Source organism: Salvia hispanica, chromosome 2, assembly GCF_023119035.1.
Source record: "Salvia hispanica cultivar TCC Black 2014 chromosome 2, UniMelb_Shisp_WGS_1.0, whole genome shotgun sequence".
Classification (NCBI taxonomy): Eukaryota; Viridiplantae; Streptophyta; class Magnoliopsida; order Lamiales; family Lamiaceae; genus Salvia; species Salvia hispanica.
In genome coordinates this window covers 11,734,732-11,793,547 of record NC_062966.1, presented here as the reverse complement: position 1 = coordinate 11,793,547, position 58,816 = coordinate 11,734,732, and the positions used below count along the sequence as shown (strand labels likewise).

The following is a 58,816-nucleotide window of genomic DNA, read 5'->3' as shown; positions in this document are numbered from 1 at the left end:
TACTATGAGGGGAAATTATACCTTATATGGTAACGCCAAATTTATATTAAAAAAAAGTGTAAATGGGATGGGAAATATATATTTAACAATCTTTTGAGAATTTATATTCTGATTTGCTTAACTATTGATTAAAAAAGGGTTAGTGATATACATCAACTTGTCTTTCTTTCTTTTAATATTTTTTTGTTGTTTGAGAATGCTCAAAATCCGAGTAAATAAATTCTAAATTAAATTTTCGAGTTATGTATTTGTTCGAAATAATGGGGGCCTAAGTCACTTATCTAAAGGAGGTGAATTGTTTTAAAACACAATAGCCACTTAAATTTATACTAGTAATACTTTTTAAACGATTTTAGAACGTTATATTTATAACGCTATCTTTTAACTGCTTGCAAATATACAACATTATTTATTTAGCTTTTGAGGCTACAACAATATCGTAAATTTAAAATAAAATTTTACTATTTATTTTTAAAAAATTAACCCAAAAACAATGAAGAAGCAAAGTGAAAAAAAAGTGAGTAGGACTCATAACTGATGTATGCCTGCGTTGCATGTGTGAATGAAAAACCAAAAAGCTTTGTCTCTGCGGAATAAAAAAAAAAATATTTGAAGAAGAATTAAGGTGTAACTAACTAACTACGTTACATCTTCATACTATATACTAGTTGGCATAAGCAGAAAATATTAGATAATTAAAAAAAAATTAATGTCCCAATTAATTTTCCATCATAAAAATGTATCTAGTAAAATTACAATTTTTAATAATGTCTATAGTTGAAAATTGACACAAATAAGTTATAAATATAATTGGGAAGTGATATGCTTATGGCAAGTTAGTCATTTTCCCACTTGTGGTCTAATGAAGGAAAAAGATAATGGAAAGAGTATGACTAGATTTAGAAACTTAAAAATGGAAAATAAAATAAATGATGGGAATGGAACATTCCTAACTCGGTAATTTGGTATATTTCAAATTACTATGTTTAATATTGTATTTATTTCATATGTAAAGAATCCTTTGTGAATACCCTTTCCTTTCTTAGGGCATACGAATTTAAGACCAGGCATAGGTTAGATAAAAAAGAATCAAAAACAAGTGGAAGGCTGTATTTGGAAATCACACGTCATTTGTGCTAGCCATTATACTTTGTATATTAGAGTTTGTTTGGTGGTAAATTACACTATAAAATTCAAGTATTTTTCAGGGACACAAAAATTAAATCGCAATTACTTGCGTTGGAAATCTTTTTAAAATAACAACGATTTATTTAGGACACGAACAATAAGAACACTTTTTGAAGCGTTAGTGGTATTTTAGAAATACAAATTAGCGTCCTTAATTGATTAAAAATGCCCTTAACGATTTTTTTGTTGTAATGTTAGTTAATGCTCGAGGATAAAAATCTCGTATTAGTCCACGGTGCAACGCGTTTTAAATTTATGTCTATTTGCCTATAATAACAAAATACTTTATGATTTTACATCAACAATAATGGAGCGCTATGAACAATGAAGCATAATTACATTACATTTATTTTTCTTAATTATTTCTCTTCCCCTTAATTTATAATACTATATAGTAGCAGTTAAATAAAAAAACAATTTTCATAAAAAAAATAAAATAAAATAACATAATTGAAATCATAAATTAATAAATAAAATAAAATAAAATAAAATAAAATCTAATTGAATATCAATAAACAAATCAAATTTTACTAATCTTAAAATATACGTATAGATCTAAAAAATATTTTAATATTAAAAATAATTATAATTATATTCAAAAATAAGACATAACGATTAAAAATAAACCTAAAACATTTAAATCTGAAAAAAAATTAAAAAATAAAAATCAAATTAAAAAATAAAATTTAAATCTAAAATACAAATAAAGAAAAAAAATTAATAAAGTCCACATTTTTAAGTAGGTCGAGTTGTGGCCCTAGAGAGCGACAGACGCGTGCCTCTTATCGGACGCAACCGGTGAGTGACCGCCAATCTCCTACCTCGGCAAGTAATCTACGCGTGTGCATATTAACACAAAGAGTTGTGTAAAGTAAGTGTGAGACACGTTACGTGTGAAGTTACTGTTATACCTTTGTCACTATGAGCTTCTCTTTCACTAGTTTAGAATGACATAATTCTTAAATGTGCTAGCTTATAGGAGTATAGATACTAAAATTATCACACATTAATTAGTTATATGATTAATTATATAAATTAGCACACATTCGTAATTTATTAATAAACACACACATTAATTTATTTATATGATTATATTATTCGGCTGTAGTTCACAAGGGTCAGGGTTATTTTGATTCAGAGAGTATTTGAGATTTTTAATCTTACTTTACACAAATTAATCTTAAAAGGAAAATAAAATAAAACGGTGGAATATGAAGTGCTCAATTTGGAATGAAATGGAGGGAGTAGGAAATTTCGATCATGATTATTAGTTACGAATTTCATTTTTCTGTCAACAATGCCATGTAGTATCACATTGTCTTCGATCTTGTATAATACTAACTTTAAGTGTTGTTCAATTGCTATATTATCATATAATTATTCATTTGTGATTAAGTTGTGAAATTAAATCTTATACATCAAACATAATACATATTCAGTCATAAGATATAATTTTTCAAACTTGAACGGACCCTTATTTGTTTATGCCACGTGAAAAAATTGATTCCGCATAATTTCTTATTTAAACCAAATTATTTACTAGCAAGTTACAAGCTGTTATCTAGCTTTAATTGTGTGTTTACTGCTTATATTTGTCTTAGTTAATAGACCGAGTTATTTTTATGGTCCGAAGAAACTCGCCTTGAAACCTCTATTTCAACCTTGAAAGTTAACCCACAATTTTGGTGGATTACACTTACATTACATCTTTGGAAATTAAACTAAGATAATATATTATTAAGTTGTCCTCCATCTTTCTCACACTCAATTTATACATGCATATTATTGAGGTCATTTTAGTCGACACAAAATTTAAAATGGTATTTTATACTATATCTTTGCACCAAACATAAATTAAAGATAGCTTAAAATTTATTAAATTATTAAACACATCACTTAAAATTATAATTAGCACAAACCATGTCATACAAATATTATCTCAGCTAATCCTAATAAGGATAGTCTACCAAACGAGTCCTAAATTTTGTATTTTGAGATGAATTTGATGCTAATACAACAATCTAATATTGTGATGTAGATATGATTAACGGAAAATTGTGAAATATTTGATAGTGTATAGTTTTGTTATATTACTGAGAATACATATAATGAGCAACATGTATGTTGAAAAATAATATGCCAATGAAATAATGTTTACATTAGTGCTGTAATGCAATTATACAACTTTTCTTATAGAGGCTTACAATAACTTGCACAATTTATTTTGGAAATTTTTTTCTCCAAATGACTAAAAAGAGTAAAAGTGACCAAATATAAAGACGAAAAGAGTCCGGTGGTGGAATAATTTCTATGTATATAAATCGTCTTTATTTGGTGTGCGAGCTTTTTTCAGGTACTTGTGATAGCATATTTTTCTATTTATACTTATCTACTTGTGTTGGCTATAATTGTATTTATTACTAGTAGTGTATTTAAAGAAAAATGAATTGCCTCAATTTTATGTCACTCCCACTTGTTAGATATAAGTTGGCATATATAGTAGAATTTGTTTCGATTTTTTATCCATGACAGATTTTAGTTATTAACCACGTAGATATATGTCATTTTTCTATGCATAATCTCGCATCACTAGTGGGATATCAATTGGGCAGCCTAGTAAAATTATTTAGGTCAACCCTATTCAGATTACCAATTAATCGGACGTTGGATAATCGAGTTATGATTTTTATCGGATTATATAAATTCAACCCCCTAAAGGTTTGGGTTTAAGGCTAGCCCAATATACAAATCAGGTTGCTATAGATAAAATTATCATATAATCAATACAATTATCATATAATTAATACAATGCATAATAACGAAATATGATCATATTTTTAGGATGTAAAACATTTAATTATGATAACTTTGAAATATATATTTAAACTCAAACGTGATTAAATATAAAACTTATATAAATAATAAATATAAATACTACTCTCTCCGTCCATGAAAAATAGGACACATTGTGAATACACGGGTTTTAATGTGAAATTGGTAAAGTAAGAGATAATGGAAAAAAGTAAGAGAGAAGTAGTGTTAGTGGTATGTGGGGTTCATATTATAAGTAAGAGAGAAGAGAAAAAAGTAAGAGGGAAGGGAAAAAAGTAAGAAAGAAGTTGAAAACTTTCCTTTTATGTATGTGTTCTATTTTTTGTGGACAACCAAAATGGGCAAATGTGCTCTATTTTTCGTGAACGGAGTGAGTATATTTTTTTGAGAAATTTTGAAACTACGTTTTAGAAATTAAAATATACGTATCTTATAGTGAATTTAAATTTTCTAATCTATTCATATATTACATTAATAAATATATATATATATATATATATTATACTCCCTCCGTCCCGGCTAAGATGACACATTCCTTAGCCGGCACGAGATTTTAGGAGTTAGAGCATCTCCAATGGTAGGCTAGCGACCGGCTAGCCGATTGACGTGGCTAGCCGGTCGGCTAGCCGAACCATTGGAGCAGGCTTGCCGAATTTCGGTGAAAAAACCGGCCAAGGCTAGCCGATTGCGTGTGGCTGGCCGATGCGCTGGCCGCCATTGTGGCGGCCCGATCGGCCAGCGACGATTTTTAATTTTTAATTTTTTTTTTTTTTTTAAACCTATATACACGCGATTTTAGTTTCATTTTCATTTGCACCGCTTGTTTTAACGAGTTTTCTCTCTCTCTAACTTTCTCGTACAAGAGCATCATCGAGCGATGAGTAACGCGGGTGGTAGCGGTGGTGGTAGTGGTGGGGATGCTAAGGAGTACGAACGGAGGATGAACGAGGCTATGAATGCCTACATGAACCGCGAGATGGAGCGGTACATGCGTAGGGTGGAACAGCAGGCGATACCTCGCCCTCCACGGGTTATCCACCGCCGAGCAGTGATTGATCGGGATCACGCCGCTGCACATCAGCGGTTGTACGACGACTACTTTTCGGATGACCCGTGAGTTTAATTGGAGAGAGGAAATGTGGGTGAAAGTATTAAAATAGAGAGAGAAAGAAATATGAATATTTTAATATGAGTAAGAAAAAGTGGTTGGGTGTATTAATTGGAGAGAGAAAGTTTCCAAAAAAGGAAATGTGTCATCTTAGTTGGGACAAACCAAAAAGGAAAACGTGTCATCTTAAGTGGGATGGAGGGAGTATTTAATACGAAGTAAATAAAATTGAAGGTTATTTTTTGTTTGGTTATTTATATTATAAAAATTATCAGTGAAGTACCGAATTAGACGTCAAACGGACTAAACAAATAGACTATAGTTGTACTAAGGTTCAACCACCAGGCCAGTCCATCAAGTTCTGGGTCAACTCTACTTGAGTTGCAGTCTAATCAGATAAGGGCCAATCAGGTTTTATTTAAAACACTCTAGATCTAGCAAATTATTTGAGTCAGCCCACAAATTACTGGTTGCACTAACATCTTTAATTATCACTATCACTAAAGATGAAAACAAACAATAGCTTCAAAGTATCAAATTAATCAATTTTGCAAACCTCACACTCCAGATAAATCAAACTGTTGAATTTAGCATTGATTGGACAAATACATAAAAAAACTGAAGATTTATTTTTATAACATTGCAATTACTAGCTGCAACTAGGGTTCCCGCATATTAATTAGGAGTGAGGGAAAATATTGAAATACCGAAATACTGCATTTAACGTACTGGAAAAATATCGAAAATATCATTTTTTCGGTATATCACATTTTTTTGTACGGTAACAGTATCAAATTTCCTATAATGCGACATACTGAATTTTCGGTATGCCGCGGTATATTAAATCCTCGATACATACCGAAAATCGATATATATTGAAATATTATACTCCCTCCGTCCCTCTGTAGCTGAGTCGTATTCCTTTTAAGGTTGTCCCACTGTAGCTGAGTCATTTCCTTTTATGACAAAAAATACTTTATTATCTCTTTATCTCTCTACGTTTTTCTTTTCTACTTTATTCTCCTTTTACTTAACTCATTTAAAACAATTTTTCTTAAATCTCGTGCCGAAATAGGAACGGATGGAGTACTATATATTATATTATATTTAATATATTTATACACAAAATAGAATTAAAAAGAAAAACCCTCGAATGTCTACTTTTAAATAATTGAGTATAAAATAAGTTTTTTTTTTTCTTTTTTTCTTTCTTCTTTCCAGTATAACAGTATCGTGATATACCGTAAAAGTGTGGTACATCGCAATAACAAGTAAGGTAATGGCATCAAAAATCAATACCGATCGGTATGGTTAAATTTCGGTTTACCGGTATACCGAATTTTCGGTATGTTTAATTTTTGGTATACCGATATACTAAAAATTTGGTATGGTATCAGTATGATATTTTGTCATACCGCAGTTTTGGCATAGGTTCTCAGTACGATAATATTAATACTCCTATAATAGGAGTATTTGTTATTTCCATTTTCTTTCATGTTATTTGATTTGTATTTGTATTTTTTTTTGTTAGACATGAGATTTTAAAAGGTTACTATTGAAGGAGCTGGCAGCGGAAGCGTTGCAATTTTCGAATTATCATAATTAAATAATTATTAATTGCACAAATAAACCACATAATAATCAGATCTATTTAGCAGATTATTTAGACAAAATCTATTCGCGTAATTCTCACATGTATCATGCTCATAACTTGAATTAATCATGCTTTAAGAATATTGAAACCTAAAACATGCTTTTCTACGGAGCAGAAATAATACCTAATTAATTCTCCAAAGAATTGAAGATGGCTAGCAGCTTCTCCACATGACGCTTTGAATACTAGACCACAGATCTTCTCTTTGGTTCCCGAACTGTACTCCGATATCAGTGTGGGCTGATCTCACCAGAATATTATGACTTAAATAAAGAAGACAGAAGAAATCATTTTCCTAGTTGGAGAGAATTTCGAACTCCTCTAGTATAGAGGGGGACGAAAATTTTGTGTATTAAAATTATAATATTTGTCTCCTTTATTCTCCTATTTATATTAAGTTCCTTTTGGGCCCAGACAGGGATCTATGGAAGGTTTTGGACATGAGCTCATCCAATTTACTTTTTACTAATTAAATTGAACCCACAATTTAATATAAGCTTTAATTGGAATATTACGAGTAGCCACTACAGAAGTAATATTGAACTCTCTCCATCCAAATCCGAAATTATAAGTAATCCGGATTTTCGTTTTAACTTTCATTTCCCGCGCTTAAGATAAAAATGTCCATTAATTAATTAATGTCTGCTATGAACTTAATTAATTAACTTCTTATTAATTCCAAGAGTGGACTCAACATGAAACGCTTATTTATTATTCATAGAGTGATCAAACTCCAACTAGCTAGGTTTCGAATAATAAAACCTTGTTTCGCGCTCCTCTTGAGGACATTATCAAACGAGACTCACCTCGCGCACGATACAATATAATAGCAATCCTAGCACCGCTAGATATTAATCACCACTACCCAATATATCAGGATTATTGGGTTGCGAAAACACCTCGCCATTTGATAAGTCAAAGTAATGCATAATCAATACCGTATGCTCAATGCTAACCTACATTGATTAAGAAACAAATATTTATCAAGACCTCGCCTTTCAGTAGATAGCCCAAGGACAAGTGTTGCTGTTAGATCCGTTCAGTGCTATACCACACCAATGTCATCTTATTTCAGTAAGGCATAGAAATATGCGGACTGACATTGCAACCTTTCACGATGGATAGTCTAATTCAATTTAGGTCATGAAATTCTTCTTTTTCTTTGTTTAGGACTGACCGTGTTACATTAAAGTGGACGCCGCCCACAACCGGTCTACTAAAACAAAGACTTAGACTTTGTTAAGTTAACTTATGCATTTAAACATGTAATACCATCCATTAAATGTAAAACATAATAACATTATGACAAAAATAATCTGATTTATTCCTTGGAAAATAAAATAAGAGAATAATAACTCAAAACGTGATTTATAGTATACAAACTCTAACATATCTTATAACTTATGAGTTAAATAATGATAAAATATAAGAGAAAAATAATAGCAAAATGTGATAGAGAAATGTGATAGAGAAAAGAGAATAAAGTAGAAAATAGTTTAAACAAACTGAGATGTTTTGTTTTTTTTAAGGAAAATAACTCAAATAATTTAGGACAATCCAAAATAAATACTAATAAAAAAAAGTATTTTATCATTACATGTCGTAATATTAGCATTTCATTACGTTGAATTTATTAACAGTATACAAAATATAAGGTTAAAATTTACTACACAAGTCAGGAAATAGTAAAATAGCATATCAAAAATCAAAATATTAACAAATTAACACAAACTAGTTAATAAATCTGATCTATTTTAATACATGCTGCTAATTTTGATAGAATGATAGCATTTCACTCTAGTCTAAACAATTGATATGGAAATCATATAAAGGCCCAAATCGGAGAGCCCATTAATAAGCCCTAAAGCAGCTTTACACAAAGGCCTTAGCTAAAAACTCAAAAGAAACATCAACGGCTCCTAGCTATTGTCTATTGATCTACGTTACAGGATATGAATTCATTAATATGATCAATTTATACCTATTTGAGTCTGTTAAATGTGTTTCTATCGTGTGATCGATCTAGAATATAATTTGATTTATTTTTTTTATTATTTCTGGAATATTAGAAATTAGTTTTCCATGCTCTTTTGGATTTTCAATTAGATGGTTGTGACTAGGGCCGATAATTTTTGACACGACACGATAACACAACACGAATCCGCACGAAATTAATGGGTATGTGTCAAAGCTTATTGGGTTCGTGTCCTTATCGTGTCGACACGATAAGAACACGAAAACTTCGTGTCGTGCCGTGTCCATGTTCGTGTTACACGTTAAGAAATAATACTGATATACTATAATATTATTATTATTTTATTTATTTTAAAATTTTAAAATTAAAATTTAATACTAGAATAATATTTATATATTATAATATTATTATTATAGTGTCGTTATTGTGTCGTGTCATATATGTGTTGTTATCATGTCGTGTTCGTGTCTGAGGGTAGCGGGTCGTGTTCGTGTTTGTGTTTGAAGTTTTCTTAACGGGTCGTGTTCGTGTTCGTTGTTATCGTGTCGTGCCGTTATCGTGTCGACACGATAACGACATAACACCCACGATTTGCCACCCCTAGTTGTGACGTGTATCAAATATGTCAGTTGCAAAGTCAGGATTTTAACGCTGCATCTCAAACTAGTGTAAATAATTATAGGGTATTTTTCGGTGTTTGTGTTGTTGGAAGCAATTGTAGTTTCACAATAGGGGTGAGCCCATGAAAGATGCGTAATGAGAAATAACTAATTAGAAAATGAATGATTAAAGTTGAGGGGTAATTACACATTACATACAAAATGTTTTACTAATGTTTCAATTTAATACAAAAAGTTTCTAGTTAGCATATATCATACAAAAGGTTTAATTAGTGTTTCAACTTAGTACATTCCGTTAAAAACCACTAACACCATTACTTTTATCTTATTTTTAATCCTATTCACTCCAAAATTATTTGTTATTTTTCATCTTATTTGCATCAAATAACTTTGGATCAACGAGAATTTCCGGGCATCGACGTCTTCGTCTCCGGCCGAAATAAGGTGCTCTAACACGTCCATGTAAGTCCCTTTTTGCTTAAATGTCATCAAATTTTCACTGCTATTTTTTATTGCGTGAAGTTGATGGGATTTTTTATATTTGAGTGAACTACATAAATGGTACCTGATCTTTCACTTTCACACATAAATGGTATCTGATCTTTATTTTAAATCGTTTTTGGTACCCCATAACAAAAATAATTCTGGATACCAAACATGTGATTTTTTTGTTGTGGAGGATATTTTTGGAAATTCCAATTAAATGGCACTAAACATGTGAATTTTTATTTCTTCTTTAGTTTCTTCTTCTTTTATTTTTCTTCATTTTCTTCTTTCTTTTTAGTATTTTATCTTCCTTTCTTCTTTCTTTTTCCTCCTTAGTTTATGTTTCCTTTTTTTTTCTTTATCTTCTTTTTTTTAAAGTATTTTATACATACATCTAATTGCATTCATAATATAAATCAAGAACAAAATATCTAATTAAATTAAGTATTTAAACTAAATAAATCAATTGAATATTTGTAATTAAATTATTTTGTACTCATTTTAGAGTTGAAACACCTAACTAAAAATTTTCTATTGAAATATTCAATTGTTTATACCATTATTAATATAATTTACAATTTTAAATTTTCATTAAGACGTATTAATTAGTTATTGAATATTTAAAAGATTATGTCATTTTTTATCTACTTTTGGTTAAAACAATTATTTACAACTTAGGAATCTGTTATATGTGACACGAATATGAGAACCTGATACTAATATCATATTATTATGTAAGAGTTGTACTAAGTTCCATTGGAATGTAAAGATCAGTACTACTATTGCCAATGACGGACCCAGGAATTGAAACTCGTGGGGTCGAATATAATGTTACAAAATACTTACTCCGTCCTTGAAAATTTGTCTCATTTTTCCATTTCCGCCAGTCTCACAAAATTTGTCTCATTTCACTTTTTATCATTTTTGGTAGTAGACCTCAAATTTCACTAACTCATTTCCACTCAAATTTTATCATAAAATTAATATATAAAAATAGGACATACATTCCACTAATTTTTATAATTCATTTTTCAATAAATTTCTTAAAATCCATGTCTGAGTCCAAGTGAGACAAAATTTAAGGAATAAAGGGAGAGGGAGTAATAGTAACAAATATGGATTTAAAAATATTATATATTTAAATTTTTTGTTTTCTAACTTAAATATTTATTAATGTTATTTTTAATTATTTTTAAAATAATTGATGTTTATCCATAATATAAAAAAAATTAATAAATTCAATAAAAATAAAAAGAAATTATAAATATAGCTATCTTTAATTAATAAATAGGAGTAACTATCTTAACTACATAGTCCACCCATCACATTTTTCAAAGAGCCGATTGATATTGATTGTAGGCCCAGGTTTTTAGCCCATTTCATCAACATAATTATTGAATAATAAAATAAGAATTATATCCTCGAAATCCCCAATTTTCTACCGGAAAGAAAGGGGGGTTCTCCCCCGGACGTGGGAAAAATAAAAAATCCTTTACAGATTTGGGCCCGGAATGAAGGGGCCCAAATAAAAATAAAAAAAAAATATCCCACTTTTTACAAAATTAAAAAATTACAATTAAAATACGGGAATTAAATTTACGAGACATATCGGAAAAATAATCCATTCCTTTAAAAAAAAAGTAAAAAGTTTTTAAAAAAAGTACTCCCGGGGCCCGGGTTTAGCTCCTTTTTTGGGGGCCACTATTTAAGGAATTGATATTTAAATAGTTAAAGTGGAGAGAATAAAGTATGAGAGGGGAAAAAAAAGTAGGAGAGAAAAGAAAAAAAAAGTAGATGGAGAAAAAAAATAAGATAGATATTTTTTTAAAAAAAAGGAAAGGGCAATATTTGGAAATGCCCGGGAAAGTTAAATTTACAGGGGACGGGGGGGAATCTTGATTTTTTTTTAAAAAAAGGGCTTCAACACACGAGCCCCCGCTCGCCGTCGCCGTCGCCACTCTCCCCCCTTTCACCGTCGCCGTCGTCCTGCCCCCCCGCCACTGTGGTATCGAGCCCACGTCGGAACCATACCCCGGTGCCCTCGCGATTTCCAAATCAATCCGTTTTCCTCGACTTCCCTGAAAATATCTTCCGTGGGGTCGGTGGGGGCCCCCCCGCTTGCAAGACCTTGTACATCGATCCGCGTATGGTTACCCAATGGAGGGGTGTACTCGAGTGGGGGGGGGGGGGGAGGGGGGGGCCCCGGGCCTCGCGGGGGGATAAAGGGGGGTCCGCCCCCGACCCCTTCGCACGCCCCTCCCGGGCCGGGGGGGGGGCGACCCCTAAATGGGGGGGGATGGAAACGGCCGGCACATCGGGGGGGGTCGTGTGATTCCCCTTTTTTGCCGCTATGGGTTGTCATTCTTCGGCCACCCCCGGGTGGGACCCGCCCCTAACCCCTCGAGTCCTTCGGCCCAAAAAGAAGCACTCTCCGGGGGGAACTCCCATGGGCCCCCCGCCCCCGGGGAAACGACTCTCGGCTATCCTCGGGGGTCGTCCTCATTATGCCCCTGGGCGGAGGGGGTTGGGGTACAAATTGCAAAACGGCCCCCGCCTGGGGGCGCTCCCAACCCGCCGGCCTCCTCCCGGGGAAATCCTTCCCCGTGCGGGCGGCCCCCCATGGCGGCTCGATCTTCGCCCACGTGTTGGCGGCCCCGGCCCCGGGTTTTTTGACCCGGGGGATGTGCCCACCCCCGCCCCACGGCCCCCGGCGTCTCATCCTCCCCTCCCCCTTTCCCCCCGGGGAGGCCCTCAACGGCGGGGCTGCGATGACTCGCCCCACCGCCTTGGGCCCTTCCCCCCCTCTTCCCGGCGCGGCCCCTCGCGGGGGCAGGGGTATCAGGATCCCCCAAATCGATCCCCTATCATGCTGACGGAAGGTCATCGCCGGTAACCCTCTCCAGGGTCGGCCGCGTGAATCGCTAGCCGACCATTGGAGATGCTCTAAAGGCGGAGGGAAGTGAAAAGAAAGTTTAGTGCTATCGGGTTTTCTGCCTCACTTTTGATCTCAAAGCATGAGTATTTTATTGCACACATCGCGTTTTGATATAATTCTGAGGCAAATATGCGAACAGGATGAAAAATAATAAATAATTTTGGAGTTAATAGGATTAAAAATAAGATAAAAGTAACGGTGTTAGTGATTTTTAACAAAATGCACTAATTTAATACACTACTCAAACCTCTTTTGTATGATATATGCTAACTTGAAACTTTTTGTATTAATTTGAAAAATTGGTAAAACATTTTGTATATATGGTACAATTATCCCTAAAGTTGAATAGAAAACAAATTTTGAATACCTTAATGGTAGGAATTTATCTTCTCATTGAAAATAAAAACGAAAGCAAATATACTTTAATAGCAGAAACAAGTTGTATAAAAAAAGAAGTAAAATACCTTAATGGCATAAAAAGAAATTGATATGCTGAACAAAATACAGAAGTTGATATACTGAACAAAATACAGAAAAGTTGATATACTGAACAAAATACAAAAATTGGTTTAGTACTCAATCTCCATTTCGTCAGACCTAATCGTATAAATTAATTTTTATGCATATGCCTATGCCCAAATATATAAATTCAGTGGAGTTTAATGTAGATCACAAATACTTTATCCATAGCATGTTCTCGTGGGACATCCCTTAAATAACAAAACATGCTTCTGCAGAATAAGCAAACTTCAGTCCAATAATTTAATCTTTTTAAATTACAATTTGTATATGGGAAATGAGAATTGATTCTTTTTATCGGGTTGTACGACAGCTTCGAAGTTGCAAGCCTATCTTTTAATTAGTCGATACACAATTTATGAATTTATTATGCACCATAAATATAAGGATATTAATTCAGCCAATCGACTCAAATTCGGTGAAACCCTATCCAAATTTTGAGCTATTCGGTTATGGTTTTATAGTTCAGTATTTCATAAGCTCGGGTTGAATGGATTGTGAAATATTTCAGGCTTAAAATTTTCAATCTTTCCACTGCTCGTTTCAATTAAATCATTGGATAGTCACTTTCAAAACAGAAGTAGATGCTTAAAATCAAATAAGGACAAATGAATTTTTTTTGTGATTTAGACATAACAATCTTAAATCATTTCATCTTTGGTACTGACATTTTTTATGCTTCAATTTTCACTTTTGACCCCTGACATGAATGAAATTTAAATTTTAAGATCCCCTCAAAGATGTTACACATTTTTTCCCTTAGTAACACTATGAAAAGCATACATTATATTGACAATTTTCACCTCTAAGTTCCTTCACAATGCAGTTTGATGAACAAAACTCAAATACACTAACCTTTACAACCCTTTCGCTGTTTACTGATTTACAAAAGTAAGACTACACTAAACTAAACAAAAGAATGTGTCAAAGACATAGGACTTACACAGATAGTCGGCGCATACGCCTATTTTTTCGAGCCCTGGTGAAGTAGTAGGCGCGAAGCAAGCGCTTTTGAAACCTCCCAAGATCCAACCTCACATTTTGGGAATCAAGATAGATTTTCTTGGTGAATTCCCATCCCTTTTTGTTCACACTGTCTGGATCCATCAGAATAGGATCATCCTTGCTGTAATCTTGATACAATGAGCTCTCTTTAGCAAGAATCTTGTAGCCAATGTAGTTCAACCCAAGCTTCATAGCCGGCTCCCCGTAGTAAGTAGCTGCAGCCCAGTCTGTGCCTAGTGGTATGACTTGAATGAATACCGAACCAGGCTTCATGAAGAGGAAGTGAGTCATGGCAGCACCGTGGACCCCAACCACAACGTCACTTGAGTTGAGAACGCGGTATATTTTAGCGAGCTCGGTGCTCCTCTCGGGCTTGAGAACTTCAACTGAGAATCCGATCTCCTCTGCAAGTCTCACCAATGCATCCTGATTGGTTATAGCTCTGGAGCCATTCCTGGCTACTATAACCAGTTTAGGCCTGGTTAACCGATGCACGTGTATCGCAGTTCCTGCCTCACGCTCCTCGTCTTGAATGATGCTGCTGATACGAGGCTGGTAGGAGCGGTCCAAGAGGTCATGAAAGTCGTTTATGGTCCTATTCTGGCCTGGCATCAAGGCAGGATCAACGCTGAGCTCATCGTGGATTCTCAGCCCCACGATGGCCTCGGGGAAGCAGTGGACCCTGGTGTCGTTGCTGAAATCTATAGGCGGGTAATCGGAGAGCTGGGACAGTATGTCACCATACTTTGTGATCCACCAGTTGTGATATTCAAGAATCACAAACACAACCTTCTTGTTGAACTCTTGGGAGGTTATGTAGAGGGGGGTGATCCCGTCGTTGAACTCGTGGTAGAGGTTGCCCGTGAAGCCTCCGGTGGAGAAGAACACAGCCGGGACGTCGTGGACGACATCACAGCTGTGGTGGGGCCCTGAGCCTGTCTTGACAAGGAGGTCTAGTTCATCAATGGTGTTCATGACATGGCTCTCCCATTTTCTTGTGTATGGCCTAATCTTTTCGTGTTGGATGGCCTCGGTGTGGTTGGAGCGGTAGAGAGTGATGGAGGAGGTGGCAGGGTCAGTTCTTACATCCCCTTTCATTATACATGTATCTGACCTTCTGCTACTTCTATCACAACAAAGAGTTTCTGCAATTTGAGAGATATCTAAATTAGTATGATAAAGAATCCATCTTTGCTTTGTGGGATTAACAAAAATTGAATAAATCAGAAGAAATGACAAAAATTAGGTGATTTGTGATGTTGTTAGCCTAATTACCATTGAATATTTGAATCAAATAAATCAATCACAGAACTAGAATCATACGATATTTTTCCATTATCTACAAGGGGAAACATGAAAATGAAAACAGAGAGAGAAGCAGGGGAAGAGGTAACTAACCGTTGGGGACAGACAAGCAGAGGAGAGGTTTCACAGCTCTTTCAGATTCATCTGCAAAACAAAACAAGTGAATAAGCTAATTGAAAAATGAATGAAGGAACACAAAATCCAAGGAAAAAAGAAAACTTACAGAAGAGAGAGAAGGTAGAGGTGAGGGAGAAGAGCATAGGAAATAAGAGGAAGATGCAAGAAACGAGGGCAAAAAAAGCGAAATACGAAAACTTGGGCTTGAATCGTTTGGTGGGGCTGTGAGAAGAAGCGATTAATCCAAGAGTGTTTAAGGCCGAAACTTCATCTACAACCAAGATGTATTCTTTGCCTTTTCTCCAGTGGGTATGGAGAAAATGTTTGTGGTACTTGGCCATTTTTGGTGGAAGAAGAAGAGATTGGAGAAGAAGAGTTGTAAAGGAGGATAGGTTTATAGTAGTGTGGGGAGAGAAGAGAGGAATATGTCATATGGTGCTGTCGGGTTTGGTTGTGGGAAAGAAGGTGGTGCTGGGTTCCTGCTGGGGTGGCTGCTCTCTGTATATTCTTGGATTGAGTGAGATTGACAGATAGGAGAGAGATACAAGTCGTCTTTCGCAGATAAAAGTCTCATTTATTTTTAGCACATATTTCAAGAAATATTATAAAAATGAGTAGAAAAAAAATTAATAATACATGATTTCACTTGTATATAGTCTTTTTAAATCAAATGCAAATGAAATGAATTTATAGAATATAAAGTCTATTATCATTTATAGTTTAAATAAATTGAGACTTTTGTTTACAGACGGATTAAAATAGAAAAATGGGACCATATTTACATATGGAGAGAGTATCTCTTTATGAAATAATTATAGATATTAATTTATTTCGTCTTGATTTTTACTCCCTCCGTCCCAAGATAAGTGACCTACTTCTTTTGGGCACGAGATTTAAGGAATGGTATTTAAATAAGTTAAAGTGGAGAGAGTAAAGTATGAGAGAGGGAAAAGTAGAGGAGAGAAGAGAAAATAAAGTAGGTGGAGAATAAAGTATGAGAGATGACTTTTTGCTAAAAATGAAAATAGGTCATTTATAGTGGAATATCCCAAAAAGGAATACAAGTCACTTATCTTGGGACGAAGGGAGTATATTTTTCTGATTTCTAATGTGAAAAGGGAAAACATTAGGAATAGTATTAATAGAATTGACGACTTATTTACGTGCTGGGAATTTTGGAGATTAAGTTTCAACATTCATTGTAATTAAATGTGATGTGGAGTGTATAACTTAATTTCTCTTTTATGCATTCGGAAATTAAAGTTTCTATTGTCATTTTTAGTAATGAATAATCTCACCTGTATTTGGAGTCCATCCTTGTATTTGTAGATGTTTGTTATGACCAATTATTATTATGATAATAATTTAGGATTAAGTTATCATATTATTTTGATTATAATTAATGATCACATGATTATTTATTTAGGGATTAATTGTAACATGAACATAACATAATACATACTCCTCAATCTCATAACAATATGAGCTTATGACATGACAAGAGAATTAAAATAAAATTGATAAATTAAAAAAAAATAAGGAGAAGAGTAGTTGAAGTAATGTTAGTGGATAGTGAGACACTCATTATTATTAGTATTTTAATAGTGATATAAGTTGTAAATAATTTGATGTATAGAGGTAATATATTGGGATAACTTTCCATAAATAGAAATGTCCATACTTTTATGGGACAAACAAAAATGAAAAGTATACATATTTTATGTGACGGATTGAATAGTATTTAACCATAAGATATAATCTTGCAAGTTGAACATCTCCATAACCCATTAAGTTTGAAAGATTATGTTTTATGATTAATGCAATATTTGATTCGATTGAATCTAATAACTTAATCTTGGATAGATAATTATATGATAATGAGTTATAGACACCTCCTCTAACTAAAAAATTACTAGTAATTTACAACTTAATCCTATATGGATAATCATATGATAATTTGTTATAAATTGAACAACATTGTATTTCGTAGTTGTTTACAATTTTTTAATATTACTACTCCCTCCGTCCCATAAAAAGAGGGATATTGGGGATGACACTGATTTTTGCAAAATTGCTAAAGTAAGAGACTGATAGAAAAAAATTGATTGGATTACTATTAGTGAAGAATGAGACTCACCTTATAAGAGATAATAATATGAAAAAAAGAAGATAACTTTTTATGAGATGGATGAAGTATTATGGAACTATTAGTTTCAAAATATTATACTCCGTGCATCCATTTATAAGAGATAATAATATGAAAAAAAGAAGATAACTTTTTATGAGATGGATGAAGTATTATGGAACTATTAGTTTCAAAATATTATACTCCGTGCATCCATTCATTGTCAATAATCTTAATAGCTAATGATAATAGATTTAATAAAAAAATTGATAAGGTATGAAAGTGATATTAGTAAAGAATGACTCATGTTATTAAAAATAGAAATTTATCAAAAACAAAAGATAAATTATTAAAAATAAAAAGGGTCTAGTTTTGTGTAGTTTTATGTAAACCAACGCATTAATATACAAAAACATAAAAGCTTGTGCATATGTAATAGTGTCACACATCAAAGTCTCAAGCAACAAAATTATCTACTATAATAAGGCTCCTTCAATGCAATGTAAAATACACTTCCCTAATTTGAAGTATTATAATCCGTGAAGTATAATCTCTTACTAATCCATAAACCCAACTAGGGATATCAATCTAGTCTGAAATCCGTTGATTGGTCCGAATTACCCGGTAAAATCATAGGATTAGGACCGAGAAATCGTGACCCAAATGCAGAATAGGGCTACACGGGCTGACCCGTTCAGGTCGGTGGGTTATACGGGCTGGCCCAGGTGGATTGTGGGTTAGCCCATAGGTTGAGCATTTAAAATAAAAATTTAACTAAAATTTTATGTAATATACTTATGTGAAGTATATATGGTAATTACAATATTAAACCCAACATTGATATGAAGTATATATGGTAATTATGTATTTTCTCTCAAATTGAAAGTTAGAGTTATATGGAATATATATGTTATTAATATGTACTCATATTAAATGCCGCATTATGTGATTACACCTTTCCTCTCGAAGACAATGATCCGGTTGAAGCTTCAAAGGTTATTGATGTAGAAGAATGTCATTCAACTCCATAAAATGAATTTTTTGACATACTACTCCCTATCTATACTATCCTTTTTAACTACTTATGATTTATTTTTTGGGTATACTATTAAGAATGTCATTTAATCCAAATGCATGATTTCCATTTAATTTTAGTTAGATTCACGCGTGCCACTAATTAGCGTTATGTTTATGTATTTTGTTTTAGTTTTCAATCGCTATTATTTTCTTTCTATTGATCACTTTGATAATACTTTACTATTTGCGACAAATTATTTTTTATATGTGAGAACATTGGATTGGACAGAAAGTAACACATAAGATCGCTTTTTGACCCGAATAGCCCGTGGGTTAGCTCGAAACCCGAAGATTTAGGGTTAGGGTCGAAAATTCACAATCCGAATAACTCGCACCCTAATAGCCCGATAACCCGAGTGGATTGGCCCGAACCCAAGCGTGTTAGCTCAATTGATATCCCTGAACCCAACTATAAATATGAGTCATTGTAAAATTTTAGCATTAATTTGTTTTAAAAAATTGTATAAACAAATAATAAAAAATTTTGTAATTAAAATTGATTTTAATTATTTAAATCAATTTTCAAATTTTCTGACAAATTCTCGGCTACTCACAGGGATTGACCCTAGGCTGATCACCTACGGCAAATCCTAATTCATCTCCTAATACATACACACATACATGAATGATGGACCCCACCATCACTTATTACGTATGTGTGTATGTATTAAGAAATGTATTAGGATTTGCCGTAGGTGATCCTCTCTGGGATTGACCGGTGAAAGGGGTGAAAGTTGATGGAGCATCCATCTTGTGGATGTGCTAGAATAAATATAAATTGAAACAAATTTTTTTATTTGGAATGCGTGACAATTTTATTTTTGATTATTTATTGTTGTTCAACTCGTCACTGGAGACTGAAAAATATACTCCCCATGTCCCATTGGAAATGAAACGTTTTCTTTTTTAGTTTGTCCTATTAAAAATGAAATATTTCTTAAAATGGAAACATCTTTATCTCTATTTTTCATCTCTTTTACTTTACTCTCTCTTCATTAACTTATAAAACAACTCTACATAAAAATTCGTGCCGATTCTCAAATGTTGCATATTTAATAGGACGGAGGGAGTATGTTTTAGCTTTTAAAATGTGTAAACAGTGACAAAGGAACAACTAATTTCATTGCAGGATAATAAATAATTAGCCTTAAAATGTATAGTACTAATTAAGAAAAAAACGCGTGGCTCGATCTAATAACTAATGGGCTGTCCTCCCCATATTAATTTTATTTTAAATTATGGTTTCTAAGTTTTGCACGCACATATCCTTTTCAAATCATACAGTCATTTTTTTGCTTATTATGCAAATTGCAATATACTCCTTATTGTATGATAGTAATTCTTGTTCCTCAGTCTTATTAGGAGATGGCGGCTCTACTAAAATTAAATTGTCTTTTGACTTTTTGTAAAGGAAGACATGGTCATCAACTCATCATTTAATTACTGCTCCACTCGTCGTCGTCCAGGCTAAAATATGTCACGATTGATTTGGTTTATTCAGAATAAAATAATTTTTCAAGATTTTGAATTAAATTGGGATTTTGAGAAGAAAATGTTAATTTTGCGCCTTCAGTCGTGGATTAGGAGTTGGTGCCCAAGGTTTGCACTCTCACTTATCTCATCAACAGAAGATTTGACAAATATCAGAGGTTGGAACGATGATTAAAAGTAGCAGGTTTGTTGCTTGGTGAAGTTGGGGTTTGACTTTATAATCTCTTCTTCTCTCTTTGGCTGCATCTTTGGGGTGTTGTTGTTTGGTTCTTGCTTGGTTGCTTAGTTGTTACTCTGTTGTTTTTGCTAGTTTTTAAATTTCCAGTGTACTTTGGACCTCTGTTCGCCTTTTACGATTTTGATTTTTTTTCAATGCATAAAAATAATTGGACGGAAAGAGTACTGTAATTTTTAAATAGATAAGGAGTATATACTGTATATATTATACTGTATAGAAGAGGCCTCTAAAATGCTTCAAAGTTAGCAAATAAAGAGAGCTTTCTTCATCTTGAAGGTAATTAGTTAAGCCAATCCAAAACTAAACAAGATTCTAATAATTAATAAATACGAGTATCTATTATATCGATAATTGGATTAAAATATACTAGTATATGAATATTCTTGTAAATCAAAGAGGTTTACATTAGTCAACCAGAGCAGAAACTGAACTTGCAACTATTAAAATATTTTCCTCAATTATCATTTTCCTTTCATTTCTGACACTCCGACCTTTCAAAAGTTTAGATCGATCTATGGATTAATACCACTTACAACTAGTATTAAAATATTCTTGGTTGTATTAACGAGATTTTTATTAATAATACAGTATTATAAAAATTAAGATCTATCTCGAATGACACTATCAAAACTCGTTACATTTTTCACTCACTTATGAGTTATGAGCTATATGCTTTTGCGCTAATTAATCATGCACTTGTATCCCACTAGATTCTAGATAGGTGGGGTAATTAAAACCAAATGGAAAGTGATAGTTAATTAGTTGTAGATTTTATTTACATGCCACTTCAATTCCCAAGGCCTTTCATTTTTTTTCCTGCAAATTTAATTAAAGGATATAAAAGTAAACTTAGTTCCTATTGAACCAGATATTATTAATAAACCAGTTTTTATTTCTATAAAATCAGTTTATGTGGTTGTCCATAATAGTAATATAATATGGTCATATAGATTTATTCATAAATTATTTCATCAAGCTTGTCTTAATTAATTACTACTCCCCAATCTACATGAGAATCTGATCTCGATACAAACACATGATTATAAAAGAATAAATTGTTTTGAAATTATAAAATGTGAATGATAAAGCATAATATTGAAAAAAGTGGGTTTTAGCACTCCAATGCCACTATTTGCAGACATGAAGTTATGGGACAGCTTAATTTAATGCTTTTTTCAAATTAGATAACTGAGAACTTTTACTCCTTGCAAACGCTTGGTAAGTATATGAATTTTAATATAAAATTAATAAAGTTAGACGGAGGTAAAGAGAAAGAGTAATTAAAGTGTTGTTAGTGGAGAATAAAGTTCACTTTAATAGAAAGAAAATAATTTTTAAAATTAGAAAGTGCATATTCTTGTGGGACGAATTAAAAATAAAAGAGTGCATATTCTTATGGGACGGAAAGAACATTATGAGATATAGTATAACATAAATCAAAGTTCTATTTTAATACTGTCATACTACATTCTGGCAATCTAATAAGTAACATTGCCATAGTTAACGTTGTGGTACTGAGATGAGATATATATGGATTATGTAGTACCACTTGTTATTCTTTTGTTAAAAATTATGGCCTTTTCTGATTTATTGTTTTGTTTTGATATAACTTTTTATTATTTGCGTTAGTTTTATCTATATTATACTACTAGAATACTATACTAATTTAAGATTGAAGGAAAATGGAAGAGAATGACTAATAAAGAAAATGACTAATTAAATCGTTAGACTTATAGCAAAACATTAGTATAATATTACTGAAATCAGTAGTTTAATATTTAAATTAAATAAAAATAAGTACTTAATACTCTAATAGTATCAGATCGATGTATGGATGATAAGAAAAAAATCTCGTTAATACTGTAAACAAAAAGGAAGTTATTTGATTACTCAGAGAATATTTACATAAAATATCCAGAATGTGTTTTTTTTTTTATATTTAAAATCAGAAAACCAACTACACATGTGACGAAATTATTTTAAATAAATTGTATTGTGATATTTAATATACATTATTATAAGTGCACTAATCTTATATCGACTCTACAATGATGTACGAATAATACTATGATGCATAAAAATGTTATGAACGACTAATACATCAAGAAGTCACTTTTGCAATAGATCTATAATTTTTTGAAACTACTTAAAAACTAACACTGACAATTAATTTCGCTATTCACAAAGTTAAGATATTAACTAATGACGGTGTAGACATCTAAACAGAATAGTTTTCCTTCTTCGGGTACAATAAATATAATTAGATATATTAATTTAGATAAAAAAGTACTATCTTGAAATTCAGAGGAAATGTCTGACAACCAAATTATTTCATCCCAATCAAGTTTAAGAAACTTAGTTAAATTATGTGAACACAGGAGAAATCCGCCGCGTCATGCCTTAGAACTAAGAAGTAAGAACACAACACGGAAACAAGAGTTATTTTAAAATATTTCCATGTGTGTTGCACATATTTAGTACTCCCCTCAATAATGAATGTAACATGGACTAAAGCAATTAAAGTATAAATTCAATGCAAATGAAATAGGTTGGGATCTAGGCTGATAAAATAAATGCAAGTGACTAAAGTATCAAAGTCAAAACTCAGTAGTTAATTTAAAATTGATTTATAGGGAGTACTAAAAATTATCAATTTATTCTCTTTTTTACTATTTATTATCTCTTTATACAATAAATATGGTGACATTGAAGGAGTATTATTCATGTTAAAATACATCAAATCCATATCAAATCTAAATTATCAGACCCAGACACCCGAGAGTCAAATATGTTATTTCACTAGTTTTTTATATTTTCAATTATATTGTAAATCTAAACTGATTTTTGTATTTTTCTACATAACAATATATGGGTGTTAGGGTGTGTACTGTTCACCCATCATATATTAGACTCAATTTGGTGTAGAAAATTTTTTCAATCATATTACGAATCCAAACCTATTTTTGTATTTTTCTACGAAGGGGAGTGATCAATTACTAACTCATTATTTAATTGCTAACTACAACTAATTTAAGGCCACATGATTTTAAAAAACGTGTGGTCTATAATTTGCCACGTGCAATTTTCGTTTTTATTAATTAAATAAAAAAAATTACAAAAAAAATGTCAAATTAGGGTTTTGGATGAAAATGTCAATATAGTGTTTCGAAAATATCAACACAATGCTTTGAGAATGTCAACACAAATTTAGGATTGACATATTATTTTAGCTGTATTGACATTAGCCTGTGTACGAAAAATAAGAATATTCTAGATTTTTTTTTTCAAATTTTGACGTCGGAACATATGCATGTAGTATATCGTTGGAATCTTTATAAAATCTTTAATTTGATATATACTACTCCCTCCGTCCCACTTTAGCAGTCCCATTCACTTTTCTGCCATCTTTTTGTAAAAGTAATAAAAAATAGTTAAAGAAAAGAAACGGTAAATTAAAAGAGAGAATAATATAGAGAAGAGTCTTATCTATATTATTGTCTCTCTTACTTTACCATTTTTCTACTTTAACTATTTTTTATCATTTTTACAAAAAGAGGGTAGAAAAGTCAATGGGATTGTTAAAGCAGGACGAAGGGAGTATATGAATTTAAAGTTTTGGGATTTCTTTTAAAATTTAGTTATAACTAACTTGACATTAATACCCCTATTGATATTTTTTGGAATTAATCCTATGGCCTTATTGACGTTTTTTGTTGATCGTATTGACATTTCATGATTGATGATCTAGGCCTTTAATTTGAATATCTAATGGCTATTATTGAGTTGTAGTTAGCAATTAAGCATTGAGTTAGCAATATAACACTCCCCTTTCTACGGAACAATACCAACTATAAGTGTGTACTATAGTCACTCCAAAATTTTTGTAAGACATATCTTACAAATAATGAAAATTTTAAATTTGACGTAAATAATTCGAATAAAATTACTTTTAGCGTCATATATATATATAGGAGAGTGTTATATTGCTAACTCATAACTTAATTGCTAACTACAATTAAATAATAGCCATTAGATATTCAAATTAAGGGTTTAGATCATTAGTCTCTAAATGTCAATAAGATCAATGAAAAATGTCAATGAGGCCATAGGATTAATTCCAAAAAATATCAATAGGGGTATTAATGTCAATTAGCTACATGTTTAGTTATAACTAACTTTTAAAAGAAATTACAAAACATTAAATTCATATAACATATATCAAATTAAAGATAATTTCATAAGGATTCCAATGATATCGTACATACATATGTTCCGATGTCAAAATTTTAAAAAAAATTCAATTTTTTTAAATTTTTTTTCATACAAGCAGAAATGTCAACATACTATATAAAATATGTCAATATAATACATGTAGAATGTCAATATAAGCAATGAGTTAACATTCTTAAAGCATTGTGTTGATATTTTTGAAGCAATATATTGACATTTTCATCCAAAGCCCTAATTTGGAGTTTCTTTTTATCTTTTTGGATTTTATTAATAAAAATGAAAATTACACGTGGCAAATTGTAGACCACACGTTTTCTAAAATCCTATGACCTTAAATTAGTTGTAGTTAGCAATTAAATGATAAGTTAGCAATTGACCATTCCCTATATATATATATATAGGGGAGTGTTATATTGCTAACTCAATGCTTAATTGCTAACTACAACTCAATAATAGCCATTAGATATTCAAATTAAAGGCCTAGATCATTAACCACAAAATATCAATACGATCAACAAAAAACGTCAATAAGGCTATAGGATTAATTCCAATAAAAATCAATAGGGGTATTAATGTCAAGTTAGTTATAACTAACTTTTAAAAGAAATCCCAAAACTTTAAATTCATATAACATATATCAAATTAAAGATAGTTTTATAAGGATTCCAACGATATACTACATGCATATGTTCCAACGTCAAAATTTGAAAAAAAAAATCTAGAATTTTCGTATTTTTCGTACACAGGCTAATGTCAATACAGCTAAGATAATATGTCAATATAAAACATATACAATGTCAATCCTAAATTTGTGTTGACATTCTCAAAGCATTGTGTTGATATTTTCGAAACACTATATTGACATTTTCATCCAAAACCCTAATTTGACGTATTTTTTTAATTTTTTTCGATTTAATTAATAAAAACGAAAATTACACGTGACAAATTGTAGACCACACGTTTTTTAAAATCATGTGGCCTTAAATTAGTTGTAGTTAGCGATTAAATGATGAGTTAGCAATTGATCACTCCCCTATATATATATATATATTAAAAGATAAATTTAAGTTGATATAAATGGTAGGAAAAGCCTTTAGAAAGCTAAATTAGTTATTAAAGGGGTTTGAGTTTTGGGCCTTTTTTATATTAGACTCTCTTAATGAAAGTAAGTCTCAATTTAATTGTAACCCAAAATTATGTACTTTCTTGTCCAACAAAGATTATAAATTTTTCTTTTTTTATTTTCTCAACCACGTTAATTAATTACTAAAAAAAATATTTTTATCTCTATTTATTTTCTCTCATACTCTCTATGTCACATTAAATATAAAACATTTACTTTTCGGCACGAGAATTTATGTTGTGTTATTTTGTGAGTTAATAAAGAGAAAATAAAATAAAGAAGAAAAAATAGAGATGATTTTGCTTGCATAGTAGGAAGCGTTTCATTTTCAATAGATAACCAAAAATAGAAAATGTTTAATTTTTTAGTGGGATAACAATAATATTTTATTTTCTCCACTTAACATACAAAATTACGTTGCGAAAAATTTTATAATGCCTAAGGAAGAAGATATCATATTCCTTCGAACGAATGAAGTACTCCCCCCGTCCCATTCAAGATGACTACCTTTCATTTTTTGTTTGTCCCAATCAAGATAACTACTTTCCAGTTTTAAAAATAACCTTCTCTCTTCTCATTGAAATATTCAACTACATTTTTCCTCTCTAACTTTATTCCATCTAACAACACTTATTAAAATCTCGTGTCACTAAAGAATGTGGCCATCTTGAATGGGACGGAGGGAGTATTAATTTGGACCACTATACAAAGAAATATTGGATTCTCATCCTGAAGTACTCCCTCCGTCCCCGATTAGGAGTCACAATTTGACCAGACACGGATTTTAAGAAATGTAAAGAAAAGTTGGTTGAAAAAGTTAGTGGAAGGTGAGACCCATTTTTTTTATATTGGAATGTGGGACCTACTTACTATTTATGGTAAAAATGAAGTGTGATTCTTAATTGGGACGGACCGAAATAGAAAAGTGCGACTCTTAATCGGGGACGGAGGGAGTATTAATTTGGATCACTATACAAATAAATATTGGATTCTCATCCTAATAAGAGCATCTCTAACAAAGAAAGGTAAATGAAAAAGGTATACCATCTATTTACTTTCTCAAAAAGTGAAATATACCATTTCAAAAAGTAATACTACATTTCGAAGGAAAAAGGTATATAGAAAGGTATATTACTTAAAAAAGTAAAATAATAGTACAAAATGCATTAAAAAACATAAAGTGTAATACCTTCTCAAATACCTTCTTCCTTAGAGAATGATTCTTCATGAAAAGAAGGCAAATATGATGGTTATATGATTTTACCTTCAATGGAGAGGTAAAGATACCTCTTCAAAATTAAAAAATGTATAATACCTTCTCAAATACATCTCTCCTTGGAGAATGATATTACATGGAAAAAAGGTAAATATGATAGTTATATGACTTTACCCCCTCTATTTACCTCTCTCTTCTTATGTTTATAATTTCAATTAATTAAATATGTTACTTGTTTAAATTAATTAATATTATTTACCTTGTTTAGTTCAATATATCATTATTTATTGTATTGAAATTAAATTTCTTTGTATAAAAAGAATTTATTTTGAACATCTCTCAGGGGTAACGTCAATATAGTCTCAATCAGGACTAATCGACACTAGTAACAATCATAACAACAATTATAATACAACTAGACATTAATTACCATCAACTTTAAAAAGTTCCTTACCCATTGACAAGTCAAAAAATTGAATAATCAATTCTGCATGCTCAATAGTATTTATTATATAAAATAAAAATACCCCCAACCTTCCTAATAATTTGATTAGATACGAGTTTTAAGAAATATAATAGAATGTGTATTGAAAAAATTAGTATCATATAAGCCCTACTTTTATATAAATTTTATAGTGAAGTGTCATATAAGTCCTACTTTTATATAAATTTTTTAGTGAAGCGTCAGTAAGAATGAGTTAGTAGAATGTAAGTCCATTATAAAAAATGGTAAAAGTAAAAAAGATAAATTTTTAAGATTTATAAAAGTATTTTTAAAATTTTAGTATCTCTGATGGACTGAATAGGGCCCCACCCATACTAAGCTTGGGCTATGCTGGACTGGATTGGTCCAACCTGATTGACGACTCTATTAATATTTGTAGTACCTAGATTTAGATGGCCCAAATAAGTTTTGTTAATTGACAACTCCAAATGGGGGTCTAATAATAAAAGTTCAATAAAAATAACAACAATAATAAATGATTCATGTGAAAATACAGTGCTATCTTCTTTTCTTTTTTAGAGTCTATTAATTTGTACCTAGATTTAGATGGCCCAAAATAAGTTTTGTTAATTGACAACTCCACGCTAATGGGGTCTAATAATTAAAGTTCAATAAAAAGTACTCTCTCCGTCCCAAGGTATTAGACCAACTTTCCTTTTTGGAATGTCCCAACATATTAGACTCATTTCCTTTTTTAGCAAAAAGCATCTATCTTATTTTATTCTCCACCTACTTTTTTCTCTTTTCTCTCCCCTATTTTTTCCCTCTTTCATACTTTACTCTCTTCACTTTAACTATTTAAATATCAATTCCTTAAATCATGTACCCAAAAGAAGTGAGTCTAATACTCCGGGATGGAGGGAGTAGTAATTTAATAACAATAATGAATAAGTGATTCATGTGAAAATACAGTGCCATCTTCTTTTCTTTTTTCGTCTTTCCTATTCTTGGAGGGTTGCAAAGTTGGTATTAGTTGAGCTAAATAACTTGATTAATAATTTAAATTTTATTCCATATACAGTAAATCTTAATTTCGAAATGCTTTTATACAGTGATAACCAATAAGGATTATAGTCACTCTATCCTCATTTGATGAGACTTATGGAAGGGTACATAACCAAGTAGATGACTAAAGTTGTTACAAACTCAAGTTTTAGGTTCAAACCTGAAACCAAAATTCAAGGGTCATTAGATAATGGACTCAATTTACGTTGCTCGTTCATGTTCATTGGTATGGATTGGGCAGATATGAATCTGAGTCATCGGGTTTCACTGTTTACTCCATATTTTTGCTTCTTAATTCGTGTGTTCATGTTTCAAGATATAATTATGGGACCCACTACTTTCAACTTTTATTGGAAAATAATTTAAGAGTTTGTTGGTCAAACTTTCCAAAATACCCTCATCAAAATGGTATATTAGGAGTTTGCAGGGGTACATATGGTATTTTACCTTCATATCTGGATCCAACTTCCGATGCAGGAATCAAATACCACCTCAATCCAAAGAAATGAATTAGGCACATTCCATACGTCAACAGTGCGGGCCCATATTTGAACAACGGGCTCTCCAAAATTAAACCTTGAAACATGAACTCCATAATTGACCCAAATTTGTGCCCAATTCTACCTATATCTAGGAACATGAAGTATTGTTTTGTAATGCTATCTTCTTTTGATCTGTTAGGCACGAAGGAATTGATCACACAGAATTAGAATTGAAACCTTTAATTCTAAATTTAAGGTTTGGTATTAAAAAATATTTGGAGTTGAATTACAATATCAATTCTTCTCAATTTTATAATTTGAATTCCATATCAAAAATAGATAATTAAATTTCAAATAATTATAAAATTATAAAATTGAGCACCTTCGCACACAAACACATTGCATAAACTTCATATCAAATTTTCAATTCAATTATTTAGTATATCATTTTATCGAACAAAAGATTTGAAATTGAATTCCAATTCAATTTTTTTTTTCAAATTCAATTCTGTAGAATTTCTGTATCCAACGGATCTTTATTAATTTTGAATTTGCAAATCGCAAAAGTGAGATATGATATGATTTTCCTATATAAGTGCTTAATTAAGACTTGAAATAAAATAACATACAGACCTTTATTAATTTCGGCTTTGCTTTAAAACACTACGTATGAAGTAGTTTCTCAAATTCTTGTTCTAATTTTGCTTTGATTCAGAAGTATGTGGTCTTTCATAAATTTTCGTCTTATTTTTTGGCTTTGCCTTAGAATTTCACAATTCAAGGTCTACATATTTTTTGGCAAAAGATTTTCGGTGCATACTTAAAATATCGTAGTCGCCAAAGCAGTTCGGTCTAAGACGCATTTCATAACTAGTACTCCCCCCGTCCCACAAAAGATATCACACTTATGCGATGATACATGATTTTAGGAGATTTTATTTTGTGTGTTAAATGGAGAGAGAAAATATAATATTTATATTCATGTGAAAGAGAACTTTTTCCAAGAAAGAAAAATATGACATCTTTTGTGGGACAAACTAAAAAGGAAAGTATGACATTTTTTGTGGGACAGATGAAATACTATTCAATAAGAAGCCGCAATGTAATAAAATAATCTATTCACTCCACAAATGCAAGTAGTGGAGATCCTCAAATAATAACTGAGAATTCTAGGAGTGGTGCCCGAAATTTAATTCAGCAGGGGCAAAAATATTTATATGAAAAAAATTTAGAAATTTGGGGTGGGGCATTTATAAAAAAAATTAAATTTTCTTTTAAAATTGATTAACAACTTATTATACGTGGAAAATATTGTGGAAGGGCAATTGCAGCTTACACTCCCTTAATAGATTCGCCCTGGAGAATTCCCAAACGAGCATTTGGGAAAAATTGCAAATTTCAAGATAGTGTGAAAATCCAAGTGGTCAGATCAGAAATTGAAAATCCAAGAAATGGAATAACAGAAATTCATACGAAAGTCGAGAATAAAATACAAACAAGAATTTTTGGAGGTAAATGAAATTGAATTTAAAGGTTGTACTACGGAGATTTGAACCTGAGATCTTTGCCAAAGGAAAAAATGATTCACCCAAAGATTTAATGTCTAAGCTCTTTGTTGCTAGGACAAAGGCTCCGAAAAACACATACAAGATTCTGGTATGACAAGTTGACGGGGGAAGAGAGCCTCAAAACTAATTTTCCAAGGCTCTTCGTACAGTCAACCAAAAGAATTGTCATTGATTAGATGGAAGTTTAAGAAAATGAGAATTGGAAATACATTTTTAAATGGAGGGTGAAAATCCAAAAAGTGGCCATAACATGAAGTCAAATGAAAGTCCGAGAACAATATACTGACAAGATTTTTTTTTGGATAAATGAAATTAAATTTAAAGGCCGTACCACAGAGGACTCGAACCTGAGGCCTTTGACCTCAGAAAGATGATTCATCCAAGAGGTTTTGTTGGAGAATATCATTTCCACTAATGTTGATAAGAGGGCTCCAATTCGACACTTCGGTCAATAATGTTTACGCTTCTTGCTGCTAGGAGGACAAAGGCTCTGGACAACACACAAAAGATTATGCTATGACAAGTGGACGGGGAAGAGAGCCTCAAAACTATTTTTTCAAGGCTCTTCATACAGTCAACCAAAAAGAACAAACTCATTGATGAGATAGAAGTTTGGAAAAATCGGAATTGGAAATAGATTTTTAAATGGAGGATAAATCTTTTTACTTGGGAGAGGGATATTGGTGGAGATCTTTTTCTAGCCGTGAATCGCATTGTTTCGAGAGAGTACTTATAGCTAGAGGTGCCTAAGGTTTACGATCCGGCGATTAACCGCGAAACCGTAATCAGAACCGAGAGAATTTATCCGAACCGAAACCGTCAATTTTAGAACCATGGTTCGGTTTAGGTTCAAAAATTTCCGAACCAAAACCGTGCAAGAAATCAAGGCGAAACCACAAAAAACCGTCGAAAATCCGTTAAAAACCGCCGGTTCGGAACCAAAACCGAAACAGGTGGTTTTGAAACCGTAACCGTAACTAAAACACGCTTGCGGTTTAGTTTCGGTTCGGTAATTTCCAAAACCGGAACCTGCGGTTCCGAACCGTTACCGCCGGTTCTGGAACCGTGGGCACCTCTACTTATAGCCATTCAATAAGTCAAATGCTTTTTCTTTATTTAACCTTGTTTTGTAGGTTAGTCGATGTCTTAATAACATGAGCACAACGACAAAAAATAAATGTCTTGCTTGGACAAATGTTGCCGCACCATTAGCAATCTTATACATCTGATTCGTCCTCCAAGGAAGATTAAACATAAAGGTTAGACTTCACAGATTTGATACTCGAGGAATTGAATCGATCGGTTAAAGAGGTAATACCGTCAATTAGTAATATAAATAAAATAAATTTTTAGTTTTTTTTAGATAAAATAAAATAAATAGATTAATGATTATTAACAGTATAAAAAATTACTCCGTTTGTATCTTCTTCTTCATCGAAACAGTAAAACTTGGCAAGACGAAAATGGTCATGTAACTGACTTTTTGCGTGTGACAATAAATTGGAAAACAACCCAAAATTTCTCTCTCTATCTCTTCCCTCAAAACCCAAAAAATTCACACCCCAAATTACAATCTTCCCATCCCGAATTGGATAATCTCCGCGCCCCCAATTCGACTAATTAAAAAGAAATGATGTCGGACTCGTACTGTCCAGACTGCAAGCGCAACACGGAGGTGGTATGCGATCACGCGGCGGGCGACACCGTGTGCTCGGAGTGCGGGCTCGTCCTGGAGGCCCGCTCCATCGACGAGACTTCCGAGTGGAGAACCTTCGCCGACGATTCCGGCGATCATGACCCCAATCGTGTGGGTGGGCCCGTTAACCCCCTTTTAGGAGACGGGGCGCTCACCACCGTCATCTCCCGGGCCGCCAACGGCTCCAATGCCGATTCCTCCTTGGCCCGCTTGCAGAACCGTGGAGGCGACCCGGACCGGGCCATCGTCTTGGCTTTCAAGGCTATTTCGAACATGGCCGATAGGTCTGTGCCTCTTTATCTTGTTCCTCAATTTTACTTTGTGGTCTGTTGGAAATATTTTGATTTTAGTGGGATTCTTGAAAATTGATGTTAATTGGTGTTTCTGTGGTTAAAAATGATTATGGGTTCTGAATGGTTTTAGTTCTTTCGCGAAGCATGAAGGGTTTCAGTAGCTTCTTATGGCAATGTTTGAGTAGATGGTGCAAAGATGTTACATTGATTTTACCACTATTAGTTATAAGCTGTTAAAAAAGGTGGGATTTCCTATTTTGTATTCCTTCTTGGATGTATTGTTATTTTGAAGCAATTTGTTTTGAAATCTAGAGTTGCTTTTATGGTCCTTCTTGATTAGTGCTTGTGTATGTGTCATATATTATCAAGTTGGTCTCGTCTTTTCTATTCATCGGTTTGAATCTAGTAGTAGTAATACTATATATACACAAGTTCTATGCTGAGCTGTTGCTCATAGTTGTAAAGGATGAATGTTATTGATTCTTGTTTTGCTTTATTATTGTCATAATTGAATGAATGGATGATGTGATAATCTAGAGATGACACAAATCTTTCTTCTGAAGCAATTTGCCGCATTTGGTATATTTGGTAGTAATCATAATAATAGAACTGACTTGGGTCGTTTCTTGCCTCTTCTAGGTTGAGCCTTGTAACTACCATTAAGGTAAGCATTTCTACTGATTGATTCTCCATAATTGCGGGAATTCACACCGACTGCCTTTTATAAATTACCTCATCAAGTTTTCAAACACACTTGTCTGAATGCTGCCAATTTTTTTGTCTTGTTTCATTCTTTCCTCCCTCCCTCCCTCTCTTATAAATTTGACTCGCCTATTTTCTCCTCTGAATCTTGATCTTTTTTAAGGCTGAAAGTTTGTTTGGGGCTCTGTACATATCTTAAATTGCTTCAGTATGCAATGTGGTTTCGACTTTTGATGAAAAGAATATTCGTAATATTTTGTCTCCGTGCTCTCCCAACATCAATAGACTAACTGTATGTGTCAGTGACTTAAAGGCAATAAGCATTATCCTTAATACACAGTCATCAGAAGAAGTGTATTAATATAATTTCTATTTAACATTACAAATATCAGATTTGAACTTTGGTTTCTAATGGTGCTTTTGTTTAAAGGATCGAGCGAGTGAAATATATAAGAGGTTAGAAGATCAGAAGTGTACGAGGGGAAGAAACTTGGAGGCTCTTGTGGCTGCCTGCATTTATATTGCTTGCCGTCAGGAAGGCAAGCCACGAACTGTGAAAGGTGCAGCCATTAAATAACTTGCACACTAGAATTTGTTGTGTACATATTTGCCTTTTTTACGAAGTGCTCTAAAATCTGTGGGTCGTAACTAGAAATATGTTCCATTGTTGCTGGAGCCACAAAAAAGGAAATCGGTCGAGCTAAAGAATTTATCGTCAAACAGTTGAAGGTCGAGATGGGTGAATCAATGGAGATGGGTACCATTCATGCAGGAGACTATTTGGTGAGGTCACATTAGGCCATGTCAGACTACATATATATTTTCTTAATTTTTATCACTGAAGTAACATCTTGTGTTTTTATTTTGCTTTGGCCTGTAGAGACGTTTCTGCTCCAATCTTGGTATGAGCAACGAAGAGGTCAAAGCTGTCCAAGAAACTGTCCAAAAGGCAGGGGACTTTGACATTAGGTATGCTTCCATTACCTATCTCAGTTTCAAGAGCTGATTGTTATTTGTGTATTCTAGAGGCATAAACTACATGTGGGTTGTGGAGCTCAAATTTTCTTGTCAGTGTGTAATACTTATAAGATACTCCCTCCGTCCTAGAAATAGGTGTCCCCTTTTGACTTGGCATGAGTATTAAGAAATATAAAGAAAAGTGGGTGGAATATGAGTCCCACTTTATATATTATTATTATTATCATAATAAAATGCGAGTAATGAATTAGTGGAATGTGGGGCATACTTATCATTTATAGTAAAAGTGAAAAAGGACTCTTATTGTGTGACGGACCAAAATGGCAAAAAAGGACTCTTGTTGTGGGACGGAAGGAGCATTAATCTGAGAGATATGAATGAAAGGTTGTTTAGTAGTAACTCTTTAGAAGATGAAATCACTGGACGCTTTGAATCCTTTGATCTGAAATATTTGTTGAGTCGAGCTCATCATGCGTTGGTGATTTACATTTGAAGCTTTAATTGATTTATGAACATGATTTTGCTTCCATTGCAGGAGGAGCCCCATATCAATTGCAGCAGCAATAATTTTTATGGTAACACAGCTGTCGGAATCAAAGAAACCCCTGCGAGGTTCTCATTCGAACCATCTTATTTGTGTTTACTATACAAATTTCTTGATTTGAGCCTTGGTAAACGCTGTTGATTTATGATATATGGGCATTGAAATGAAAAAGGAGATTGTATGGTTGCAGACATCTCGATTGCAACTACGGTGGCAGAAGGGACGATCAAGAATGCTTACAGAGATCTGTACCCGCACGCCGCTAGGATCATACCGGAATGGTACGCTAAGGAACGGGACTTGAAGAATCTCAGCAGTCCCAAAGCATAAGTAAACGTCTTTTGCATCCCCAAACAGGCTACGGTGCTGCAGTCCCACATCGGTTTTACTTGATAGTTAGTTGATCAACCCTACTCTATTGCATCCCAAATGTGATAGTATTTGATTGTCATGTTATATTATGAGATAATGATTTATTCACCCAGATTCTTTTTCTGCTCACGCTAGGAGTACATTTTTATAAATTTAAATTGGGGAAATGTTGTAATGTGCAAGACTATTAGAGGTTTTCCATTAAAGTTAATTAAGATTTTAACGCGGTTTGGACCGCATTTGGGGTGCGAGGCCGGGTTTGTGTTGCAGACCAGCAAGGTGATGCTGCTGTGATCCACTCCACAAACCTATTTTATAGAATTTGTGATTTTGGTTAAAAATGTGACAACTAAAAGACCGAGTTCTAGTTGGATTTAGTATTTGAAATGAGAATGTGTTGTGAATATCTAATGCCAAGGTTTGAGAAAAGTGACCGGCGTCAATGTCATTTAATGAGCTGACAAATCATACGGGTAGGGTCATTATCTAACGACTTGAATGTTAACCCGATTTGTTATACTCAGTCCGTCCACTATTAAATGTTTTATTATGCACTAGCCTTTTCTATCCATTTTATATAAAATTAAACAAATTCTTAAAATTCTATGAGACATTTAATCATGGAAACGGATGGAGACAGATGGAATATATTCAAACTCGAACATAATTTGCAACTGACACGAACCTACAAAATTAGTATAGCACAATCCTATTCTTGTTTCCCCAAATAGTAACAACATGATAATACTTGAAACTTAGGCATTACATCTACGCGACAGTAACTTAAAAAAATCGAACTCCAATATAGTTTAAATCTAACAAGGCTGATACACGTGGGATGCGACATCTATAAATAAGGTATAATTAGAAAAGGAATAGAATAATCAATATACCCTAATGTTATTTTTTAAGTTAATAAAAAATTTATTCGATTATTGAGTTTTTTGTTGTTGCTGAAAGTTGAAAGCACTAAAACAAAATAGAATACTGAAAAACTCTAATTTCATTAAAACATTAATGTCTAACAATACTGAAAGTCAAAATAAAATAAAGGGAACAAGGAAACAAAAAAATAATGAAAAAATCAAGAATCTACTAATTGAATTCACATTGTTACGTCGCCATCATCAACGATTAGGTTTGATAATCCAATTGACCGGTAGGTTTGATGCCAAATTTTTCTTGATACAATTTGATGGCTAATTTAAAAATTTGGTCTTTAGAGCTAATTCTGGAATTAATTAGGTCTTCATGAGCAAGAATGAGTTGCGCGCATTGGTAATAACCATATTCTCGAAGATGAACTTCCAAATCAAATTTGGTTTGGTTCCCTTGGTTCCGGAACCCGTCTCGTTTCCCTTGGTTCCGGAACCCGTCTTATTTCCATTGGTTCCGGAACATTGACACTGACAAAGTAGGAACACAACAACAAGAAAGATGATGAACAAAATATTCAAAAGCTTAGGAACCATGGCTGCTGATTTGTTTAGTGTGTTTGGAATAATCCTTCTGCGTCTATTCAAAAGCTTTGGAGCCATGGCTGCTGATTTGTTTAGTGTATTTGGAATAATACTTCGGCGTCTATTTATAGGGCTGATTATTAGTATCATATTGTAGTGATTATTAGTATCATATTGTAGTTTTCCATTTAGTTAGGATACGGATACGGATATACATTCAAATTATTAGATTATTGTGACAAAAAAGATTTAATATACTCCGTGGAACAAATCTATCATCTATCATCATTATATTAAAGGCAAGCAACTAATTTAGGCTTTTTATTTGAATAAATTGGAATTAATATTTAAATAAATATTTATTGTGATGGTCACAATCTAATCACCAATTACTAGGGGAAAATAATTTTTTAATCCAATTGATTACAATTTTTAATCCAAGAAAGAAACTGTCCAAAAGGCAGGGGACTTTGACATTACGCATTCTTCCATTACCTATCTCAGTTTCAAGAGCTGATTGTTTTTGTGTATTCTAGAAGCATATACTACACGTGGGTTGAGGAGCTCAAATTTTCTTGTCGGAGTGTAATGTAAGATATGTTGGGGATTCCGGGGTTACAAGAGATGAATGCTTGCCGGGCGTAATACGATCCAAAGAAGAAATACAAATGGGAAAAACTGAAATAAGATTACAACTGAAAATCGAAACAAATAAACCGTAGGAAAGATTAGCCAAGTCGAGGAGTCCTCTTTCCGCCTGACGAGATACGCCCCGGTAGTGCTCTCGGATTGGCTTTTCATCCCCAAAGATAAAACAACTACCTCTCGTTTGATGCAGCACAGCAATCGAAACGAGCTCCGGCGAACTGGAATAAGGTGAGGGCAGAGCTTCGACAGAAGACTATGCAAGAGGGAGAGAATGCTTATGCTGATGCTTGTGTTTGTTGCTTGTCTGGTTTCTAATATGTAAAATGCTAGAATGACTAGCCTATATATAGGCTCCATCCACTTGCAGGGGTCAACAACCTTGATGGCTGCCATCATAGATCATCAAGACAGATTCTGTAACCATCGGGGGTTACAAAACGTTACGGATTTTGAATCCCGAATGTATCTAGACATGTACATCCTGAAGTGAGAATCAACTTAGATCAAGTCTGCACTCAGCTTGATCAGTTCGCTGGTCTATGCCAGCTCCAGCTCCAGCCTGATTGGATCGCTAGACTCCGCCAGCCTGAACAGGGCTGTTCTCCAACTTGATCAGGTCGTTGGTCCAAAAAATAATACCTTGACGCCCAAGAGCCCAAAGACCAATCGCCAAGGACACGGGTGCGACGCGGCAGGGCGCGCGCTTGTGGGCTCTTCGACCCAACTTGATCCACTAGAATTTATTAAGTGTAGTAGAACACTTAATTCATACACCTCCAAAGAGGCTCTCACTTCCAATGTGGGACAACTAACACTAGTTGATTGCTCCCTACATTCAAGACTCCAAGCTTAAACAAAGCTCTATCGTTCCCAACTTTAATCCACTATTTCTCACTCACTAAGAATCGGATTTGAGAAAGTGAATATACTACGATCATCTACGCGTAACTTAGACCGACGTTGTAGCATTTAATTTCAGAAAATTAAATGTCTCGTCACATTTATTATTCGGTCAAAGTTCATTGACCGGACATATTTAATCCATGATTCCAACAAGATACTCCCTCCGTCCTAGAAATAGGGGTCCCCTTTTGACTTGGCACGAGTATTAAGAAATGTAAAGAAAAGTGGGTGGAATGTCAATGAGTCCCACTTTATATATTAGTATCATAAAAAAATACGAGTGAAAATAATTAGTGGAATGTGGGGCATACTTATCATTTATAGTAAAAGTGAAAAGGGACTCTTATTGTGGGACGGAAAATGACAAAAAAAGACTCTTGTTGTGGGACGGAAGGAGCATAAATCCGAGAGAAATGAATGAAAAGGTTGTTTAGTAGTACTTCTTTAGAAGATGAAATCACTGGACGCTTTGAATCCTTTGATCTGAAATATTTGTCGAGTTGAGCTCATCATGCGTTGGTGATGTACATTTGAAGCTTTAATTGATTTGTGAACATGGTTTTGCTTCCATTGCAGGAGGAGCTCCATATCAATTGCAGCAGCAATAATTTTTATGGTAACACAGCTGTCGGAATCAAAGAAACCCCTGCGAGGTTCTTATTCTAACCATCTTATTTGTGTTTACTATACAAATTTCTTGATTTGAGCCTCCGTAAACGTTGTTGATTTTTGATATATGGGCATTGAAATGAAAAAGGAGATTGTATGGTTGCAGACATCTCGATTGCAACCACGGTGGCAGAAGGGACGGGACTTGAAGAATCTCAGCAGTCCCAAAGCGTAAGTAAACATCTTTTACATCCGCAAAAGGGTTTGGTGCTGCAATCCCACATCGGTTTTACTTGATATAGCTAGTTGATCAACTCTGCTGCATCCCAAATGAGATACTTATTTGATTGTCATGTTATATTATGAGATAGTAATGATTTATTCACCCGGACTCTTTCTCTGCTTACACTACTCTCGCAAAAAGTACATTTTTGTAAATTTAAATTAAGGAAATATTATTATGTGCAAGATAATTATAGGTTTTCCATTAAAGTTGATTTAGATTTCAATGCTGTTTAGACCGCATTTGGGGTGCGCGACTGGGTTTGTGTTGCAGACCAGCAGTGTGACGCAGCTGCGTTCCACACCACAAACCTATTTTATTGGGTGACGCGATTGTGTTGTGGCTAGAATTTGAGATTTTGGTTGAACATTTATGTGACACCTAGAAGACTGAGTTCTAGTTGGATTTGGTGTTTGAAATGAGACTATGTTGTGAATGATCTAATGCCAAGGTTGGAGAAAAGTGACGGGTGTCAATGTCGTCTAATAAGTTGATAAATAATGCGAGTTGAGTCATTATCAAGATGACTTGATAATGACTCAACAAGTTAAGGTTGATAACAGGATAATCACTCAATATGTTTAGGTCAAATTTGAACATGATTTGTTGAGGCAACCCTCGCCCCGAACATTAACCCGATTTGTTCTATATTCAAACTCGAACATAATTTGCAATTGGCACGAACCTATATATGATATCAACACAATCATATTCTTGTTGGCCTAAAATAATACAACATCATGATAATGCTTCAAACTTAGACATAACAGCAACACGACAATGACATAAAACAATCAAACTCCAATATAGTTTTAATCCAACACCTATAACTTTTTGTTTTATTTATGTAAACTTCAAATGCTTTGTATTATATGAAACAAATGTGAAACATTTTTTATGAGTTGTGTATTTATCACCTCATTATGGTTTTACCAACACAAAGTCCGCGCTGCCTCCTTCGAAAACAAGAAAGATGAGACAAAATATTCAGAAGCAATGCCTGATTTGAATAGTGTGTTTGGAATTTCAATCTGTCATATGTTTGTTAACATTATTTGTTTATGTAGCTTTCTATTTCCATGCGGGTGATTAACATATTTAAGTATTTGTTAAATTAGTGCTAAACTTTAGTGGAATTTATTTAGTTTGTTATTATCTTGTTCAAGATTTTAGGAATCACGCATTTTTCGAGTGGTTTAATAGTTGATTTACTAGTGCTAGAGATGAAAAGAGTGTTGGAGAAATTTTAGGAATTTTAGGTACCCCATCCAAAGTGCATGTGAGTACCTTCTTCTTCTTCTTCTTCTTCTTCTTCTTCTTCTTCTTCTTCTTCTTCTTCTTCTTCTTCTTCTTCTTCTTCTTCATCATAAAATAAAAGGAACAAGAAAACGAAAAATAATGAAAAAGTCCAAGAATCTACTAATTGAATTTACATTGATCCGTTGCAAGGATTCACGGAGTTGACGAGGATTAATCATAAAACTAAAAGAACAAGAAAACAAAAAATAATAGTAATAAAGAAAAGAATCTATAAATTGAATTCATATCGAGCGGCTGTGATATGTAGTCAAAGTTGAGCAGTGAGGTTTCTGTTATGAGGATTCATGGAGTTGACGCCGATGTCAATATCGGGATTGCCGCATCTCGGCGCCATCATTGACAATAAGGTTTGATCATCCAATATTCCCGTGGGTTTGATGCCAAAATTTCCTTGATAAGTTTTGATAGCTAATTCCAGAATTTGGTCTTCGGAAGCACCGGTACCGAGGTTGAGTTGTGCGTATTCGTAATAACCATATCTTTGAAGATGAAATTCCGAATCAAATAATTGGATTGTATTGGCTGTAGGGACTTTTACCAACTCAAAACCCATGCTGTTTCCCTTGGTACCAGAAGAGACAGAAAGTAGGAACACAACAAGAAGAAGGACGATGGACAAAATATTCAAAAGCTTAAGAGCCATGGCTGCTGATATGTTTAGTGTGTTTGGAAATTTGGAATTGCAACTTGTTAATGCTTCTGCATTCGTTTAATTTATAGATGCCTCAGTTTTCCTAATTCTAGAAGGACTACTCCATATTAGCAGATTTCCTTATACCCGTAGGATATGGACATATTTAATTGCCACATTAAATTCGATAATTGTGGATCTATATCATCTAATGTGACTGATTTGATTAGTTTGTTTGGTTGTATATTACTATTAAAAAGAATAAAATATGTTAAAAGGGAGGGAGGAGGGTGATATGGCAATAGTGTCCGAGAGCAGCAAATATCTTGGGCTAAGAGCAGCAGCCCAATATTAGGGCAAGATCTAAGATTCGGATAGATCGCTTTTCCTAATTTAGTTTAATAGGATGATAGCCTTTTCCTAATTATTAGTCCAACATAATTTAGTTTAATATATTAATTGATCATTGTGGTACGGTTGTGAATTTTTGTATCTTAGTGGTACTGAACAAACCGAAATTTACCAAGCTTGATGATTTTACAAATAATTAATTATATAATTAATCAGTAATGCATTACAAATAATTAATCAACTATAAATTACTTATGGCCCTAACTCATCTGCATTAATTAAATATATTTACTATAAAACTAAATTATATTATTGATAACAATGAAATGTATTAGTACTATAAATCTACCAAATCATGAACTACAAAAACACATCATGACACAACAAAAACAAGAATTCCATAAACCTAGCTGTCAAAGGCCTCTTACGTCATCTAGAATAGGAGTGGAAAAAATATCAAAATAACGGCCTTATTATAATGGATTAATATAAAAAATACTTATAACGGTATATGATATCTTAGTAAGATAACAATGTTTACCAAAACTTGGTATATAATGAAAATATGGTACTACCAAAATATGGTATTACATCAAATACCTGGCATATACTGCAATCTAAATATAATTGTATATTAAATATATAGTATAATATAACTTTAAATTATATTTATTGTTAAATAAAATATTTTTTAAATTATATAATATAAATAATATTTTAACTTCTTATTATGTTTTATAATTAAAATAATTTTTAACTTAATTAATTTGAATACGAGATTTATTAAAAATTAGAAATTACGTATTAACATCCTAATAAATCCAAAAATTATATAGTTATTCAAATTCATAAAAATACAAAAAGTACATTATTAAAAGCAAAAATTACCGACCTAAATCTTTTTGTAGGATTTATCGCAACTCAGTCTCATCGCGTGTATGGAATTTCACCTCATGTACTGAAGCAGTTTCAGGTTCAATTTTTACTACTAGTACTCCCTCCTTCCCACTTTAAAAGTCCTAGTCACTTTTTTGCACCTGTTTTATAAAAATGATAGTAATAAATAGTTAAAATTGAGAAATGGTAAAGTAAGAGAAATAATAATATTGAGAAGAGTCTTTTGTACCTTATTCTCTCTCTTACTTTACCATTTCTCCACTTTAAATATTTATTATCATTTCTATAAAACGGGTACAGAAAAGCGACTGAGACTCCTAAAGTGGGACGGAGGGATTATTAATATTATTATTGTTTTGGTGGGTAATATTATGGTTGTTTTTATTGGGTACGAATGAAATTTTTTATAGTGTACGTAGTACAGTATATATAGCTTCAAGTATTGTTTGCATGAGATCCTCATTATAATAATTCAGTATTTGTTTAAATATTTTGAGGTTTTGTGTGGCTTTCATATACTCAGACTCAGTTTGGTAGACTATCTATCTTTCAACAAGGTAAGATAAAGACCATAATAGTTTGTGCTAGCATGTATCAAGTCTATTTGTATTTGGTAATTTAGTTATAAATTTATCTTAACTTTGCAGAAGATAATATATCATAGTAATAAAATGAGTGTTATTGAAGAATAAAGAGAGAAGCAGCATCTACCATCAACATGAAGAATAAAAGAAGCCACGTGGACGTGAGCTGGCATCGTCAATTGGCTGTTAGAATTAGTTATAAGGTTTTGGTTAAATGTGGTCGAGTCTACACGTTAGCATGCACTCATGCACATGCGCATAGTATGCTAGATAGAAGTATAAATAGTTGGCTTTCCTTTCTCTGTAATTCAGCTTTTGTGAAATAAAAATATCTTTTTCTCTCATGCATCTCTATCTTGAGTTTTACTCCATATGTTTGATTTCATATTTCTTATATGGTATCGTTGAAAATCATAGCTTCCGCTCCTTCTTTTTGATCCTTTTTTGAATCTGAAATGGCTCCTCGCAACACAAATAAAAGCAACAATAGCACCGGTGGATATGCAACCAACAGTCAACCACATTTTGAAGACAATTCGAGTCCTTAATACCTTCATCCAATCGACAATCCCAATCTACAACTAGTTTCTCAAGTTCTCACCGGATCAAATTACATCGTCTGGAGCAGATCGGTCACCACCGCATTATTGGCCAAAAATAAGCTGCCGTTTAATTTGTCAATGGTGATCTCCTCCGACCAGATGCCGATCATCTTCTACTCTCAGCATGGATCAGATGCAACAATATGGTTGTATCATGGCTCAGGAACTCAATTTCGCCACAGATTTGTTCAAGCGTGATGTATCTGGATAGCGCTTATGAAATTTGGTCAGATCTTCGTGATCGGTTCTCAGTATCATACTCGGCACGCTCTTATCAACTTCGTCAACAAATCATGAATCTCACTCAAGGTCAGAATGATGTTAGCACCTATTTCACTGATCTGCGAATTGTATGGGATGAATTTAAGCATTTTCAACCGATCGCATGGTGCACTTGTTCTACATGTCGTTGCCATAGTGCACGAATGTGGCAAGCTTCTCAAGAGGAAGATTGCACTATCGGACTCAATCCTTCTTTCTCTCAAGTCAGATCCAGCATTCTATCCATGGTGCCTCTACCATCTCTATCCAAAACTTTCTCTATTGTCGTTCAGGAAGAGAGACATGAATATTGATCATAGCTATACTCCTTCTTCTCATTCCTCCAGTGAGCAACTCTTTGCTGCAAATGCTGCTTCTTCTTCCTTTGGCAGAGGAAGATTATGTACTCACTGTGGTAAAAATAACCACACTATTGATCGATGCTATGCTCTACATGGTTTTCCACCTAGTTTTGGTCGTGGAAGGGGAAAACCTGTGTATAAGGATTCGGTGCAACTTAGATCTGTGAATCTAGTGGATGATAATCTAGCTGATTACAATGAAAAAGCTATCTCTAATGCTACTGGAAAAATTCTGGTGTTTCAACAGGTTCTCTGAATTCAACAATGGAGCAATGTCAATACCTCATGGCTCTCATCTTGGCATATCGGATCCTCCTCAACTTCCTTCACCTTCACCAGAAAACATTTCAGTCGCACTTATAAATTCCTCAACCTCTTCATCTCAAACAACAGTTCCATAGCAGCCTCAAACTCAATTTACTGGTACAGTTTCTTTTACCCATTTTGTAGCAAATATATCTTCTAATCCTTCATGGTTAATAGACACTCGTGCTACACGCCATGTTTATCTTTTTCATTCTTCTTCACCAATAAATGATGCCTTTGTAAACTAACCTAATGGTGGAACAGCCAAAGTGACACACATACGTATTATTCACCTCACACCTTCAATCACTCTATCCTCTGTCCTGTGTGTTCCATCTTTCACTTTCAATCTCATATCTGTCAGTTCCTTAACTATTTCCCTGCCTTGTATTGTAAATTTTACTCATGATTCCCTCACCATTCAGGAAACTTCACCGGGGACTTTGATTGGGAAGGGTAAACGTGTTGGCCACCTATACACCCTCATTGTTGATTCTGGTACTACTTCCAACACCTCAAATCCTATTCCTATTGTAACCTATGTTGTATCTACTGATACTTGGCATATGAGACTAGGACACCCCTCCATAAATAAACTCAAATGTATCTCAGAAACACTACTAAAACTCTTTATGTTTGTGACATTTGCCCTTTAGCTAAACAGAAACACTTAGCCTTTTCTTCTTCTGAATCTATATCAGTTGATTGTTTTGATTTGATTCATTGTGATGTCTGGGGTCCTTTTAACCCTTGTACTACACAAGGCTATCAATACTTCCTTACTATTGTAGATGATGCATCTAGATTTGTTTGGACATTTTTGATGAAACATAAATCTGATGTTAAAGACATTCTTGTACAATTCTTGACCACTGTTAACACCGAATTCTCAAAGAAAATAAAAATGATTCGAACTGATAATGCTCCAGAGTTTTCACTCCCCTCTCTATTCACTCAGTTTGGAACCAATCTACAACATTCTTGTGTAGAGACTCCTCAGCAAAATGCTAGAGTTGAGAGAACGCATCAACACCTCTTGAATGTTGCTAGAAGCCTTCTCTTTCAATCTCACCTACCTATCCATTTCTGGGAAGACTGTATCCTAACTGCTGCTTACCTAATAAACAGAACTTCATCATCTTTTTTACCTGAAAACACCACTCCTTTCCACATTCTATACAATAAACAACCTTCTTACTCTCACCTAAAAGTCTTTGGATGTTTGTGCTATGGCTCCACCCTTCACAGAGGCAGAGACAAATTATCACCAAGAGCCTCAAAATTCATTTTTTAGGATATCCCCCGGGTTATAAAAGGGTACAAAGTCCTTGATATAGACTATGCAAGAATCAATTACCCGCAATGTTGTGTTTCATGAAACCATCTTTCCTTACTCTCATCTTACTCCATCCACCTTCCCTCATACTCAATCCACAACTCCACAAAACCTTACCTCACAAACCTTAACTGAACTAGAACCAAATTCTGACTCATCTCCACCTCCAAAAACAACTCAACCTGCTCCTATCATCACTACCAGAACTGGGAGACAAGTAGTCCCTCCATCTCATTTGACTGACTACTTGTGCAACTCAGTTTCCTCAGCCACTCCTTATCCCATTTCTTAATATTTCACCCTTTCAAACCTTTCCCCAACCTACCTTTGATATGTCATTCTGATGACTGCAGTGTTTGAGCCAGCCTCTTACTCTCAGGCTGCTCCTATTCCAGAATGGCATATGGCCATTCAAGATGAATTAGCTGCTCTAAATAAGATTGAAACTTGGTTCATCACAACTCTACCACCAGGAAATACCCCAATTTACTGTAAATGGGTGTTCAAAGTAAAGTTTCTTGCTGATGGTTCAGTGGAAAGATACAAAGCAAGGCTTGTTGCCAAAGGGTATATACAGTTAGAGGGTGTGGACTTTCTTGATACTTTCTCTCCTGTGGCTAAACTCACCACAGTGAAATTCATTCTAGCACTTGCAACTATTTATTGTTGGGATCTCTGCCATTTGGATATTAACAATGCCTTCTTATATGGAGACTTGGAAGAAGAAATATATATGAACCTTCCACCTAGGCTTTCTGTTGAGGGGTCGAATGTAAGCCAGGAACCAAGCTTGTTTGCAGACTCCTTATATGGCTTGAAGAAGACATCTAGACAATGGTACTTGAAATTATCACAAGTTCTGAGTGGTTTTGGTCTTCAACAGTCAGCCTTAGACCATTCTTTCTTCTACAAGAAAAATGCCTCCAACTTCTTTGGCATTGTGGTTATGTTGATGATATATTGGTAGCTACAAGTGATAAAGGAGAGATTGAGAATTTTAAAAATTTCTTAACTCAACATTTTAAGTTCAAAGACTTAGGCATTCCAAAATATTTTCTTGGCTTTGAAATAGCCAGAAACAAAGATGGGATTCTTATATCTCAAAGGAAGTATGCAATGGATCTCTTGAGAGATACAGGATTAATGGGATGCAAGCCCTCCTCAGTACCCATGGATTCTGCCAAACAATTGGGACAAGAAGCTGGAGAATTGATGGCAGAGCCCTTAAAGTATAGGAGGTTAATTGGTAGACTCCTGTATTTATGCATTACTAGACCGGACATAACTTTTGCAGTGCATAAACTCAGTCAATATGTCTCCAAACCGTGCGAAGAACATTGGATAGCTGTTGAGAAAATTCTCAGATATATCAAGGGAACTCCTGGACATGGTCTCTTTTACTCTAAGGATTAAACACCTACTTTAAGTATCTTTTCTGATGCAGATTGGGAAGCTTGCCCTGACACTCGCAGATCGATGACTGAGTATTGCTTATTTTTGGGCACCTCTTTAATATCTTGGAGAGCCAAGAAACAACACACTATCTCAACGTCATCGGCAGAGGCAGAATATAGAGCCATGGCTCAAGCTAGTTGCGAAGTAGTGTGGGCAATAACACTTCTTGAAGACTTTGGAATACAAAGAAGTAAAGCTGTTTCCTTATATTGTGATAATCAAGCAGCTGTACACATTTGTTCTAACCCGGTGTTTCATGAGCGCACCAAACATATTGAGATTGACTGCCACACAGTGAGAGAGAAATTTCTAGAAGGGATCATCAAACCCATGCATATTCGAAATACTTTGCAACTTGCTGACATCTTTACTAAACCTCTTGGTGCAGTAGCTTTTCAAGGCGTTTTAACCAAGATGAACTTCAAAAGTTTATATAGTCCATCTTGAGGGGGGATATTGAAGAATAAAGAGAGAAGCAACATCTACTATCAACATGAAGAATAAAAGAAGCCACGTGGATGTGAGCTGGCATCGTCAGTTGGCCGTTAGAATTAGTTATAAGGTTTTGGTTAAATGTGATCGAGTCTACACGTTAGCATGCACTCATGCACATGCGCAGAGTGTGCTAGATAGAAGTATAAATAGTTGGCTTTCCTTTCTCTGTAATTCAGCTTTTGTGAAATAAAAATATCTTTTTCTCTCATTCATCTCTATCTTGAGTTTGATTTCATATTTCTTATAAGTGTAGCTGAAAAATATATTAGTTTTTGGTCAGTTCAGATTTAATCACAAACTTTAAATATGGAGAAAAATACACCAACTTTTAACTTGTACATTTCCCACAAAATTCAATTTTGCACAAATTTAATCTTGTGTGGCATACTGGGGGGTGTCTACGCCATTTAGCCGGCGATTCCCTTAAAAGATGTGTTTATAGGGCGAACTTATAATGTTGTATAAAAAACACATGAACTTTGAAACATACAAATTAATTTTAATTCATCGAAAAATTGAAAATCGTGAAATATGTATGTTTAACTTAGAAAGCTAGCTAGTTCATACTTCATTGTTTATGTAGTTTTCCAAGGAAAAGAGAGATTATTCGTTATTGTGAAAGAGGTTAAAAGGGAGGAGGGTAGAGAACAGAGATAGCGTCAATATCATCCACCCCTAACTCCTTAAACTGCCCCATCGTAAGACTAGGAAACATGATAGCATCCCTGTCAGTGCTGTGGCCAAGCCCAAGTATATGACCGATCTCGTGCGTCGCCACCGTCTCAAAGTGATACATGTCCATCGTCCGCGGCTGAAACGACCAGTTCTCATCCGCGTCGAAGTGGACCCGCCCATCATCCGGCGGGAACGCGTGCGCCAGCACCCCCCTCGGCCCGTCGAACGGCTCCCCGTCCCCGTGCGCGCCCCTGTAGTACCCAACCTCGATGTCGCTCTCGAAGAACCCCAGGTTCTCGTAGAAGCTGAAGCCCGACACGTTGGCCCACCGCTCGAAGGCCGCCTCCATGTCCGCCTTCGCGTGCTCCGGGAACCCCTCCGTGTACGTGTAGGAGAGGCGGGTGTATGGCCACCTCGGCCTCCCCCTGAAGAAATCATAATAAGATGGAAACTCTGTTTCCGTCTTATTATGATGATTCGATGTGAGGGCGCGGCGGCGGTTGGGGAGTATCATGGTGTTGACACCGTCGGTGATGTCGGAGACGCCGCACCGGGGGATGAGCATCTTGGACATGGTCTCGTGGTTGAGCTCGCCGGTCCGGCTCAGCCCGAAATTCATCTGGAAGGTTAAGATGGCCACCTTCAGGATCTCATCTTGGGATGCTCCGAAATGCACTTGGGCACGTGCGTATTCCATGTACCCGTAGTTTTCCAAGTATTTTAAGTAGTCAAAATTATTGATTGTTGAAGCTAGGCTGGAGTGGAAGGGCGATGGCGATGGCGATGGCGATGGTGATGGTGATGGTGAAGGTGGGAAATTGGGTATGTTTCGGTTGGCATTGCAGAGTGAGGAAACGATTGTTAAGAAAAAGACATAATTGAAGGAAGGATTGAGAGCCATGGATGAATCCAATCCTATAAATTTTAATGACTTACTAATTGATTGGGTGTCTAATTATATATGATGTTGTGTCTAATTATATGTGATGTTTAGAGTCAACAACTTATTAACGCTACCTTTTTGTCATGCATCAATGACTAGTCCAAAATTGCATCTACTCAACAAGGACTTAATTAATTTGCCTGTTGGAAGATAACAAATTGTTCCATGATTTTTCAATAATTGCATCTACTCAACAACGGCTTAATTAATTATGCACCATCTAATATTAGATGAACAATGCTAAATCGGCATTACGAACCCCGCGAATAATGGGGATAACAATTTTTTGATTAAACTCCTCCTCAAAAAATAAGGTGACGTGGTATTATCATATTATAGTAAGAAGATGATAAAGTACGGCGGTTTAAAGTAGAGTGAGAAGTTGGTTTCTTGAGAGAGAAACAATAAAGAAGAATTTAAGAGTTATTATATTTTTATTTTTATCGAAGTTGATACACTAATCTAAAGTAGATTAACACAAAACTTTGGTTTTGTAAAAAATTCGATAACTGCGCGCAATTAATTAAAAATCAAAACAACAAGCAACAAAAGATAATGAAAAACCCAAAAATCTACGAATTCAATTCGTAATTTAATTCACAAATGGCTGTGATTTAATGTTCAAACAAGAAACGAAAATTATTGAAAAAGCAAAAAAAATCTACTAATTCAATTCATAATTTTACAACGATCACAAATTCATATCGATCTGCTGTGATTTTGACGTCAAAGCAGCAGCAGGGTTCTGTTGCAAGGATTCAGGGAGTTGACGCCGATGCCAATATCGGGATTGCCGCATCTCGCGACATCATAGACGGTAAGGTTTGATCATCCAATATACCGGTGGGTTTGATGCCAAAATTTTCTTGATACATCATGATGGCTAATTCCAGAATTTGGTCTTCTGAAGCACCGGTTCCGAGATTGAGTTGTGCTTATTCGTAATAACCTTATCTCCGAAGATGAAATTCCGAATCAAATTGGGTTGTATGTTTTTTTGTTTTTTTGTTTTTTTGAGAAACAAGAGTAATGAGCGTATAAATTGGGATGTTTTGATTGGAGGGGGTTTTACCAACTCAAAACTTGTGTTGCTTCCCTTGGTTCCGGAAGAGACAGAAAGTAGGAACACGACAAGAAGAAAGACGATGCACCAAATATTCAAAAGCTTAGGAGCCATGGCTAATCAGATTAGTCTGTGTGGAATCGCAACATGCTTCTGCATCTATTTAATTTATAGAGCAACAGAGAATATCATAATACTAGAAGGGTTATTATAGTATTTGTAGTTTTCCATTTACACGTAGGATAGCGACATGTTTAATAAGTATAATTACCCCATGAAATTAGATTATTGTGGAACTATATTACCATAAATGGATTTAATTCCTAGTATTTATATGCGACAGACGATTTACTTACTCCATAAATTAAACTATATCCGATCTCCTCCTATAAAATAGGAGTATATTTAAAGCTTAAATGTCTGCAAAGAAATCACGAACAATAGATTATTTTAGTTTATCTTCGGTATCTTTAAAATTTTAATGACGAATCAAGTAACTAAAAAATCAATTATTTCATCTTACCAAATTTATTTTATTTTATTTTTTAATTTTAAGTCACTTAAACTTAAAACGATACTGTTTAGCCGGTTTGTGTCGGAATAAGGAAATCAATTAATTGAAAAACAAGGCTAGAGATGACTGTTGGAATAAGAAAATCAATTAATTGAAGAACAAGAAGGCAAGAGATGAAGTTATGACAAGAATAAAGAAGGAAATCTATTAAAGATTATGGAAAATCAAATAAAAAAGGTAGTATAATCAGAATATATTTTCCATGTATAGCTAGAATTAGATCCCTATAAAAGGTGGTGTAACCATTGAGAGAATTAATTCAAGTCTAATACAATGTAGTCCATACAACTTTGAGTGTATTTTATTTTTCGCATTTTACATGGTATCAGAACACTAACTTTCAAATCGGAGTTCTTGTACCCAAAAATCAGAAACAGACAAAGTTCTCCACACCATATTTGTGACATCCCTAACCCGAAACATGCATCAATTTGCATATTGATATATATTCATTTATTATTGCATATTTATAATATTATTTACGTAATTATGTGCATGGGGGTATCTAGTGCATGGAAAATCTATACTGCATATATTTTGATAGTGATCCTAAAAGTGTATAAATAATAGTAGTAGCATATATTTTGATAGTGATCTAAAAGTGTATAAATAATAGTAGTAGCATAGTTTAAAGAAATATATGTGTATGTGTTAGCAATATACGCGTCCACTGTTAAAAGTGCCACTAATCTTATTGAACAAATGTCAAAGAATGGACTATATATATGAACATGTGTAGTTGGTAGAATAAATTGTTTAAATGCAATGGGAATAAGATATATATACGTATAGTGATTCAAGTAGATATAAAATATAAATAGATTTAATAAGTATTAAATATAAAAATAGTCATGATATAATTTAGTGGTATTAGAAAGAAATTAAATAAAAGAATGAGAATAGTCGATATTTTCATAAGCTATTATTTATACAAATATGTATATTAAGTTACTTTCTTCTCACAAAGACACATGTAGGCCACGTGTATAATTTTTGAAGTGCTACTTGCGTAAGTCTGGTTGATCTAATGCTAGTACGTATAAGTGTTACAATTGTTAATGAAAAAAATAAAGAGAGGAAGGGGGAGGAATATAGAATGAAAAGAAACGAGAGGAAAGAAAATGGAATTTCTGTATAAAATAGTCTTAGTCTCCTCCTTATACATGCGCACATAAGCAGAATGGAAAAGAGAAACAAGTACTTGGATAAGTTACAGGATCAATCTTAAACAAGATCAAGAGTTATAGATCGAGAAACAGGAACAAGTGCTCTATCAGATTATCTATCTTAATCAGGTGTGTATAAATCACACTTTTAATTTTATATATTCTTATGTGATTGATTGCTATGTGTTAAATTGGAGTGAATATTTGAATTATATGATATGAGACTAAATGGTTATGTGTCATTTGATATTGATGGTGAAATATGATGTGGATATGTGACTTGTGCAATGGATATGTTTGATGTATCATATTGGAATCATTTGAATCATGGGATTAAAGAGGATATGTAGCAGTGCTGTTCGGATCTGATATACAATGGCAAAAGACCTAAGGGTCATATACAATGATAATAGACCTAGGGTCAATACAAAGAGCAAGAGGACTTAGTGGAAAGGTCAAATCAAAGAGAGGCCTTCGTGGAAAGGTCAAAATATGCAAAGGGCCTTCGGAAGGTCAAATCAAGAGGACCCGGGAAAGGTAAATAAATAAAAGGGCCTCGTCGTATAATGAATCCCGGATACAGTTGATTTTGCGAGATAAAAAAAAGAATGGAGAGGCATATTGATAAGGCTCGTTTCATGCATCGGTTTAGGGTTAAAATTTTGTGCATTTGGGGCGCTAATGCGTTATTGAGTTCAGTGCGTAGTAAATGCGTCGACCGGGAGTTGTTGTTCCCGACCAGATGCAAAGAGATAAAATTGAAGCAAAATCGAAGTCTGTTCGACCCGGGAGAATCAAAAGTTGGCAGGGGGAAATGGAAAGCGAGAGCAAATTATCTTAAAGAGTCTTACCCCAAGCGCGGAGCGTAAAATCACCCGGGGGGGATACCTAGGGATCGAGTCTCACATATATAAAGAGCTCAACCTTGAAGAAAAAGAAGTCAGTGAACGACCACTCTACGCTCTCCTACTCTAGTTCTAGTTTCTACTTAAATTTTATCTTCGGTTTTAGCCATGGACATGGAGGATTCGCCCACCGTGGTTCTCATCGTCGTCATTGTCATTTTTTTGTGTAACATGCTTTGGAGGGGAAACAATTTTATTTGCTTTCGTTTTGTACCTTGTTGGTTTTTTAAATTTCGCAACTCTAGTTTCTGCTTTGATCTCTGGATTCGGACTTATTTATAGTTATTATGGAAGTTTATGTTTGCTTTAGGTTGGATATCTCGAGTTTATGTTAATCTCTTGTTTTTAGCTTTCGTTTTTGTTTGTTGTTGGATGTTTGGAGTTGAGATCTATTTTCGTTGTTAGAGGTTGGGGATTTGCATATGGAGATGTTTGGATTTGTTGAATCGTGGTGTTTCGGGGTTGGAGTTTTGCATATTTGGTGCTTGATGTCTACGTATTGCATGATTATGGCTATTTTCTTTTGTTTCGCATCCTTTAGGTCCAGTGGTAGATCCGTTAGTTTGGGTTTAATTTCTCGTTTTAAGTCTAGATCTAAAGTTTGCTCGTTTTCATGGTGTTTAAAACTCGTTTTATCCTATTCTCATTTGATTCCGAAGAAGATGAAGTTGTTGGTAGTTAGAACCGATCTGCTTTATGTCGATTTTCGCATTTTATTTACTTTTGCATATCGCAGACCTCGATCGATCTACTTTGTCTCTTTTACTTTTCTTGCTTTTCCGGACCCCTGTAGTTTAGGAAATTTGTCTTGTTTTGCTTTATGCTTTTTCGTCAAATTAGGAAAGTTTTGCTAGTTAAGTTTACTCCATTGCCCTTTGAACTTTAAAATATCTCATTTTCTACGAGTCATGTATGTTCCGTACGCTTTCGTTTCTTAGGCCCAATAGGTAGAGTAAAATTCTCGATCTATTAGACCCAATGAGGATTAAAGTTTCGTTTATCTCTCGGACCAGTAGTTTTAAGTTCTCGACCCACAAAAATTGCGTGGCGCGCCAACCCCTTTCTTTTCCAAAACATCCTCAAATGCGGTTTCGTAACACCTACTTCCTCGTGGGATCGATCCTTTACTTCCGGTACTAAGTTATAGTATAGTGGGTTGAGGTTTTTGAAAGGACGAGTGCATCCAACGACCCCTTTCGATAAGTTTCATGATCTTAGCCTCGAAGTCTAGTCGAATCCTCCGGACTGTTAGATCGAGTGACACATATCACGGTACAAACTGCCTTGCACTCTTGGGACTGTTCACATATGCATATGAATGTTAAATTGTTTATGATATTTATTACTTCCGTGATATATTTTGATGAAAGAAAGAGTTTGATATTTGTGTGTAAAATTTAAAAGGTGAGGTTTATATACAACGAGTTGTGGCTCATATAAACCACTAATATTTTTCGGAATAAGATATCAATGATCGTGGGTTGATGTGAGTTACGGTTATTATAAGGATCGTGGTGTGACGTTTTTGCAACCTTCTCTTCCCCATCATTTTTGCATGTTGATAAATGTAGATTTTTGAAATGATATAATATGCGTGTTTTTGTACTTGAAGCGTGGGTTGCTTATTTTAAATTTTGAATTTATTTACTATAAGTAGTTTCGTTGCCCTAGATCTGGAGAAAAATTTGTATTCAAGGAACGTTCGCCCGAGGGGAAGCGGAAGTATCCGGACGAACGATTCCTCTCAAATCTATGTTGGCCAAGATGGCCAAAGATCTTATGCGAGGGCGAGAAACCTACAAATGACGAAGCCACACGCCAATGCGAAGGAGCCGATAAAACAGTGATGTATTCGAGCGGGATCGGAGAAGGAGAAGCCGAGACTACCAAGGGAGCCGAGCGGCTTTCATGTCGGAAGTGCAAGTGTACAACACAAGCGAGCTTATATGATATGAATATATCTACACAAGATCTCATATCTCTATTATTTCATATATTATTGATTTAGCATATCTTTCTCATATATCTCTAAGGATCTTTATTATCTTGTTCACTAAGTTATGTTATTGGTAGGGTATTATAAATAGAACCTATTGTTATTCTCATTATTCAATCAATGAAATCATAACTATTTGTCTTTTATCTTTATTTAGTTTTAATCAGAATCTATCGATTGTCCACAAAACAAAGTTTCTCTGCGACTTTCTTAGCTTCTTCACTTGATAAGGGTTCTTCCCTTACCACTGGTGCTTTCATCACGATCTCACCATGACTTCCACCGATGAAATCTATCTATCTTACCTATGTGACCGGATATTGGTTCGCAACAAAATAAACAAAAGTTGGAAAGGGGTATGGCGAGTTTCCCTCCGTATACAACTCCGGCGATTTCCTACCACGAACAACCTTCTTGGCTTTTTTATAACATGTCACGCAGCTCGCCCTCCACCGAACCCGCAACGCAATCATAGAATTACGTCCGCTGATTACCGCCAATCGTACCATGGCCTGCCCTAGCAAGAGCTAGGACATCGCTACCGCCAAGAAACGGGGTTCATGCCGTACAACCAATATCGTCATACCACCACCGGGGGGAAAATTAGTCGCCGTCGAGCCCGCCTTTTTTTGGGATCCACACTTAACAAGCCTTCACGCTTCCCGCCAATCGAGTCCACAACTTGCCATTGCACTCCGTACCATATGGGATCTCACATCCGACTAATCACCCCCATCGACGGTATCCTTCCTTAAACCGCAACCCGCCGCTATCTCCGGCTGGAATCCATCAAGCCTCTACTCGCGACAACAATCTCCCAGCCGTGTAGCCAATTCAAGTACGGTTCAATAAAATTAATTGTAGTTGATAATTGTGTATCTTTAAAGTCTTGTCCAACTACGCAATTCATTGCCCACGACGAGTTCCAGCTAGAGTGGAAGGGGCCATTGTGATATTCCAGAGAGTGTGGTGTCCACGGACTCTATATTAGCAACGAAGTGACTAAAATCATAGATGGTGAGGCTGCTTGTTCTCATACAAGAAACGTATCAAACCAAGACCATTGTCATGACTAGCGATATCGTGGGGAGGAGGGAAATTGTTAGATGACGAACGCCCCCACTTGTCCCCAATTTTGCGTTGTACATTCCCAATGTTAGTGAAGAAGAAGAAGAAGAAGAGAAGAAGAGGTGTTGTTCGATGATAAAGAGGAGAAAGATTCTATTGGTAAAGTGAAGGAGATCATCGCATCAATTCATGTTGCTCGGGTGCCATCTCAAGAAGTTGAGAATTGTTGGAACAAGAGGAGGTGCTTATACCGGTTTGAAGATAATTATCAATGAGGATTTGTTTGTTGGTGATGTTACTAGTATTGTTCATTATTCGACATTGTTTAGCCATGGCGATTCGTCCCTCCTCACCACAACGCATTACCCGGTTCCGTGCATCGTCTTCTTGGTTTCGGGTTCTAGAGTAGTATGGGATTTTCTAATGACTAAATGTATGGAGCTCAGGATGATTGAAACATAAGTGGAGTTTGTTTTCCTATGTGAAGAGCGGTGAGTTACAGCCTTACCCAATGTTGATTTCATTCTGGTTTTTATCCGGAGGAGATAACTCAAAGCTTTTGTTATCATTGACTCTCTTGATTGCTTAGTGGTTCTCACCTTGAGGACAAGGTGGATTTCAACCATGGGGTTGATACGGATATAACTATAGAAGATCCCATATCTCATTATTTCATTTATTACTGATTTAGTATATCTTTCTCATATATCTCTTAAGATCTTTATTATCTTGTTCACCAAGTTAGGGTATTGTAGGAGTATTATAAATAGGACATATTGTTATTTCATTGTGATAATAAAATTGAATTTTTATCTTTTATCTTTATTTTTTTTTTGTCTAGAATCCTTCGATTTAGGGAGCAAGTTTCTGACTTTCTTTAGCTTCTTCACTTTTGGGGGAAGATCCTTTATCATTATTCGCCGATCGGCCCAGATCAAAAAAGGGAGTCCTTGGGTTTGCGTGGGGGGGAGAAGAAAAGCGTCGCCACAAAGCAGCAAGAAAGATGATGTTGATTAACTAGAGATAGATAGGCTATGATGGTATGTTTTTTGGTTCAAGTCCCCATGGGGAATGAAAAGCCATGGAGAGGAGAAAGTGAAAGGGCTTTATGGAGGAACCAACGAAATGGTTGAAGTGCATTGCCGTCGGGGCGGTTGTTCTCCCGGGGTGGGCTCGAAGGGAAACGTTGTGATATTTTCTTCATTGATAAGTTTTCCCAAAAAGGAAAATAAATTGGGGCCCAGTGGTTATTAGGCTCGAAAGAAAAGAAATGAAAACAATGGGCTTATAGTTTGATTGGAAAAGATCGAGAATGGGCCTAGATGGCTCCCAGTCGACAAAAAAATTTTTTAAAAATAGCTCCCGACACAAAAATTCTGAATTAGCTTCTTGAAAGATTAAACTCAAAAAAAAATTGAAGAACTCCATGAAATGGTCAAACTTTCAATAATGAATGAAGAACTCCGATAAGAACTAAATTTGAAAATGAAGAAGCTCCGAAATGGTTTAAACTTCCAATGAAGAAAAAATAACTCCTTGATACAGTATAAATTATCAATGATGAACTTAAGAAGCATGATATAGTAAAACTAATGGGAAAATTTAAGAACTCTTATTCATATAAACTATTTATCAAACTATAGATGTCAATTTAGTTCGAAAAATTGATACTCCTTAAGGGGTAGTGTTGGAATAAGGGAAAACAATTAATTGAAGAACAAGAAGGCAAGAGATGAGTGTTGGAATAAGGAAATCAATTAATTTAAGAACAAGAAGGCAAGAGATTAAAATTCGACAAGAATAAAGAAGGAAATCAATTAAAGATTATGGAAGATCAAATAAAAAAGGATATTAGTATATATAGAATATAATTTCCATGTATAGCTAGAATTAGATCCCTATAAAAGGTGGTGTAATTATTGAGAGAATTAATTCAAGTTTAATATAATGTAGTCCATAAAGCTTTTAGTGTCTTTTATTTTCCGCATTTTACTTTTCACGGTTTGTGTCGCTATTCATCCGCTCACTAAAATTTGAAATATGCGTGTGAACTCAATTTCACGTTGTACAAAGAAAATCATTACAAGATTAGTTTCTAATTTTTGTAAGTTTGTATGTTGTTCAACTTTCGAATAATGGGAAACAAATTAGTTTGATCAAACTTTATAATTATTGACGAGTTTGGGGCTCTTCTTCGTCGCTTATCCTCAATGGTTTCGCATTGAATTTGGAGTGTACCCAACTGATCGGGGAAGAGATTCCGACCCAGGTAGTCGTTGATGCGGCAGACCAGAGACTGACTTCAAACAAATTTCCTCAACCCACTTCTCTTGATTAGTATAGCGGAGGTAAGGATTCGAATCCACGAGGATGGACACGTTTAGATAAGCTGTGGTGACTTTCTTGGGTGTTTGGTTAGCTACCACGCTTGGGTTGAGATTTTACCTGGACGGAAACAAAGGTAGTACTCTCTTGATAGTAGGCGGAAAAATAACGAGACATGTGGGAGTGTTCGTGAAAATAGGGGACAAGGT

The 58,816-nt window shown here is 34.3% G+C and overlaps 4 protein-coding genes across 4 annotated transcripts; 1 reads left to right on the top strand and 3 right to left on the bottom strand.

Annotated features, from left to right (window-relative positions):
* Positions 1-14,056: 14,056 nt before the first annotated feature.
* LOC125203536 (xylan glycosyltransferase MUCI21-like) lies at positions 14,057-16,226 on the bottom strand. Its single transcript, XM_048101902.1, has 3 exons — positions 15,851-16,226; positions 15,721-15,771; positions 14,057-15,467 (listed from the first exon to the last, which is right to left on the bottom strand). Exons 1-3 carry the CDS (start codon positions 16,083-16,085, stop codon positions 14,257-14,259), a joined length of 1,497 nt encoding a protein of 498 aa, XP_047957859.1. The 5' UTR covers positions 16,086-16,226; the 3' UTR covers positions 14,057-14,256.
* Positions 16,227-32,275: 16,049 nt separating this feature from the next.
* Positions 32,276-35,576, top strand: LOC125207978 (transcription initiation factor IIB-2-like). The gene is made up of 7 exons (XM_048107506.1): positions 32,276-32,784; positions 33,433-33,457; positions 33,926-34,055; positions 34,148-34,278; positions 34,376-34,464; positions 35,009-35,085; positions 35,208-35,576. Exons 1-7 carry the CDS (start codon positions 32,435-32,437, stop codon positions 35,345-35,347), a joined length of 942 nt encoding a protein of 313 aa, XP_047963463.1. The 5' UTR covers positions 32,276-32,434; the 3' UTR covers positions 35,348-35,576.
* Positions 35,577-40,859: 5,283 nt separating this feature from the next.
* On the bottom strand, positions 40,860-41,255 carry LOC125206286 (metalloendoproteinase 3-MMP-like). The gene has a single exon (XM_048105562.1). It carries the CDS (start codon positions 41,253-41,255, stop codon positions 40,860-40,862), a length of 396 nt encoding a protein of 131 aa, XP_047961519.1.
* Positions 41,256-48,517: 7,262 nt separating this feature from the next.
* LOC125206285 (metalloendoproteinase 2-MMP-like) lies at positions 48,518-49,264 on the bottom strand. The gene has a single exon (XM_048105560.1). It carries the CDS (start codon positions 49,262-49,264, stop codon positions 48,518-48,520), a length of 747 nt encoding a protein of 248 aa, XP_047961517.1.
* Between the last annotated feature and the right edge of the window lie 9,552 nt (positions 49,265-58,816).

Coding starts and splice junctions, on each gene's coding strand:
- LOC125207978 (XM_048107506.1), top strand. CDS start 32,435: ATGATGTCGGACTCGTACTGTCCAGACTGCAAGCGCAACACGGAGGTG. Junction 34,279..34,375: donor TTCATGCAGGAGACTATTTG/GTGAGGTCACAT, acceptor TTTGGCCTGTAG/AGACGTTTCTGCTCCAATCT. Junction 35,086..35,207: donor ATCAAAGAAACCCCTGCGAG/GTTCTCATTCGA, acceptor GTATGGTTGCAG/ACATCTCGATTGCAACTACG.
- LOC125206285 (XM_048105560.1), bottom strand. CDS start 49,264: ATGGAATACGCACGTGCCCAAGTGCATTTCGGAGCATCCCAAGATGAG.
- LOC125203536 (XM_048101902.1), bottom strand. CDS start 16,085: ATGGCCAAGTACCACAAACATTTTCTCCATACCCACTGGAGAAAAGGC. Junction 15,772..15,850: donor CTCTACCTTCTCTCTCTTCT/GTAAGTTTTCTT, acceptor TTTGTTTTGCAG/ATGAATCTGAAAGAGCTGTG. Junction 15,468..15,720: donor CTGCTTGTCTGTCCCCAACG/GTTAGTTACCTC, acceptor CTCAAATTGCAG/AAACTCTTTGTTGTGATAGA.
- LOC125206286 (XM_048105562.1), bottom strand. CDS start 41,255: ATGGCTCTTAAGCTTTTGAATATTTTGTCCATCGTCCTTCTTCTTGTT.